The sequence below is a fragment of the Coturnix japonica genome, chromosome 1, assembly GCF_001577835.2.
Source record: "Coturnix japonica isolate 7356 chromosome 1, Coturnix japonica 2.1, whole genome shotgun sequence".
NCBI lineage: Eukaryota > Metazoa > Chordata > Aves > Galliformes > Phasianidae > Coturnix > Coturnix japonica.
The window spans coordinates 96,755,815-96,827,903 of NC_029516.1; the positions used below are offsets into that span (position 1 = coordinate 96,755,815).

Consider the following 72,089-nt stretch of genomic DNA (forward strand, 5'->3'; position numbering starts at 1 on the left):
TGTGAGCTTTGTCCACTCTGCCCTTGAAAATGTGGATACTTCATGATGGAGGAAATTGCAGGACATCCTCATTTGTGTGACTCAACCAAGAGTCACACTTATGGCCTGGGATGTGCTGGTGTTAGTGGAAATACAGTAAGGGGATGCATGAGGAAATGCCTGAGAGGAGAGGATCTGCCAGAGACACAGGAGAAACTTAAACTTAGGCCCCAAGACTTCCAGCCCAACCTTTAGTCAGTTCACCTAGGGCTTCTCCAGGCTGTCACTTGGCAACCGAGGTCTGGATAGCATTTGTTCCTTATTACAATATTTTTGCTATAACTCTCATTACCATTTGGAAGAATAGGGAGCTACCAAGGTTCTTGCTCACTACATAAGCCTTAGATCACTGAAAAAGCCATGATATCAAATGGCACATACAAGACTTTAGTAATCTATAATGCCATGCAACTATTACCACAGTGTCATGCTTCTTATTGCTTCCTTACCCTTCTAGCCATACTGGTCTTAATTATATTCAGCAACAGACATCGGAGAGGTTTCAGCTTAATTTTTTGTTTCATTAATATTATCATAGTATCTGTGCTATTCCTTGTGTTCAGTTTATTAGGAACAAATATTCTGTCTGAGTATTGCATACTCAAATACTGAAAAAATATTTCAAAACTCAATGGGTACAACATATTGTCTTGTTATCACCATATCTGCCTTAGTGGTATCTTCTATTGAAAACAAACCTAATCTTATCTCTGATATATTTTCCCATTTACAGTGGCTGCAGCAACAAATATGGATTTTTTCCACCAGCTCTTGGGCTGATGCTTGGCATTTCTTCTGGAGCTTTTGTCTCAATAGAAAAGTCGGGACAGAAGTTCAGAAATGGTCTTCCACTAGGAAAGTGTCCAAGGTAAGTAATTTAAGATCTGCACCAAAACATATTGAATACAATGGTAATATGTGAATAAATCTCCTTAATACCAGAGTCCCTTGACTTTCCTGAGAAGCACCAATGTTGAAAAGTAGTTTCGTGTGTGATAGCACTTGGGCTTTTATTTCCATTGCTGTTATGCTACCTTGACAGGTAATTTTAATGCATCAGTTTAAAATCTTTTTTAAATTTCTTAGGACCATGTCTTTTATTTCCTAGGTGTACATTATGGGTATTTGAAGTAAAGGCACATGGTGTGTTGGTGTCCTTAAGAGTATTCACCAAGATCCATGCCTAATGCTCCAAGATAGCCTTGTCTATCAGTCACAGCAAAGCTGCTGATATTTTGGAAAAACTGATAAAGGAAGGGCAGCTCCTTTGCCCTCCTGGAAACAGTGGATAGACTAGTTATTGTGGACTCCATTTTAATGGTGCCTCCTTGTTACTTTAGACACATCTGATGGGATATCACACAGTGCAGGTTCTGATGACACCTTAGTGCATGAGACTTGGAGAAGTCCACTACTCCCAATATTTTATTCATTAGTCATGTCCCAGACTATATAACATGAACAAATTATAATACAATTCACAGACAGATTTTAGCAGTATCAAAAAGTGCTTTGTTTCGCTAGTTTGAACTGATGGATTAACCCATAAGTTTTAAAAATCTCAACCATTTTCTATTAGCACTGAAAACATTGTCCTAATCAGAAAGCACATTTGGAAATAAATGTGCTAATGTACTGAGACAACAAACTCTGTCATCAGGTCTTTACAGCAAATATCAGTGTTTTGGATAGGATGTTTGAAAGGAAGACACTCCAGTGCCACGCTCTGAAGCACTATTTCGTGCAGTATAAATTGGTGTAGGCTAATGAAATATTTGCCCATCTTTAATTGCTAAACGCTGGAATGGTGTTCGATGAGCTGTGTGAACTGAGTTAGGTAACACTATGGCAGCGGGAGACGTTTGCAGAACGGAGATGCCATCTAGTGGAAGCAAATCCTGCATCCCTACAGGAGTTGGCTCTGGCATCTCGCAGCACTCCTCCATAGTCGGGATTTGAGGAGAGCTAAGATCCAGTTTTTGTTGCCCTCTTTTTTTTTTTTTAGGTGGGGAAAGGAGAACTGTTTTCAGCCTTGCCTCAGTATAGCGTTTTGCTTATTTATTTACTCTTAGGAAAGCATGTTAACTGCTAATAAATTGATGCCTACAAGGTACAATGAAGCCCCACAGAATAAAATAAATGCTCCTTATTCTGTTGTCAGGCGCAGGAATGTGGCAGAGGTGTGGACATGGTTAGATGAGAGAGCAAACTGTCATGTTTCCTTTGCAATTCCTACTCTGGACTGGTTTCTGGCAGACAATTTCAACAACAGCAGTGGCTTAGAAAACTCCCAGGTTTGCTTAAAATTGCTACTAGGGGAGCCAGGTGGGGGCTCTGGAGGCCCAAAATGTGAGAGCTGGTCTTGAGGACAGGATTTTCTCCTTGTGAAACTTAACCATCTAACAGGATTCATGTTTGCTTCATACATTAAAAGACTATAGCAAGGGTCACTGCATCAGCATTCACTGAGGGGTTTGGAGGTCCAGAGCACTATTTAAAAGGGCTGCTCTGAACATAGTGCTTCCTATTTCATTATGTTGGCCCATGATGTCAGAGGCAAATGGTGCTGGTATGGCAGTAGAGGCTAAACTTTCCCACCAATATCCCATTACATTTTTTTTTGTTATGTGACAGATGGCAGCAGAGGGGAAGTCTGACAAAATAGTGTTCAATATGGAAGCACACATTAAGCAGAGGTGTTGGAATTACATTTCTCTATGTGGAGAAGAAGGCACTCACAGACACACCTTGACTCTTGCTGAACATTCTATGGAGACTACACAGTGGATGTGAGCACAGTGAGGGATGGGTGGTGCATTTCAACAATGACACCAATTTAATAGCTATGAAACAGTGGATCACCTCTACTAGTGCAGAATTTTACAGATACAGCAGGCAGGCTCTAGTTCATCCCCAACAAAAATGTACAGTCAATAGTGATGACTGTGTTGAAAAATACTGTTTTGTAGCTGAGAATTTGCTCTATCAAATCATGTTATTGTATTCTTTGTAGCTGTTGTAGTTTCCATGGAAATAAATAAGAAACATTACTTCCAGAGCAACCTACGTATATATAAAGCTTTGTTCTTAATTCACAACTGTGAATGTGGGGATTATAATGTCTCTATAAATACTATTTGAATTGAATGTTTGGAGAACAGAAGATGAGTTGCTAACTCCTGAGATCACTTTGGTGATGTATTAATTAAAACTGAAGAATGTCACTCACACATTCAGCCAGTTCTGCTTTTCCTTCTCTTTTCCTGTTGTTCTTTCATCTATAAATAGCTACTTGAGCGGCTAGTCCCAAAGCAGTGCTAAAGCAGCTCTTTTTATTATCATCACAGCCTGATTATCTTGTCATCCAAGAGTTTAAATGTGCTGACTGAAGTGACTGAAAAATCTGCATGTGGTGAAACTGGCCTGACTCCTGTGTTTTACGTAGGGTGGTGCTGGGACTGGAGGGTCCATGTCACTTCTTTGGTGAAGCCATTAGACTAGAAACTTCCATTTCATCCAGACTGTCTCTCTGAACTCTTTGGACAAGATCTTGATACAAAATCCAGGATTAGAGATCGCATGTGTGGGAACCAAAAACTAAAACAATTGAAGATATTTTATTCTCAGGATGGCTAAAATTTTGTAGAACCTAGCCCTTATATACTCTGGGTGATCAATCTCTTATAATCTCTACAATAGAATATATGTTGCTGATTGAAGAGCTGCCCAACACATTCAAATGCTTTCTGTAATAAAGATATTTTTCAGAAGTTATCCATTGCTGCTTGTACCAGAACAGCACTGGTACTGTAAAGCCATAGCAAGAGGACTTCTGCCCCTAAAGAGTCAGTAAAGAGTGTTTGTGCTTAATGCAGATCTCCAATTTTTTGCTGAGGTTGAATTAAATGCCTCATTGCAAAAGATGATGATTGCAGACAAAGGTGTATTTGTTCTGTCATTCCCTATAGCTGATTCTATGTTAGCAGTGGTAGAAGTGAAACTCCAGAAACCATCTCCACCACAAAATGAGATGTGGTTGACACAGGTTCTCAGCAAATGGCTTCCTCTTGGTTTCCCAGTAGTCGGCACAGAAGAATTGTTAAACTATTAGCATGAGGGAGATTGAAAAGTATTAAGGGCACTAAGCACTGTTCTACTAGGAAAGCATTCTGCATTACTGGGGAAAATTATTTCCATCCCATTGACTCAAGCAACCAGATCACCATCGATGTTAGTGGAAAAGAAAATGCCTGGAAGATATTCAAAGTGAGGGGAATGGAAGGATTTCTGATATTGACACCCTTGTCAGTAGCAGGTAGTTTTCCAAGAGCAGATAGACCTTATGTGTCTTTTTTTAATTCCCAGTTCTCACTTAAAAGCTTTGTTTTGCTCAGTACATGCTGCAGTTTGTTCTGACTCAGTCCCTTTCCACGTGAGAAGTATTACTTGACTCTTTACCTGGACAGCAGAGACAGCTTCTCTTTTTTATTTTTATTATTGCTATTACTTCTATATTTTTTGACAATAGTGCATTTTTATTTATTTATTTTTAATTCCTTCTGTGGCCTTTCTTCTAGTTCTTTCTCTGCCGAAAGTGAATCAATGCTTATCCTGGCCATAAACCTGCCAGATGTTTTTCATATCTTTTATTTAGGAACTGATCATTAGTGTTTTGCATGCAGGGGGGAGAAAGACTCATAAGGCAAAAAAAGAAAAAAGAAAAAAAAGAAAGAAGGATGTTGATAGCTTTTTTTTCCTCATCTTTGGAAACTCTAGAGAATAAATATATAGAGGATTTTTCAATACTATTGTTAGAATTGCTAAATAAATAAATAAATAAATGTAGCAGTCAAACATAAGCAGTTAAAAATAAAAGAAAAAATAACCTTAGTTTGCAAAGCAACTGCATAGCCTAAATGCTCTGCAAACTAAGTCATGTATACAATTCCCCTTAGTGTGTCCAACCAGGTCAATAATTAGGTAGCAGATCTGCCAAGAGCCATTGCTTTGAAACCTCTACAAAAGATCCTAAGAGCAAAGTAGTAGTAATGATAATACCCATGAGACACTTAAAAGCTCTCCGTCAAAGTAGAATGAGTTGAAACAAAACCTGCACATGGATGCTGAAATTTTCATGACGGGGTTTTCAGCTGCTTTGCTACTGCTCCCCAAGATAATGCCTACACAGATGAATGCTTTCACCAATGGTGCCTCTAAGGTGGAATGATACAAAGATGATAACAAAGATTCAAAAATGTTCTCATAAGTTGCCTTTGAAGCTTTCTCCTAGAGGTGAAGAGTGCAAACTGAGTATTCTGGGTAGATAGCCATACCTTACTGTATTTGTTTTGATATAAGTAACCTTTCGTCTCTGATGAGAGCTGTCAGTATCTACATCAGCAGTTGAGCTTGCCATACTCATGCTGAAATGGATGCTAAAAGTACTTGGAGTGGTTTGCCCCCTGGAGTTCCCTGTCTGCATTGCCTCTGGAGGGAGCCAAAATCACTAGTTTATGTATGTGGTTATATGGGTTATTTTAGATAAGATGAATCCCACCATGGCATGAGCACTGAGGAGAAATTATTAGTTCTTGTTGCCTACATTGTGTTAGGATGTTGACACATCTACATGCTTCACCTTTCCAAAATGTCTGTGGAGCCATCTGATCTTGCAGATGATCAGCAGCTGTTCTCTATAAACAAAGGCTTGATGTTCAGCACCTTTGAAAACTAGGTGTGGCAATGATGTGGTGAATTGCACTGTTAAGCTTGAATTCCTGTCATGTGAATCCAAAGGTGAGCTTTAGAAAAAATGAGACAATAAAAAGAAGCAAATGCTTCAGAAATGCTGTCCTTAATCTATATTTGTTCTCTGCATTTACAGTTGCCAGGTAGCTACATTGGAGTTTGTCAAGTGCTTTGAAATCCTGAACACACATGCTGCAGTCAAGCAATTTCATCTTCATTTTCATGTAATCTTTGGAATTCTAATACTTATATTACTGTCTGTTTGTTATATCTGACAGCTACAAACTTCTGTCCCCACTGCTGGCAAGAATACAAACTAGGTTATAAGCTTACTCCTAGCAAATGCTATTGTTTGTAGCTGAGGTACTTCATGCAAATCAGGAGTTGGTGTAGGAGGGGATTTAGCATGGTTTGAGCAGTGAACAATGGACAATCTGAATTTTTCACTCCTGATTTACACTGGCCAAACTCTTTAGTAGAAGTCTTTCCTTTAGCTTTTCCTTGAAGAGAAAGATTTCTGCCTGAGATACAGGAAGCTTGACAACACAGGATTATTAAAGTGTGTCCTGAGGTTTGTATCTGTACACCCTTACACTTTAGGTCCACAATTTGGATTAGAGAAATTTTTATGTTTGTATATTTACCTTCACCTTATATTAGAATAAATAGAATATTTGAATGTGAGCTGGAATATAAACCTTTATTATTTCTGGGATTTATTTGTCACAAAAGAGAAACCAAAGCATGTGTGTTTAGGGATAAACCACCAGCAGAAGAATCAAATTAATAATCCAGGATGTCCACATACAACCTGATGGGGCTATCCCAGTGGTCTCTATATCAGTGATTCTGGAACTCTGTCATCTCCAGGACAAGTGATTTGTAGCAAGTCAAGTGAGTTCAATTTCTGTGTTGGTGTAATAGTCTAGTATTTTCCACCAATCATGAAGTCAACAAGATTTCAAAGATGTTCTGTCTAAGTATCTAGCAGTTCAGACATTCACTGTCTCTAATAGATAGCTTAAAATCCTCCATGTACAAAACGTGTTGGAAATGTAACATATCTGCTTCCAATAATCTGGGAAAAAATACATAACTCTCACTGAAAATTTCCAGTACTATCAGACCAGGATATAATCTAAACTTGTTATTGAGTAAGAATGAAAATTAAGGGCGTGTTTTGGTTTCTTTTTCAACTAGTACCATTTGTCTATGAAAGTACCATTCAACAGTAAACTACTGTAATAGTTTCCTAGCAATGAAAGCTTGATCTGAATTAGTAGACTGTTATAAGAAGTTTCCCTTTGTAGTAACTGCAATATTCATTTCTAAAACAAACAAACAAACAAAAAAACCAGTTGCTTAATGCTTGACTTTGTAACCAACAATATATTTTCCATTAGCACAGCTTCACTGATAAATCTAGGTTTGCTTTCTCCTTAAAAGTAACATTTAAAACAATGACACATTCTACTGTTTCTCTGTTTTCCAGGGTATTATTTGTACTTCATTAAACAGCTGAGAACACTGAGTGGAAACCTTAAGTAATAATATTATTCCTTGTCCCTCTTTCTGCAGCTGAAATTATTGCTCTTGAGTTTTCACTCTCCAGGCTGTGATTTAACAAGTCATTTAAGCACGCTGCTAATGCTTGAATATGCAATAAATTATTATGTTATTGACTGAACATCTTGCTAATTCTGGTCTCGATATGAAAAGGACAATTGAAGACCTCCAGCTAGTTTTCATCAAGGAAAAGCTTATTCTAATTTCAATTTGTATGCCAGTAATAGCAGAAGAATGGTGAAAGGATGATTTTCACCACCTAGAAAAATCAAAAATCACTGATACAAATTTTTCATTAAGAGAAAACTAGCCGTAAGTCTTGATGAAATGTTGACATGCAACATAGATATAAAGGGTGAGAAAGTACTATAAAGAAAATTATAATTTGAGCATATAATGGAAAAAAAAGTGACAGAACTCTCAAAGAGTGAATTAAAGAAACACAATCAAAGTACTGACTATAGCCCTAAAACCTTTTTCCCCTCCAATACCATTACTCTGTCATTTACTGATTTCAGGGAATGCAAATGTTTATAAGAAAACGACATGTTCATTTATCAGAATATGCAACTGCCAGACATGCTCAGGGATAAATATGATTCACTGAACATCCAGGAGATGGCATAGATGTTGCAAGCCTAGTGCAGGGAAGACTTAAGATGCCATTGCGCAGGGAAAAATAATTTTCTCACTACCATTTCTTCACACTTCTATAACTTTGCACTAGCTCATCAAACACTGGTTCACAGGGAAAAGGATCCAAGGTGAATAAATCAGTTTGAGGAAAGATTTAAGGACCCTGATGTTCAGAGTGGTGGACACTGTTGGGCAATGGACAGAGTCGCTTGCAAAGTTTGAAACCTACAAAGAGCAAGTGGCAACAAAGTGGCTAAAGAAGGCTAAAGCTAGGGTTAGGCTGCCTGCAAACAAAGTACAATGGTAGGGAGGCCTGCTTGTCCAACTGTAGATGTAGATAGGAAAAGCTTTGAAAGGGAAAGTCATTTATTTGTGTGCTAATATGATATGGATATGGATTATTGTAATAATATTTTTATTAGATTTTAATAGTGTTACAAAAAGGACTTCAGTGTTATCAAGTATGGTACTATTATTACTTTTGTATTGATAAAAAGGTGCAGCAGGTATATATTTTTTTACTATTTCTAATATTCTTTGTTCTTCAAAGTAAATATATACATATATTTAATTCTGAATGACACCTCTGGTGTTTTTATCAAATCATTACTAGTATTATTAAATATCAAAAGATATTAAAGATAGTCCTTGACTGAAAGAATGTACAGAACACGTATTATACACTTGTTGTGTTTTAACCTGGCAGGTGGTTCACCACAACACAGTTGCTTGCTCACTCTCCCCCTTCCCAGAGCGATGGGGGAGATAATGAAAAAAAAGCAAAACAAAGTAGAAGTGATGGGTTGAGGTAAAACTGTTTACTATGATAGAGAAAGTAAAATGGTAGTAGTTATGACTATAAATATATATTTGAATATATGTAGCAAATGAAGCAATCACTCACTACCCTCTGACTGATGCCCAGCTAGCTCCCCAAGCAGTGAAAGAGAGAGCAAGATGAACTTCCACCCCCTCTAAAACTCCTTCTGTATGATGTCATATGGCATGGAATATCCCTTTCGCCATTTAAGTCAGCTCTTTGAGCCCTTTGCTGTGATTGGACTTGGCTCTGTACAATGCTGCTTTTCTCCTAGAACAGTAACATAGCATCATACCAGATTCTCTGAAGAAAACAACTTCATCCCAGCCAAAAGTAAGACAACACAATAGATTACTAAAAGCTTAATTCTGCGGCATTTGACTTCTCATAGTCTGTCTAAAATGGTGGGAAACATGGGTGGCATTCCAAGTCTGAAAGGAGTGTTAATGAAAACTTACAGGCAGTAAAAGACAGTGCTGAATCCTAAAGACTACCTGAGGTCCCAGGTGGGGTAGGAGTGTGCTGAAATAAAAAATTCAGTGGAAAAACTCTGCTTTTTGTAACATAGTCCATTGTATGGCTCTTATATTCATGAGAAATATGTCTTTGATAGAGACGTCTTGGACAAAGAAATCTGTGAAGACGTGTCAAGAAGTAATTGTTTCAAAAGTTGCAACAATTATTAGTACAATTAAATGCCAACTCATGGTAAGAATTAATCTGAATCATCAGAGAAAATACTCAATTTTGTTAAGTCTTGTATGCATCATTTATATGGAATCAGGATTGGACTCAGGGTAAGTTGTGACCCAGAAAACTTCAAGATGGGACTTTCACTTCTCTAAAAAGTAACAGACTTCTTTCCCCCATGCTCCTCATGTATTACCACAGGTGTAGCTCTTTTCTTTGTGTAACAATGGAAGAAATAAGTGTATTAGATACGGATTAATGAGTAATAGACTGGACTGAAGAACAGGAAAACTGCTTTCTGCTTTGATACCAGCATTGTATAGAAGCACAGATCAGTCACCCAGAGCTGGCTTCATACAGCAAGACAAATATCACACATTTAAGTATTCCCAAAGACTTTCTTTGTTGAAGCACATTCTTAGAAACACTGACATTTCTTATATAAATTTTCTTTTAATACTCTAAGTTCTTGAGAAGTCCTGACAGGTATAATCACTTATACTATGGCTGAGCCATGCTGGCATTCACAGGAAGGCTTTTACCATACTCATCTTTCTCTTGATTTGCTTGATCCAACAGCCTTTATACTACACACCCTTCAGACTGGGCTCTAGCCAATGTCTGGCTGTCAAGAGGGATCTTATTTTATAGTCAATACCTTGAGAACACCTATTGTGAAACATTCTACTTAGAATGATCCACCAGGAAATCAGAAAGCATCAAGAATTTTAAACTTTCTCCACAGATATCTGGTGTCAGTAAAAAATTAACAGCCAGCTTTCCTGATACATTGTGTCATAGACACTTTGACCTCAATCTTTGTTATGATTACCACTATCTGTGGTAAATAATTAAAAATACTTCTTAATGGAAGGTAATCCAATCTATTTTAAAGTGAAAAATGTGAATAATAAGAAAGAAGAAAGCAGACATCATCTGCCAGTTGGTTGGGTTGTTTGGTTTTTTTGCTTTTTTGTTTTTTTGTTGTTGTTTTTCTTTTGGTTGTTGTTGTGTGTGCTTTTCAGTAGCAAGCCTCCTACTCTGAAATATGACCTTCTTATGTCTTCTTGGTGACATAAACACCACTTTTAAAGCACAAGAACAGGAGTATCTTCTAGGCACCACAGTATTTTTTTCAAACTTGGGTAGAAATGCTGGACTGCTATAAAATCAAAGTGCACTCTGTCCTGTTCTGTCATTAATGCTGAAGCTTTCAGCATATCAGTCCATTTGTTACTGATGTTTCTTGTTGTTACCAAACAGATACTAGATTCTCAGACAAGAATAGTTCCTAATTAAGGTTGAAAAACCTGTTCCTACATTTGGTTACCATAAATGTCATGTTTGTTTCATGAAAGAGGGAACAAATTTCCACTCTTAGTCCAAATAACATAGAGCTGGCAGTTCTAAAGATAATTAACCACAAGTAATGAAGAAAAACATCCTTTTAATTCTGAGATTACATTGCACATCTTGATTTTTTGGTGTTTTGTCCAGAATTTTTATGTATAACTGGCATTAAATCAAATGCCAATAAATTAAAAATGTATTTATGAAACAGAACTTTAATGACTGTATTCCAGCAAATTAAAAAGTTTCTTCCATGTAAACATAGCTGACATTATAAAAAGTGTTGGGCTGAAATATAGCATTCCTTGGCACATTCTGTGATAGATCAATTTCTGTATTTGTTTTGGTATGTATACCTTGATTCACAGAGAGGAGCACCGATTCCTCTCTTGTCTTTACAACCTTTTTTCATCCAGTGTTTGTTGACTGATTTATTATATTAAAGATTCATTGTATTTAAGTGTCAGTTTAGAGCATTTCTTAATAGAACCTCCAAACAACCTATGGATGAACTGCACATATACAAAGTATCTCCAAGAAGACATTCAAATAGCTCTGACATGAGCATAGAACTCTTACTGCTTCAAAAGAAGAACAGCTGCCTGTGTTCTTCTTTCCAACAACAGCTCAACAACTTATTTGCAGTAGCATGATGAAAACTGGTTTGAAATAAACAGGTGCAGAAGTCACAAATGCTATCTATCTGGACCTGCTCAGCTATGCCTCTAAATAAAGGAATGAAGATACGCTGAGTAAAAACAATAAAAAGCCATGAGGTGAAATGATCTCCGAAAAAAATTATTGAAGTAAGTGCTAAATGTCAGCAATCTGATTTTAGCATCACTGCTAGTATAGTTACCACCAGACTGTACAGTCTGAAAGCTTTCAGTTTCTCCAATGATTAGAACACATAAATGAATAAATGGAAATAAAAGGTGATGGGTTAGCTTTCAGACAGAATGTTGGCTGTCTAGGCTCTATCTTCCAGTAAAGTAAAAGGTAACTAAGCCAGCCACCTCTGCCATCCTCCTATGAGAAAAGATTGACCATAGCAATTTCCTGAGGGCAGTCCCAAATCCCTCTGTGGTCTGGCTGTGTGAGGGAATGTGACACCAACCAAAAGCTCAGTGTCATGGTTTTGTTTGAGATATAGTTAACTTTCTTCATAGAGGCTGGGTGATGCTATTTTGGAGATTTTTTTTTTTTTTAAATGAAAATAGTGGCGATAACACACAAATGTTTTAGTTGTTGCTGAGTAGTCCTTACACTAAGTCAAGGACCTTTTATCTCTTCATGCTGCCCTGCCAACGAGGAGGCAGGGAGTGCACAAGGAGATAGAGGGGACAGAAGTAGGGCTCCTGACCAAGACTGGCCCATATGAGACTTCCCATTACTGGGAGGAATGAAGAAAACATAAGTGCTCTCAAGCCCTTAAATTGTCTCCTCAGCACTCTGAAATCACTTTTAATGTATCTCAGGTCTTCTGCATCTACATTGTTGGTACCCACCTGAAATATCACAGCGGAGTGAGTAGTAGCCCAAAGGCTGTATTATGATTGAAAGTTTACTGGTAACAACCCTAACCTAAGTCCCAGATAGGCAGCAAAGTTTCCATGAAGAGCCTGGCACGCAGATTGGGGCCTCCATTCCCTTGAGGAGTAAGTCTCCCATGACTACAACTTGCCACTGCTTCTTTACAGCACTGGTCTTGACACTGCACTTGCTATGAGGCCTTGATTGATCTGACACTGGAGGCAGAAATTGCATATGTCTTCTTCCCTCTTTTCATATTTCTCATCTGCCATTCCTATCTCATAACTATCAAATATTGGAAGCTGAGTAGGCTTACTGGGGCTCCTCCTGTGACTCTATGAAGTCCCTCACTCTTCGGCGTCCCTCAAGTTGCTGCCTTTATCCTGATACAGATCAGATGCCAGGCTTGTCTCAGCAGTGGCCGTACCAGGTTGGCATATATGCACCTGAGAAGGCAGAGGACAAATCCATTGATCTGTCACTCTCTCAAATTCCTAGATGCTTCTCAGACTTCCCAAATATTCCTGAAGCTTGTCCACCAAGCAAAACACTTCCTTTACCTGAGCACACCTCACACACGTGTATGTACTCTTGTCCTTCATCTCAGTGAGCAATGCCAGGAACTCCCCTCAATAAGGATGTCAGTAGCCACCTCTCAAGTGTGTCTTTTATTTCCTTTACCTACTGCTGGGATCTAAGTACCAAAGCTACCAACCACCGATTTCTCTGAAACTCCCACATCTGACAATTCAAATTTGGTTGATTCCAACAGACTACAAAATCCAGATAGGGATAAACATATTAAGAAATCCACATATTTAGCAAAGCATTTAAGCATACATTTCTATGAACTTAGTTTCAGTGGGAGAGCACCACCTGCTTACTTACCTTGTTGAACAAGGCAATCTGTCAGTGTGCATGAAGTTCTTGCTCAGGTTTGATGATGAACCAGCATCTTCATTGATTGTAACTCCACAGCTCTGCTTGGAGCCTTTTCTTTCCTACAGGAAACTCCTTTGACTGGAGTGGGATGAGTCACTGCTCCTGAAATGTAACTGTGCTTTCTGTAGACAGACAATGTGGAAATCACAAGTGCGCAGGACCACTCACAGCTTCTGGCACTGGGTACAGATTTATATCAGTAACAAGTATAAATTATCATTCATTCTGAGCGGGTTGCACCTAAATAGAACAGAACCTGCCTTAAATTCAACTTATTTGGTGAAAACAGAGGAGAAAGAGGGTTGTGAGCTGACTCTATGGGCTGCACAGGCCAGACAAGGACTCCTAAGTAGGAAATACAGATGAAGAGCCCAGAGACTGAAGGGAGGATGCAGGATCAGAGTCTTCTGAGTACAGAAGTACTTCTGGGTGGGATTCAGTATTCAAAAGCAAGGCATGGTTCTTTCACATCTTTGATATCAAGGCATACTTTGATACAGCAAATGTGTCAGACAGAATTTAGATTAAGATGTAATAGAGTGTGTTAATATATATTTATATGGAAGATGGATTATGCTTCAAAAGGCAAAAGAGACCATATTTTGTCAGGGCCACATACATACAGTTATAAATAGTCTCACCCCTCAGACTGTATGGTAGAAGAGGTAGCAGATGTCTGTCTCACTAAGTTTATTTTTAACCTTCCATTGATGCTTTTCACTTCACAAATTATTGTACTGTGTGGGGTTTTCTCATGGTGTTTGAACATTGCCCTGTTTCTTCCCAATTTACATGCTGTATCAGGACTAGCTGAAAATGTTTCCTGTCCTTGTACAGTAAATTATTAGCAAACTGTCAGCTCCTGTGCTCAGGCACTGCACAGGGACATTCAGGCTCTTACTGGGTTTATACTTCACACTCCTTCAGCAACTGAAAACTGAGAAAGCTTTTATAGCACAAACTAAATGTAAGAGTATAACTACAGCGCCATCAAGTTTAAGGTAAAGCTTACTGAGTGCTCACCACTATAACATAAGGAAGAAAGCTCCTGAAGCAGGCTGCAGGAAACTAGACATGTGTAAAATGTAGGCTGTAAGTGGAACAGAAAAAGGACTAAATGAGCAGTCAAATTGCAAAGAAGACTTTATCTGGGTACCCTCTGGTGCTGCCTTAGGCAATAAAACAGAAAACTCAGGCAGCTTTATTCAGCCATCACTAAAATGCCTTGTTTAATTAGTTACCTTGGGCCTCTTCAACGAGCACAGCTTGTTCCACAGCCTGGGGAAAACATCCCCTGGGGGAAAGCATTGGGATTTTTTAAGGCTTGATGTCCTGTGCTTTCAGTCTGAGGCTCAAACAGCTGCCTCTGTTTCTGAATACCCTCAGCTTCACAAAATATATCTAAAACATTAATTTTACCAGGTCTCCTCAGGGCACTTGTGGTTCCTTCATATTGCCTTGGCATATGATGTGCATACAGTATCCATATCCAGAGATAGGGCAGGTTGGAAGGAGCTGAAGTGTCACTTCTGTCCAGCACTTCTTTGGAAGTAGACAGCTTTTAATGCAAAGAGAGGGAAAAGACATCTTTGATCCACAGAACCTCCTCTCCCCCTTCTCACAGTCCACAACCTTACTGGGCTCTAGATCTCTTCAGTTTAAAATATATTAAGAGCTTTTTGTATCTCAGGTTCTGAAAGTCTATCACTGATCAGGACTGGAGAGTCACTAAAATGTAGCACACACAAGGTAAATAGTGCATAGGAAGTTTATAACCAAATGACGCAAAATCATACTTCCTTCCCATGTGCTTAGAAGAGAAAAAAGGAATAGTTTCTCTCTGTCTTTTTTTTAAATGTCCCAGTGTGTGAACACATCATTACTTCAGGCACAATTTAAAAGAGGGTTTGAAAATACAAAACCTATAATGGATGTCTAGACTAAGAATCACTCCCAACACCTTAATATTATTGCCCATGTATGGGAAAAAGATGGGTGTATGTCCACATTCATTCAACAGCACATTCCTCCACATTTTGTCTTATTTGTTTTACTCCACACAAATGAAGCTCTCCAGCCACTTTATAGGCATATAATTAGACAGTTTGCTAGCTTTTAAAGCACTTTTTGTGGAGATGTCTTAAAAGGAATAGGACTGAGGCATGACTTATACAGAGAGAAGAAAAGCACAATTGACCACAAAGAGCGAATTAAAGTAATAGTTAAAAATGAACTGCTAATTCAACCGCATCTTCAATGGAAAATTCATATTACAATGAAAACACCAGCATATTTCTTTCTCCGTTGTGAGTTTAACTTGGAACATCACCATGACTTCAAAACTGGATGAAAAGCAAAAAGCTTTGGAGTGAGAATTTCTAGCATCTGTTTTGCTATGGCAGTGCTAAAGGGGAAAAAGCCCATTGTGTTAAGAGATAACTGAGGATGTTTGGCCCAGTTTTCTGACTTTCGTCTTCGTGTTGAAACTACAAAAATCTGATCACTCAATTCTAATTTATTTTTTTCTTCGTGCAAACTGCTACTCTACACCTTCCAATTATTTCTGGTATTATTTCAGACATATTTCCAGGCCCCCAGTATGAGAGCTTTTTGTTTGTTTGTTTTTTGCAAAAGATTACAGGATGTATAGTTTGAAAGCTGTCAAACTGAATAAAAATTATGCTACAGTTTAAAGTGGTAATTGCATTCCTAACTCCCTTGCTCAGGACTAACTTACTTTGAGATGATTGGCTGATTCAGCACCTTCTGCCATAGTGGAGCTTGTCCACCACTGCATTGAATGCCCTTCTGTTCAGTCCCTATGATAATGGACAGATTCTTACAGCATGATTCATGCAGGCATGTCAGAGAATGAGCCACTGAAGAGAATTTGTCCCCATGGATTTATAAGAAGCCGATCAGATCCTCAGTTAACCTCTGGACCTGAAGAAGTATGTAGAAGCTGTCAGGGCAATTATTACCTAAGGGTAGGAATTCAACCTAGCTTAACAATTCCATCAGTGTGCATTTTCAGGATTTTGCTTACGAAGAACATTTAAAAAGTAACCAGAATACAGTTCATACGTAATAGGAATCTTACTGATGTGTTAAAAATTGTGAAAGTTTCTCTTGAATTAAAGATTATGATACCACAGTGGCTTCAGCTACATCACAGGAAGATTTTGTATTTTCAGACTGCTGGTTATTTGACAAGCATTGAATCTTGTCTCTTGTGATATCAGAAGTGACTGGTCACAAGCTTTCACTCATAAGTTTTACTACAGGATTATCATATTCCAAAACACTAACAATTTTTTTTTTTTTTTCTCTTTTCATAACAGAACATGGTTTTATCAGTTAAAATAATGTAAGATATCAGTTGTCTGCTGAAACCATGAGTTTGCCTGTTAGAATGTCACACTAGCACTGAGTTTCAGCTTTAACAAGAAACAGAAGGGATTTTATATCAGCCACTGCAGTTAATGGTTTTGTCAGCGTCTTCATAATGTAGTTGTAATATCATCAAATGCAGTTGTAGCTGAAGACAAATGCCCAGTAATAAGGAGAATACCAGCAAATAAGACTTTTCACTTGATAAATGAGCACACTGATAAATTGAATTTGTATCTAATTTATCAATGATAAATTAATGGAAGTTTTTCACATAGTGATAAAAAAGTATTAATTTATTCACATGTACAACTCATATTATTCAACTGGGCCTCATTAACCACTCACAAATTGGACCATCACAAAGTAGGTTTCAGGAAATCATTTACCTAGCAATCCATTCCCTTCCCCAGTGTAGGTACATTAAGAAGAGAAGTTATTTTTGAAGTGGCTGGGGAGCAAACTGGTTTAGTGGTGCTTAACCGGAACTGTGTATGTAATTCTGATCATCAGTTGTACAGCTCTGCTTCTTCATCAAGCCAGCATAACAAGTGAAGCCTTCCTGCACATGTGCTACATAAATCTGTACCTATGTTGCCTCAAAGTCAGTACTGAGATCAGTGTGTTTTGTGGAAAGTTATCACATACTGACAAAAGCAGACTCCCTTGCAAGATGATCCTGTGATGCTTCTATTTATCATGTCAGTTTCCTTTACAACAGGAAGCTTGTGCAGGAGGGAGGAAGCCCAGATTTGACATTCTGCCAAGCAGATTTTGCATGCTTTGGGCTTAAACCCAACTATGACTATGTTCATCCAGGTATCCACTTCTTCATTGATGGGAATATTTAAGCTGATAGTTACTTGAATTATGGGCACCATCTCCAACCACTGCAAAAGTGTCCTAGTTAGAATCATAGAATCTTAAATCTTCTTCATGTCTCTCATATCTCTTTAACCATGTCTGAAGGTGGCTTTGTTGCCAAACAGTCTTCATAGTAATTTTATTTATTTATTTATTTATTTATTTATTTTTTAATGCTACTAAGATGAAAATAGGTGTAGATCAATGTAGACACTGCTAGGCTTTCACATACATATTCTGTTTAATGTAACTTGAGATACAATGTCTTGAAATTTAACCAAACTCTAAATTCTGTAGGCCTGGGAAGACAAGATCCCTGCCTGCCTTTCCCAAAAGAAGGCTGTGTTTGAATAGACCTAAGAAGTTGTAAGGAACATCCCCTGGTTTACTTAAACAGTTGAAAATCAGACATTTCTTGTTTGAGTTTTCAAAGTTATTGTACTACACACACTGTTGCCTTCCCACAAAAATGTAAACATTGATCAGGTGTTTCCAATGACAAGATCAGTGCTTTCTGGCTGTAGGGTCAAATTTGACTGTTGTGCTGTGCTGTAAAAGAGGCAAAGTTTTGTCACTGTTCAGCTAATTAGATAGTAGGATACATCCCTGTTTGTTGGACAGCCAGCAAGCTCTGAGAAAGAGAACATGCAAGAAGAACTTTTAGTTCAGCATCTCTGTGTGGCGCAGTGCTCTTGTATGTGCACACAGATGTGGAGAGTGTGTGGGTTGCTCCAACATATTAAAGTTGTGCACCCTGTATATGGAGGAAATGTACACGAAAATATAAATGATAATAAAGGAATGTAGGCTAGAAAAACTGTGTGGGTTCAACAGGAGTAGAAGTGAGTCAGGTTTTTGTTTCTGTTTTTTTTGTTCTGTTGTTTCTGTGGTAAATTGTTAGTTCATTTAATTTACAGTACTCATACGAAATGCCAATGAGATATTGCCCTAATCCAGATGGTTCAAAAATAAAGTAATAAAATGTACTTGGAATTTTAATATCAAGGATAAAAATAATAAAGTTCACAAAGAATCAACATAGTACACAACCCGTGCTTTATGCATTTAATTTATCTGTTTGGTACAGAGGCAGCATCTGTTTTTAGTGAGATGCTGCTTTTTTTTCCTAACCGAGCAGCTGGGAGAAATGAAATAGTAGTCAAAGACAAAATTAACAGTTTAAGGGCCACGAGTCTGCTGGAATGAGGGGAAGGGAGAACAGTTGAGGAGGACAGCAACAGAAGGAATTGTAACCTCCAGATGTCACCATAATAACTCCCAGGCATACAGTCTTATAATGTGGTATGTGTTACACTCTGCACTAGACTGCTCTGTCTCTGACAAGTTCCTCACTGTGCGAAATCCTCTATTATCCCTTCCTTCCCGCAGTGCTGCAGAGAGAAGACAAGTGAAGGAGAAGTTCCTCTCATCCCACTGCACACCGTTGATACTGGCAGTTCTGACATGTCATGGGCCAGAATGGTAAGATAGGAATAAACCTGCCTAGCTCTGCTCTGTAACTGGAGAGCTAAGCATTTTGGCCTCAAGTCACGTTCTTAAGCTTCTCCCTGGATTCCAGCTTCCAAAATACCGAAGTATAAATTCTTTCTTCTTTGCTCTCCACCTCTCTGGCTTATCACCTCAACCTTCTCCAGTGGCTGAGAGCAAAGAAGCTACAGGAGCAGTAGGGAACGAGTCTGACCAGATGAAATGACAGAGCTGGGCAGAACAAAGGTAAAATGAACTTCTTAGCCCTCAGCAGCTGACTGCCAATGCACTCAGGAGATGCTTGCAAGAGGAGGAGCCCCTGTCTGCTGAGTGAGGCAAAGAGGAGGGACCAGAAGAAGATGAACCACTATGGAAAGGTATTTGTGGTTGCATGGCTGAGTGGAGTGAGGTGTTTGAATGACAGACAGGAAGGAATAGAGTAATGAGCTTAAATAGACTTCATTATAATGAATTAAATTGTTTTTAAGTAACCCAGTTTAAATATTGAAGGGCTTGCTGCACTAGATTGTCATGACTACAATCAGGGCTCTGAAACAACTTGATAACCAAGTGTCTCTATGTAAGTACCCTTCCCAGCCTTGCATTTTCTGTTAGAGGGTTTGAATCTCTTTTACACTCAGGTCTATTCATACTGCAAGAGAGATGTAAAAAGAGCTTAATGGATCTGAGAATAATACCCAGAACATTCTATATTTCCTACTATCAATGGCTGTGTAGCACTGAGGTGAACTTGCTGTTTTTCACCTTGGAGAGAGTTATTTGTTTTAGCTATGTCACATTAAAGTGGAGTCAGAATATCTGATTACCTACCCCTCTGTTATTCTGCCTTTCACACCCATACTACAAACCAGTCCCTGAAGGGTACAGCTTGGTACCCAGCAACAGGATCCCTCTACAAGGATCTGGAACGTTTTGGATGATAAACCCCATATAAATGCAAGATGATAGTGCTGATAGCATTCAATACCTTGTAGTTATGCATTGCAAGGGTTGGAGATGACTGGTCTCAGAAACAGTATTTGCTGTAATAGCTTTTCACAAAGAGGACGCTTAGAGATAAAGTGGCAGTTAATTCAAAACAGAATCTCAGACTTAGCTTCATCTTTTTCCCCTCCTTTGAAGGAAATGAGAGGTGACACAATTGGATTAGATACACATTTCAGACTTTTAAGAAAACAGGATATTATTTACCAAAAAATTGTTATAGTTCCAAGCTGATAAATGCAGTATATTGTTTTTGGCATACATATCAATTCTTAAACACTATTTACCAGAAATTCTGTAGGAGCTCCTTTGGACTTTACATAGCCCATTAGGTAAATATGGACTTTATAGTTCGATAGGAAAATGTATATTTTTACAGAAGCTTTTTAGAGTTTGGCAACACCATTCATCCCAGCCCTCCTTATTTTATAACAAAAAAGCCATTTTTTTATGTCTCAATTGCCAAAGTCCACAAAACTTGACCTACTCTTAGCATGGCAGTAAGAGTGAGGGAGATAGAGATATACTTTGATTGTCAAATGAGCCAGGATCAAAGACACAAAAATGAGACAGTCCAAGGTGAAGTAGTTGCAGAAACCTGAATGGAGAAAAGGACTACTTCCTTTTCCAGCAACACGTTTTCTAGAACAACAGGAGGTGGAGATGTCTAGTCTAACTTGGAAAGTTTGAACTGCTCACTTGCAGAAAGCACCCCTGTTCCTCTGTGCACAGATGCATGCAAAATGCACCTGCTACCTACCACTAGTGTGTGCACAGAAGTTCATACACAGGTGGAGATCTCAATGAAGATATAGATATCAACTGCAGTTAATTTAATTGGCATTCATTTCAGAAACCTCTGGAAACAAGTACAGTTACTTGTCTAAGGTTAACCATTTCTTTCAGCCCTACCTTTTTAGTAGACAGCTAGTCAGATCTTTGCTAGAGAAGTTTTATTTGCTATGGAAGTACAAATCAGGATGGATTCACCTGTTTTGGAGTGTGTTCCCAAATGCAGAACTGGCAGGACACCTTGTAATATTCTGAATCCAAGTAATGTCATTCCAATGCTGGAATTGAAACGTCTCACTTCATTTTGATAGCTCCAGATTACTGGATGTTCAGCTTACTGGAAATCCAGAGTGAATTCCGTGAGCCAGGACTCATGGCCAAGCTCCATAATAATGAGTGGTTTTCTGTGTTCTTCTGGACAGAGTGGGTGCCTTTTTGGCCAGCCTTTTTTGTCCAACAGGATAGAAAGTCACATCAAGTCCTGCTGTGTAGCCAGGACCAGTTGTTGACAGTTGACTGTGGTCCTCTTGCTGTCCAAAGTGAGCAACTCTTCAGCAATCAGGTGGCAAATAAGAGCTGTTACACTCATGTGTGGCCCTCTTAGCTGCCTGCAAGCAGTTTGTGCTCCCCAGTAACCTCAGTAGCATCCTACTGTTCTGTGGAAATATAGATTCAGTCAGTGTAGAATGTTTTTCTGCTTCTTTTCTCCTGTGGAAAGCTTACATTTTCAAGATTGTATCTGGATTATGATTAATATTTTTAAGATGTATTTTAAAGCATTACCAGGGCTGAGTTCCTCAAAGATGGATGTGTGTACCTATCTTTCTCAGCCACCCTGTAAACGGATGTTGCTGCCATGTAATAGCAGATGCCATTGCGGCTTTCTCCTGGCCAAGGAAGGCCTGTCCTTGACCTGAACAACCTCCTGTGCCCCATTGCAGTACTACAGTGAAGAAAAGATCTTGGGGGTAATACTCTAAGATAGTTTTTGATAACTTTTCAGACCATAGAATTGCAATTACAAGGAAATCTCACTACAGATCAGCTGGGAAATACTCAAGGAAATGATACAAAACAAAGTAAAGGAAGTTATTGGACAGTATGCATAGTTTATGACAGTCTAGACAAGCAATAAAACAGGAATATGTAGGGAAAATGTAAACAAGCCAAGTTTAAATGGAAAGAAAAGAAGCAAAAGCTTTGTGAATAAAATGAGCATATTACTCCAAGCATGAACAGTAAGTGTAAGTTTTAAGGGAAGATCAAGAAAACAAGATGTAAGAGCAGCATGCCAGTATGCTAACAGTTAATTTCTGTGGAAATAGAGGTGAGCCAATGATACCAGTAATCAGGGAAAAAAGAAAAGAAAAAAAAAAGGAAGAAGTGGTGAACAACATACCATAAAGGTATGTGGTGAAGTAAATATGAAAGGAATATTTTGAAACCTGCTGCTGCCAGTGTTTATAAGCTTGCAGTCCACCCTGAAATGCAAACATGGCAGACGTGCTTGAACAGGCATTCACTCGGTTTCTTCATCAGAAATCTCTATTCTGAGGATGAGTTAAAAGCAGATGTCCCGCAAGAAGGGATAAATGGCGCAACTGGCCTTTTAGAAGCTGGAGAAATAAATTCTACCAAGACACAAAAAAAAAGTTTGAAAAGGTATATTGGAGCAAGTGGAGGTATGAGGTAGCTGAATAAAGAAAATAGCTGTATGAACCCTGAGGAAAAGAGTTCCTCTCATTCCAAGCAATCCAGAGGTATAAGTTCATTGTCCTGATGAAATCAATTGTCAGCAGGCTGTAGTTAGATGTGGAGTAGGGAAAAGAAACAACATGACTTCAAATCAGTGTCAAGAGCATTGCTGGTCAAGAGTTCTACTCTAGCAGAACATGGAAAAATTACAGAGAGTGGAAGCAAATGAGTGTCATTGTTTCTGCTGGATTTATCATGGCATTCTGTTGCGATGTGTTATGAGAGGTCAAAGAATCATAGCATGGGTAAGAGCTATACCGTAAGAATTTATGAGGGTCAAGCAATTGCTTCACATAAAAAAATTAATGAATGACAAAACAGTATGAATTCAGCATTCCTTGTTTTTCTTTTAATCAGCTATTACAAATAGTAAACATATTAGCAAACAAAAAGTTCTACATGTAGGTGCAATTGCGTATCTGACAGATATTTTCAGATACCATACCATACAGGAGGAAGTATTTAACAGTGATTGTCATGCACACAAATTAGTTGCAATTGGAAAGAACATTACAGAAGAAACAGATTGTTTTGCACACCTTGTAAACTTCACTTTTGTAGGAATTTTGGTGTGTTTGAAAATTAAAAATACTGCATTGAAAAGTCATATTTAGTATAAAATAGCATAAACCACGTGACTTTGTGAACTTAACAACATTATCAAGAACAGTAGATAATCAGGCACCGAAAGGCTGAAGTTGAAACAACAGCAGGTGTGAAGTGAAATCATTTGAAGACAAATGAAGAAACTAGAAGGAGGGCAGGAGGTGAAATCAAGGTATGGGAACAGCCAAACCTGAAAAGATTATGATGGTGGGAATACTGCAGAAATCAAACAGATAACAGAATGTCAGAGATAGTAATGTAAATGAAACCAAGGTCAGTTAACCTAGAAACATACTGATTGGGCTGCTCTGAATAGGTTCCCCCTCCCCCCTTCCCCTTATGCAGGGGTGTAGTCAAACTGGATGCAATGGAGGAGCAAGCAGAAATGCTGTTCATTTCCTGATCTCTGTTAAGAGCCTGGGAGATGACAAAACAGAAGAAACTTAAAGAAAAACTCCTGGACTACCTGAAAAAATGCGTAAATTAAGGAGTCAATGTAGCTTTTCTTTGCTCTTCTGTACAATAATGGCTATGTTTTACTGAAGCCATTCTGTTTGCTTCTACAAAGTCTGTTTCAAATTTTCATGCAGTCTGTGCCTTGAAATCTGGTTGAAATCCCTGTAAGAACAATCCTTAGAAAATGAATATTAATGAATATTAATGGCCTACTCATCAGTGTTAAAAGATCATGTTGCAACCAAATTTTCTCTGTCTACAACTTGGCACCAAATAAAACTTAAGCCTGTAGAGTGTGCATGCTTATAGGATAGATCTTCTGAAACAGATATATTTGGACTCCCAGAGACCTTTGGGCAGCTCTAGTCTTTATTGTGGCCTATAGGGAGACTGGCTTTTCCTGTCTGTACAGTAATTTTCAGACATATTTTCCGTGAACGATAAAATCAGGAGAATGTGTGGGGCTATATGAGGCCACCTGGGTGCTATGTCTTAATAGCAGACATGGGATTTGGTTTTTGGATTGTCTTGGGTTTTGAATGGTTTTGATCATCTCTGTTCTCATGCATAGTCTGTGGTCTGTAAAGGCCTAAGAGAGCGTTTTCAAGCCAATAGTCCAGCATCAATATCCATACTTTAAGGTTCCTACAGAAAGCTTGCTTCTGAGAAATGCAGGGCATCAAACGCACTTGTCACCAACTTATCTAAACTTCTAGTAAACCAGTTAACTTACGGCAGTGGGTTGTAATGCTTATTGTTTTCTTGTACTTTTTAACAGTGTGCTTGTGAAAATATCTCAAACACGAGACACTAGAAGTGACAAAATAGATCATTTCCTGTCATGTTGCTTGTTGTATTTCTGTGTCTTGAAGACCCTACTTTACACTACTTGTCAGTATTTGGCTCGGTATCAGAGAGTTCCTGAGAACTAAAACTTTCTGATATGAATAGTGTCAATAATTCACATTAAAGGAGCCTTTTACTCATTGCAGTATCTCCCAGTTTGATCTCTCCTGTCACTGCCTGCTGCCATTTGCAAGCCTAAGCAGTCAAAACTTGCAAACATTAAAACAAGAATTGTTTTCCATGCTTTTAATTTTCTGTCTTACATGATGGATGATAGTATTTATTATAGCTCAGAGGAACAAAGCAGTTGCTATACAATTTGCCCCAGGCAAACTGTCCTGACAACGGCAGAAAAATAATAGCCGTGGTCCCTGAAAAGATTTAGCTCAGACTTTGTGAAAGAATTCACCTTTGGGGCAGGGAGCAAGTATGGAAAAATGCAGCCCCAAAGGTCAGTATTTTGCAACTCATGGCATATGAAAATAGGAGGCTACAATGGAAACTATGGCGCAATCGCAGTGACACTGGGTGCAGCCAACATCCCTGTGCCATCTTCTTTTCATGAAGAAATCATTTTCTGTCCCTGTAACATAATGAATTATATTTTACTTGCTCTCAAAGCTGAGCAAAGTAGGTATAACAGCTCTACCTTCTACAAAACTTGATCTTAAGCCTGTTTAGCACTCTCTGATCAAATGTATGCACTTTGCTCTTGGAAAGTGCACTTCCATAATCTTTTTTGTAGTAGAGATGCCATGATCCATACTGCAGACAGCAAGCCTGGTGGCAGTCTTTGTACATACGCTCTGTAACTAAGACTGTATCCTCCACTTTATTACCTTCTTTTTGTGCATATTCAGTAGTGTCATAGGTTCTGGCAGTCTCAATAGTTGTCTATAGGCTCAGTTCATAAACTTCTTCAATAAAGTTTGGCAAAGTATGTGTCAACCATCTTCAATTGTCCAGAAGTTATTTTTCATAAAGACACTTCCAAAATACACAAAAGTTCTCTTTTAATTTGGTCTGCCTTTTTCATACTGTTTCCTGAGAGGCTGCCTAGTCTGGGTATCTGAAGCTGGTAATAGTAATGCCATATTTTTGTCCTGGATAGTTACAGGCTTTCACAGTTCAAAGAAATTCAGTAAGAGAAAGTCCAGAATGAGTATTCTCACTGGGACCTTATTGATGCTCATGAAAATAAAATTCCAAGTGAAAAAAGATCCATTATTTCTCAAGTTGCTTCAAAGTGGAGTTCCATTTAAACAGCATTGAGTTTCAAAGGTGGGGAAAAGACTAACTTAGCTGCTGGATTCTAACCTAGACTGTCAGTGTTAAGAAATGTGTTTGAGAATTAGGAGAAATCACAGAACTCATTCTAGGGGTCCAGTTACCTAAAGCACCTGAAATCAGATTGGGAGTGATTTTCCTTCCTCTTCCTGTCAAGCGTGTTGTTGAAGAAATATGATGAGACAGTGGTGAGGGGTATCAGACATCAGTTTTTCTTTGAATGAGGAATGTTTTTTGTGCCCACTGGAAACACATCAATACATGAAGGGATCCAATGGCCAAAAAGCTTGAGCTTTTCAACATTTCCCAGAAGGATTTCTGGTCATCAGAACGGCTCTAGTTGTAAATACTGAAGTTCATATACCCCAGAATCATGGCTTGAGGAGAAGCCACAGGAACTCCAGGGGGACTGACCATCATGGATAATGTAGAGGAAAATGTTAAATTAGAGAAAGTTTTTTCCCTTACTAGTGGTCAAAGTTTCTCACCACGGACTGCTTTCAACCCTGTTTCTCCCAAAATCCCCCAGAGCAACAATTCTTGACCACAACCACCAGCCATTACTTACACCAGGAATCCTGCTAGTAGCTGAGAATGGTTTTTGGATTTGAGTGCTGTAGAGCATACTTTTCCATGACTACAGATTTGATCCTATTGCAACAAAACAAATATTATATTAGAAATATCATGTAAGTGATCTGGAGAGCTGTCTGCTCTTGCTTCTATGAGGAGAAGCATGAAAGTGGTAGAGAAAGCATCTTTGCCTGCAGAGGTTGTACCAGCAATGTGAGCAGATCATTCCCATAGAGAGATTTATGTGTCCTACTGGCTCATGATGCAGCAGACTGAACATGCACCCACCGCAGTCTCAGAAAACAAAGACAAGTGGCTGGGTTCCAGGAATTTGAGGTGAATTTTGGCTGCTCCAGACATCTTGACCAGATTGGGGGAAAAAAATCCGTCTTGGATCTGAAGCCCATTTTCATTTTCACTCTGGTGTGGAAAGTCAGTTTGAATTTGAATTCTTGCTTATGAATCTGTCCCATCTCTGGGCTAGAACCAAAACCAGAGGCTCACTTCCAGTGTCAGGGAAAATGCAGCCAAAAACACATGGAAATGAATGGCTTTCTCAGGGTGGTCCCTCCCACGAGCTTCCTGACACTTGGTCCTCCATTTAAGATCTTGGGCAGTAAGATAACAATACTTTTGTCATCAAGAAGCAAAACCTCTGGGCAGGACCTTAAACGTGAAAGATCAGGTTCACCATTCAAGCCCTTCTATCCCTATCTAGGCAATAGCCTTCATGAGGCTGTGAAACCCCAAGGCAGTCAGATGAAGAATACCTTCTCTAGTGCAAAAAGATAAGACACATTTCAGCAATTGCAGTGTTCATGAAACCAAGTTATTTGAGCTGAAGTTGAAGCTTTTGAAAGCACTAACTGCTGTGGTAACACGACTTCCAAGAAGGTCGCTGCTTGCTTCATTGAGAACAGAGCTGGGCCCTTCTCAGCCAGACCTTTCCGTGTGAAGCTTGTCAAGTGGAATAAAATCCCGTTCCAATTATGTGCTTTTCATGTGCTTAAATTTCCCTTAGGAACAACACTGTCAGCCACAACCACTCCTAATGCAAAGAACATATGGTAGAGAGCTTGTACACAAACCACTGCTTTAAACTGTAGAAGGCTAGGTAATGCGCCATGAATTCCTTGCTGCTGCCACTGTTGTAATGTCAACACAGAGGTGACAAAAGAAAGAAGATGGAAAAATGTGTACTAAGGTTCCTAACAGTCTACATTTGCAGTGAGAGCATGGTTATTGATTTCCTTGGAGTGGGAAAACTCACATGCCCATTTGTATGTACATGTTTAGAAGATCACATTTCCTAAAGCACCTAAAGTTTTAACTAATTTCAGAGGAATGTGTGTAATGAGTTCTATTTTATCAATAATTCTGACAATAAGGAACAGATGAAATGTTTTGATTCACAGTTCACTTAACTACAAATGAATACTCAAATTCACAAAAGAAAAATATCAAAGATAGGAGACTATTTTAAAACAAAGAAAGAAAGACATAGTAAAGAAAATGCAAACTTGCAGAAAGGTTTCTCTGTGTTTAACAAGATCCAGTTTTGGGTTAAATACTTTTGATGCCTTGTGTTCAAGTATTCTGGTTAGAAAAGTATATTTTTCTATCTCCATATAAGAAAGTCGGTAAAACTTTAGCTGTAGGGGATCTTCTAAAAAGGTTATGTGCAGGAAAATAAATTTTATGTTAGTTTCTTATTTTTTAATTAAAATCTCTCATGTTCACAGAAATGTGCTTTTCTAAAAAAATAAAAATATCAGAAATAGCTTTAAACCTGGAGGTGTCTCATACTGAATTGTTTGGTATTATCCAAATAATGCTTGAGAAAATGGTTTTTGGGCTTAGTTTTGCATCATGTGTTACATTTTGTTAGCGGTATATGAGTAGCTTCTCTTGCTTTATAGTATTTGCTTTCAAATCAAGACACATTTTGAAGTAATGAGCCCATAGACAATTTAGGCAGCATTCCTACCGGCTTTTCTTCTACACTTCTATTAACTGAAGGCCTTGGTATTATTGATGCAATTTTTCAAAAGCCCATAATAAAAGGAGAAAAAATAGCTTGTGTAGATTAAGGTGGAAAGCCAGCTGGTACATGCAGAAAACATTAAGTTCCAATAGTTTAGTACTGAGACATAAAAGTAGTGTTTCGGCTGCAGAACTGAAATTGCTGCAGAATGCAAAGCACCGCAGATCACGGCAGGGTGCTTTTGGCCTGGAGACAGCAATACTGAACACTTTACTAAATTGTTTTGATTCTGAGGGTGCACTAAAAATAAATGTGCTATTACAAGAGGTAAATCTTTGTGCCTTTCCTCCCCCATCTTCATTTTACTTGTCTCAGAATAACTGTAAGATTTGCTTTGAAACACTGCTGCCAGTGCTAGGAAGGGAGTCTGAATCTGAGGGAATACATATGCAACAGCATTAGGCACTTGAGTGATTTCTCTGGGAGCTGTAATCCTCAGTACTTCTGAAGATCTGGGCTGGGGACACAACGGTGAGCTTTACATGAACATTTAAGCACGTAAAATTATGAAGAGATGTTTAGTGGCTCTTAGGTGCCATGCAGGTTCAAGACATCTTGATTTTATTTTATGCAAGGTTCATTTCTAGCTTGGTGTCTGGTTTTCTTTTTTTATATGCTGTACCTAATGGCTTTTAGCTTGTGAATTTGGGGTTTACAGGAACAGCAAATTCTTTAGTGCTTTGATTCAGAGAAGAACGGATAAGTCTTGGAGTGCCATGCAGCTCTTTCCCTTCCTGGTGTGCACATCTTTGTGAGCTGAGAACACAGAAGACTTGAGAAGGCCAGAGCACTTTTTCTGTACATAAACTGAGTTTTGGATTCAAGATAAGTTGGAGGTACAGGTCTGACATGAAGGACTAACTTTTTCTACCACAGTATAGTTCATTGTGTCATTAACTAATAACACTCTTTTCCAGGCTATACTCCATACAATTTGCTTTGTACATAATAGCTGAAAATACCCTGAGCCAAGCTTCTTATCATCACAGGACTTCCCGCTCAGCTATATTGATTGTTGACATTTGGATAAGTATTTAAACATATCTAGTCCAAACTTTCAAACTCTTACCTCTTGCTTCTATAAGGAGATGGGTTAATGAGCTCTAGCAGAGAAATAAAACTTAAAATATAGCATGTGAGTTTACAAATTTTGGAGAGTATGAGCTAGTAAATTAGCTTGTCCAGGGAATTAGCCCACCTCAGCAGCAATGTGGGAGCAGTCCATGAGTCCATGATCACTCACCAGGAAATGATGCTTGTCTAAGATTGTTAAAAATAAAGGAGCAACAAGTGCTGAGCACAGACAGCAATTGCCAAGCAGCTGAGCTGAGGAAACCCACGTCCTGTTCTTCCACATCCCTTTTGGACATGCACTGAGTAATGAGAAGCACAGTTAAAGCAGAGTGAAAGTGGGAAATGAGAGTCTGGATGATCATTTGAAATGAGAGTCTGGATGATCATTTTGTATGTCCACAAGCCATGAGATCAACTCAGTCATCTTTTGAAACCCCTTTGCAGCTTCCTGGGAGACAGGTTTTGTACTCAACATTTCCTACTAAGAGCCCTGATCACCCATGTACTCTCTGCCAAATGTATGGATAAAAACATTAGTTCAAAGAAAAGCATATACTTTTCAAGCAAGATGCGCTGAATTGATGAATGTCCATACAACTTAAATTCCATCCCTCTGTCCCACAGATCTGTCTTCCAGAACGTGACAGGGATCTACCGGGTATTGGCAAAACAGTGCAGTAATTAAACACTGAGCTGTAGTATGTTTGCACAAAGTGTGAAATGCCTCATTCCAACCCAGTATAACCCTCTGCTAATGACCCCTAACACTACGTGTGATTTCACAGGCAGCAAGTTGCTAAGGATGCTGATTTGGAGAATGTTTGGGACTAGCATATTGGAGTATTCATATTTGGTTATGATTTGAGCAGTTTCCCAGACTTTAAAAGAAGAAAGAAAAGCGAAGTTGTGAGTGGGGAGTTTTAATAGTGTATAATTGATTTACAACTAAACATTATTTCATTGGATAGTATTTCTAGTATAGGTGCTTCATCCCATGACACTTTAGAGGGCTCTGTAATTAGAAGTGCCTATCTGAAAACAGAAAAATCCATTCACAAATGTTTATTTTATAATGAAAACTGATAGGAGCTGTTGCCATCTCCCTCGTAGTAAATATAGAGAAAGAGATACCAGTGTAACAGGTTCATGGAGTTGGGGAACAATCCAAGTCGTGTGAAATTCCTCAGTCTCTGGCAAAGGAAGAAAAAAATCTCATCTAACTGTTGTCCTTTTAAATGCAAAACAGCTGCTGTCTACTGGCACTGCCTGAATGCCTACATACTTGACCACATGACAGCAGAATTCCATCCTTTATTTTCCTATGAATGCATATCATGACATTAATAATGGCTGTTAATGAATTTAAATGTCTGATTATCAATGCTGCTGAGGAAAGATTTCACTTTTTCTAACATCTTCTCTGAGTCTGAGTTGCACAGAATCTTACTAATAAACTATTCAACCTGTGCTGATTTCCTCTTTCCCCTGAGAATAAGGGAGTGAAAGCAACCTGGCATGACTGTGCTGTGGGATGGCTCTGCAGGTGATGCTGTTGTACTGTGTTGGACACACTTGTTGGGATATGTAGTGCCTGGAAGAATTACCTCTGGGAATATAGACACAGAAGAATGATATCCAAGGACAACCACATCAGTCTTTCTAGTGCTGCACTGCCTTCCCTTTCACAGCAGCTCTTATCATACTGTTCTAGAGATCCTATTGAATGCCAATATGGTACCTATGGCAGTATACAGGCACTGTGGACAGCAAGCACTCATACCTCTTCCACACACTATTTAAGGTACCCAACTTTCCCCTAATCAAATCAGCACTATCTGTGTTTTTTTCCATCTACTCTTATTTGAGCAGAAAGTAATTGAAGCCAACCCAGAATTAATCATCAGAGGAAGAGTGTCGTGGCTAAACAGATTGGAAAGTCTGGTGGTCAGGGATCTCAGCTGCATCTGTGGCTGCTACAGCTCAGTGCATTACAACCCTGGTACAAATGTATTTCAGATGAGTTTCAGCCTTCCTTTTGCCAACAGGAAAATGGTAATCAATAACGTTGACTTTTAATTCTTCGTGTTCTTAGAATTATACAACCACTTGCAACCTTATTTATTTAGGCAATAAGGCCTTTAAAGGACTTTGATCAGCTTGGCTAAAGTTTCTTCAAAGATTAACTGACGTTCTTTAAAAGTACATCAGTTTCCTCTTAAGCAGGTATTTACTTACCACGTAACTGGGTGTCGAGTGCTGTGTAGTTATAAAGTTTGCCGGGCTCAGCTGTAGATTTCCTTAAGACATACTGCTGACATCACTGAGTCTCCTCTCAGACTTTTTTTTTCTCTCTCTTTCCCCCTCCCTCCCTCTCCTCCCTCTCTCTCTCCAGTCTCTTTATTCAGGTAATTTCAACTCAGACTTATTCTAACTTGTTTTTGACTGACAGTGAGAGAAGGGAGACTCTGATGGTGTTTTGAATTTATTTTTTATTTTTTGTTTAAACCATACACAAATGCTTTATTGAAAAGACATTCGACCTTTTATAAAAAAGATTGTTTGACTTGTCATGACGATAACATCTAGTAAGGAATCTGAACATTGCTCTTTTACAGGTAAGAGGTATTTGTAAAAAATGCATACATGCTTAACAGTACTTTGGATACTGTCTGGAAATGAAAGCTAATGAGTAGGTTATTTTCCTATTTAATTTCTTCTTGTTTTAGTAATTTCAGAATATAGAAACTGTCTGCAGAAGAAAAATCTCTTTATAAGCTTATGTCTTCTTGTGAACTTGGAGATATAGCAGTTTAGCAATGATACGGCAAAAGCTGTCTTTCCACTAGTGCAAGCTCCTGAATGTAAGGTTTGTAATGTATATGGCTGATATTTTGGGTGTTGGGCAGGGGGGCTGGATCTAACTTTGTAAATATTTGCCTGTCAGATACTTTTTCTTAAAACTTTGGGGGCTCTTAAAATAATGTCTTTCAGTCAGTTCTTGTTTCTTTTCCAGTGCAGAAATCAGTTTTAGTTAACATACTAGGAAAACTTGCCTAGAACTTTATCCAGTCCTCGTTACCTATCTGTATAAGAAAAGATTATGTAAGTTTTCTGTGGTAGCTACAAGGAATGTAAACATGTCTGAGTTGGAGAACATCATGCATTTTCTTCCAAATTTTGCATGTGTCTTCACATTGCTGCATTATTGTTTAGAACAGGTTTGGCTTATCCTCAGTAATCAGAGTCCGCGCCTGTGCTGAAAACTCCCCTTTACTTCAGTGTACTTTGTTTTTGCCTCCTTTTTTATTTTCTCATAGGGATCATGCTTTAAAGAGATTTACAGATAAGTTCTTTTTTTTTCTCCATAACGTGCTAACTGCAAAAAGGAACAAACCTGGATTTCCTTTGTGAACCAGGTGCATCTATATTACTTTCTAACTGAACTTGTTTCCTTTATTTATCCTGCAGTTAAAGGCATTGCTAGGGTTTTTCAGATTACCGTGTCTAAGTACCTACCTGCCAAACTTTTTGTTTGTATTCACTGTGATATTGTTAGCTGTGATTTCTTCTCTCAAAACTTGGAAGAAAAGGGGAAAACTTGCTACTACAGATAAGTCTGCTTTAATTCCTTTGTTGTAAAATGTCACTATGCTCTCTGCACTCTCTAATAATCAGGTTATAGAAGGGGGGAAGCAAGCCTGGAATGTAACTTACTGCAGCTGGTTATACAGTACAAACTGGCATTGCTTTTGTAAAGCGGAGTGTAGACGAGACCAAAAACTTCCCCAAGAATTTCACCCTGGTAAATGAGGCATGGCCTAGAGACAAAAACAGCAGCAGATGACTTGGGCTTCAGTCTTCCAGCATACATACAATAATACTTCAATCCTGTTACTTTTTATAGAGTTTAAAATGAAAACAAATAGTTCATTTTTACCCTGGCTCCTCATGCAATGAAATAAACAAGTCATCAACCCACAGCCCTGATTTGAGCTGGAATAGAATTCTGCTTGTCCAGATTTCACTAAAGCAGTCTGGATTATTATTCTCTGCTCCTCCTAAGACACATGGTTACATGGACAGGCTGTGTTCTTTGGGAACAGGTAGAAACCAAAGCTGTGAAGTACCAGATGGTAGTCTTGTGAAGGGCCAAGAAAAACAGAAACTTAACTGTTTTGCATTCTGAACCTCAGAACATTTTTGAAATAAATTTTGATTCAGTATGCTTCCAGGAAAACCAAAGCTAATTACAAGATTATATTTTTCTTTCTTTTTTCTTTTTCTTTTTCTTTTTTTATCCCTTCTTTTTCCTTTTATTTATTTATTTATTTATTTATTTATTTATTTATTTAATCTATTGAGGGAAAAATTCTCTACCTTTATTGGTTGTCCTGTGTATATAAACATAAGAAAAAAAACCCAAACCAAAACATTGGCTGGAGCATCAAACAGTTAATGTCAATTTTTTCAGTCCAAACAAATGCACTAAATGTTAAATGTCTGGCAACTACCTTCCTGCCAAGCTGTTCCTAACCCCTTGGAATGGGACAACATTCATAACTTATCTGAATGAGTTACTACAGGCTTGAGGCTCATTTTAGGACTCAATGTATTTTTTTCATTAACTTGGTAAATAGCTTGGCATAAAGTGCATACATGCTCTTGGGAGTAACAGGGCACAGCTGAAACAGGAAGCTCTCTTGTACTGGCTTTACATGAATTATACCGCCTGCTCATTTTAAATCTGTCTAGCTCAAATGGTGTGAAATGCACATGTATGGTAGCCAAAAACAGCAGATACATTACTAATTAGGCAGGAGGAAGGAACAAAAAGAATAGCAAGTAAAAACCACAGCATCTTTCACCTCCTGAGTATGAAACTGTCTTTGCATGACTGGCATACTCTGAGGTTCATGAAAAGCTAGGGGTCATGCTTAGGCAGAAGAGTAACAAGAGACAACATGAATGCTTTAAGTATTATCATCCTTCACTGGGCAAAAAAAATACTTGGACAGAAAGAAGGTAGACGTATGTTTTGGGATAAGATATCTGCAGTAATTTTTACCTGAGGGGACAGAAGTGGTAAATTACATTTTCCAGTGGATCCCTTTGCAAACCTTGTCTGCCTACAGTGAAAGGCTGAAATCATACTTCTAGGGTACAGGCTGGACCCAGCACATATCTCAGGAAAGTATTGCGGTGTCATGCAGTTCCTATGTCTTCCAAACTATTGGAGACACTGGGAAACCTTGCAAGCTTTTAAGCTTGAGAATCCCCTTGACCAAAATGGATCACTCAGGTGATCAATGGTGTCAGTGCCACTGTCCTTTAATTTTTCAGTGATTCATTTTAATCTAGACATTTTGTTACAATCTTCTTCTCTTCTCACACTGTGTCTGCTCAGGCAAGAGAGCAGGCTGCCTTTCCACTGACTCCCAGGGTGGCTTCTTGATTAAAGTTGTCTTTATTCCACTCAGTTAAAACTAGCCTCTGCAATTTGACCTTCAGGCAATTTTAGCTGACTCTTAATGTGAAGGAGAAGTGTAAAGCTTGGGAACAGAAGATTAGTGCCTCTTAAAACCTCATTTGACTCCTTATGGGTTTGTTTTTCTCACAGAGATTGTCAGATAGAGCTGTCCACGCTTAGGCAGACTAGATATGTAACATTTTCTTCGTAAATCAAAAATGATAAAGTAAAATAAGTATTAACTACAATAATGGCATGGCCTAATCAGATTAATTTAATCTACATTGCTTTAACTGAGGTGATTCACTCTTGGTTAGATTGTAGCTAGCAATATACCTCTCTAGTTGTACACTTTGAACTTTTCCTTATCTAAAATTGGCACTTTTGGTTTAAGGCTATATGATAAATATGTTTGTCTGTTGAATAAATTACTGTAATTTGTAATGAAACAAAATAGGGAATGGCATACATGCTTTGATGACTTTATAGGAATATTCTAAGTATAAACTGATCAGGAGGAAAGGGGAAAATTCATCTGAATTACACAACCTGACCAAAAAAGAAAAAATTCAACCAAAGATATTTCTGTAATTTTCTGATCACTCATAACTTTCTAAGTGCTTCTTGTTTTCTTCCTACTGATTATTCTACTCAAATATTCTTGCCCTTACTTCTGTCCTTACTCCCACTAATTTTTAGACCAGCTATTCTCTTCTGAACCCCTGTCCTACCTTTCACCCAAGCAAACAAGCTTCAGTGTCCTGCAATCTTATCTAGCAATAATGCTTCCAGAAAGTTTCCTTCCTCAAACACTTCAACATCAACTTATCAACAGTCTTCTCTCTCCACAATAAACAGCCAAACCACAGTTAGTGCAGCAATGTATAAAAGGTGTGCTTTCTGTGACTCTCACAGCATATAAGCAAGGCTGGTCTTCGTTCACAGAAAGATATGTCAGCACATTTGAGGAGATGTTTGATTGATACAGAACACTCAAAATTCTTATTAATCTTCTTGAGCAAATTACAAAATATTCACAAACGTGAAAAGCCTATGATGGAAAAAAACAAGTCTTAAGGCAGTGTTTTATTTTATTGCCTTTTTGGGCCTCATTAATGTGTATATTTGGTGACATTGATTGTACATGGTGGTTGGCCTCTTGCATGTCTCAGACTTAATGGTTTTCAATAACAACCTCTCTTTAGCTAAGATTAGGCCAAAAGGCATTAGAATCACAGAATGGCTGAGTTGGAAGGATCATTTAAGATCAACTAGTTATAACTGCCCTGCCATGGGCAGGGCTGCTCCCACCAGCTCAGGCTGCCCAGGGCCACATCCAACCTGGCCTTGAGCTCCTCCAGGGATAGGGAACAACAGCTTCTCTGGGCAGCTGTACCAGCACCTCACTGCCCTCTGAGGAATGGAATACTTCCTTACATCTAACCTAAATCTCCTACCTTTTAGTTTAAAATGGTTCATTTTTGCCTTATCTGCCTGTGCAAGAAGTCAGGCCCCCTTCTGTTTATAAGCACTCTTTAAGTACTGGAAATTTGCAATGAGGTCTTCCTAGAACCTTCTCCAGACTGAACAAATCCAGTTCCCCTAGCCAGTCTTCACAGGAGGGGAGCTCCAGTCCTTTGATCATCTTTGTAGCCTCCTCTGGACCTGCTCCAATGGCTCTACATCCTCCTGTAGGCTGGTGGCCCCAGGCCTGGATGTGGTAATCCAAATGGAGCTTAATGAGGGCAAAGGGGGACTATCCTCTTCTTCTCCCCACTTGACATCCCTCTTGTGCAGGATACAGTTGTCCTTCAAGGCTGCAAACGCACAGTGCTGGACTGTATCAAGCCTTTTTTTTCATCAGAACATTCAAGTCCTCTGCAAGGCTGCTCTCAGGTAGCTCTCCCAGTCTGTACTCAGGTCTGGGATTGTTCTGCTCCAAATGCAGCACCTTGCACTTGGCCTTGTTGAACCTCATTTGATTCTAGTGGGCCCACTTCAAGCCTGTTCAGGTCCCTCTAAATCTTCCTTCTATTGTAGGAACTATATTACTTAGCTTGGTGTCACCCACAAATTAGCTGATGTGCACTAAGTCACACTGTTTATGTCTACAAAGATATCAAACAGCATTGACTCCAGCTGTGAGTTATAAATTAAAATAGTGAACATCAGTTCATGGGTTCTGGCCTTCAGTATGTTGATTACCTATTGTGAAATATGCTATCTAAAAGGTGCTGAAAGCTCTTGTCAAGGCATAAATAATAATCAAAGACTGAAATGTTCTGCAGAATAAAAATGCCTCCAGAAGTATATAGGTGAATGAACACAAGCAGGTGTGGGAAAGCTAACAATGCTATTAATGTCTATGTATAATGGGCAAACAAAAGATCTGGTTCTTGTTTCTACTGTGGCCCTTTAACCCTATTCTGGGAAATGCAGAGGCCAGAAGGTGATAATCAACTGGTTGTATCACACTATAACTATCATATTGATAGGAATCCTAATAATGTACCCTATTTTTCCACATACCTTTGCTCTTCCTGAGCTGATCCTGTGAGCCTGCTTCAGGCTACAGACTTCATACCCTTTCTTCAGTACAGACCACAGCATTATGGATGTTTCATCCCAGATTTTTATGAATGCCTTATTCTTGAACCTCATTTCTGGTCAGTTCTATTGTTGCATGTACACATTATAGATATATATAACATATAATACACACAGCTATGACTTGATCCTGACACAAAATACTGCTTCTTGATAGTAGACATCCCTCTTCTACCTAAGGTCTAAGGTGATAGGGAATTATTTTAATAGTGTTTATATGCCATAGTCCAAAAAAACAGTGCAGCAGAATGACCACAGTGATACATACTCCTAGTATATGTAGATGTGAGAGTCTGAACTTGCAGATATATTTCTGGTTGGCAAAATGTGAAAATGTATGATGGGAGATTTTAAATGCTGCACTACCTTTAGAACTTTTAGAACTTTTAAATAATGACTAAGTGTTCAAGGAAAAGCTTTTGCTTCTGTTTGCTTTAAAAGATCTTAAGAAACTTCTGAACCATCCAAGTTGCTACATAAAGACTGAAAGTGTCACAGAAGTCAATAACCTTTGTGTTCTCACTAGAAACTGATTTAAGCACGTTACCAGTACTTACTATATGAGCTTAAATATTAACACTGGGATCCACAAATAAAAAGCTGGGAAAAGGGTTGGATCCTCATTCCCCAGCCTCAGAAGAAAACAACGGTCAAAGTTTTCAAATTTGCCAAGTTCCTAAAATTCCATGCACTTCTAACAGAAAGAACATATTTAAGCAGCACTATACATAGGGAACTGGTGGTAAAAAAATGTTAGTAGGACTGATAAAGATGTAGGACACTAGTGGGTATGAAAAAGCAGAGCTGATTACTTCCATGGAGGCCCAGATATCATTTTTGAAGGTGCATAGGTAAAAACTTCATGTGTGAGGAAACCTTTAGCAGAGCAAGCAAGATAAATGTACAATTTGGTAAGGGACATGGCGACAGTGCAAGTGCTGATGACACAGACAAGTGAGCTGATGCATGGAATGGCACTGACAAGAATCTGCAAAACAGAGCAGACATATAGCTGGATCTTGTTTTAAATTCTTGGATAGTTTGTTTTTACAGATGAATGTTGTTCATCTGTTTAAGTACATACATTCTTTTATAGTAACTAAGCTATGTGTTTGATGGAAATGGTGCACTGGGTTATTTAATCTTGTATTAGATTCCACACCACACAATTGACATGGGATTTAACTTGAAAAGCTTCATCAGTATGAGTTAGATTTACATATATTTATTTAGGATATTCCAACTTAAGATATGCACATGTATTATATCATTTATATATGTAACCACAGTTCTTCTAAGAAATGTGGGTGTACCTTCACATACACCAGAACAGTTAATTTCCATAGGAGAAATAAACTTGCCACTTCTCAGAACCTTCTTTGCAAGTGTAAGATAAAGTAATTCTCAACTATCTAAAAATTAAAATTCTGGAATCAGTTCTCAGGGCACTGCAAGGAGAAGGGCATCTACAGGCAGAGAAGAAGGGACAGACAGAATGGAGGTGTCCAACTCTTCATTGATGCTGGTGCCTTAAAAGGACTAGCTCACACTACACACCTTTCAGATTGCTAACGGGAAATAGAGAAATTTTAACCCAAAGAGCCCAGAACTAATCTCACAGAACATTCACCTTTAGAAATGGCTCAGTTTGGTAGATATTTAGAAACACAGCTTGAACTACTGTTTCACAGAGAGGTTTCTAGTTATTTCAAATTTCCAAGCAAATTTTAAGAAAAGCAAATCTGTAAGTTTCCTTCACATAAAACTCAGATAAAGAGTCCAAGGTGTCACAAGGTAGACAGAGCCTTCCTGGAGAAAAGATGTTTCCTAGAAAACTAATCATTTGTTATCAATTCTAAGGGAAAACATAGTTTATAATCTGATTATGTTATTTCCCATCCACAAAATTCTTTTCAGTGAGCTGAACAAAGAATAGGAAAACTTTAGGTCTGCTCTAAATTATTTCAGATTTAACAGCAAGTGAGACATGATACAATCCAGACCTGGTACTTGGTAGGTGAGCACGATAACAAGAAGATATTTATTAAAGTTGGAATTTTTCTCAAAACAAGTGCATTTCAAGGACTTGTTTGGATAGCGGTAAGCTGATCTGGTGCCTAAAAGGGAACTAATATCCCAAGGCATAAGTTCTGAGTACCAGGGCAGTAGCTGTGAAAAAATTATGCTTAACGTGTAAGAGAAGTTTCTGCTAATGAAGAGGAAAAATACAGTCAAAATAGCATAGAAGAAATGCATTTTTTTGACATGGGAAGTTTGAATGACATACCCATGAGATAGATGAGGACTATGAACAAGACACTTATTGGAAAAAGGTTAATTAAATAAATGAAATTCCAGTTGACTGGTGTGAAGAATTTGGAGGTGCTACGACAACAAGTTGCCTGCAGACCAGACGTCTGAACCATACAGTGAGTGAAGCAGAAGCAGCACTCTCTGGCAGAATACGTTCTTAGGGAAAGAATGAGTTTGACAGGGTTTCACCATTAAAAGAAGAAATTTCCTGTACTGCCATTGAGTTACTAGCTGTCTGGTGAAGTCGCAGTTTCTGGGGCTTTCTAACAACAGCAAATCTTAACTTCATTTGAAATATGCAATTGTAATTTGATTTATCCATAGTCATGATTAGTTACTTTTGCAATCATTTATCTTCAACAGGTGTTGAAAAAATATTAAAAATAGTCAATAGCACTAAAATGACATATAAATGACTACTGTTTGGTTACACCATATTTTCCAATGGAAACTGAACGTTTTAAAAGTTAAATATTACAGGAAATGTATGAGATACGACAGATCAAAAAGCTTTATTTTTTTTCCACTGAAAGAATGATCTCTTATGGGAGATGCAGTTGATTTCCTCATAGCCCAGTTATTCTTTATACCTGGACTCCTCAGCTAGGATACATTTCCATTGGTGCATCAAGCCTTATAACAAGGCAACAGAAAGTAATTGGGGAATGGTGTTTTTTTTGTTAACGTAAGTCAGACTGCTTGGAAAACATCAAAGTGATTTCTGAAATTCACAGCATTTGGAAAACGTACAAAAAATAAGGTAGAAGTTGCTGAATATTGTAGAATTTAAAAATAAAACACAAACATTTGTGGTATTTTGAATGTTTTAGGAAACTATTCCTAATAGAACATGAACAATGTCCTATTCAGTCTAATTACTTCAATGATCAAAGCTGGGCTTTCCCAAGTTTCCAACTGTAAAAGATCACTGAGCTTTTGAGATGATATGGGATCATAAAGGAACAGTCATAAAGATAAAGTATGTGTAAATAAACAAGCAAAATAATCTCCTTTTGAGCATAAGGAAACATAGTGACTTTGAACACCAGCATGGGCTTTTTTTATTGTTTGGGCACATTATTGCTGCTTTTTTTTTTTTTTTGTCATGTTGTAATGTAGCAACACAGACCTTTCACAGAGGTTCCCAAGAAGCTATAAGACAAAGGAAAATGACTGTGAATTGCACCGCTAGATTCTCAGAGTTCAGCAGTGTGGACAGGCATTTCTTCTGCTGTCTTTTGCTAGGAAGCACAGTAGCTTCTTGTACTCTTGTCACTGAACCCACCAGGAAGTCCAGTTGGCTTCTGTTGTTACAGGAGTGAGGGATTCTTCCCCCCAAATCCTTTTTCAGCTAAAAATGCCCATAAGATCAGATTCTGTGCTCTCATGTTAAATTTGACTTTTGGACCCAAGAAGTCCGAAAACAATTCTCAAAAGTTAAAGAATTCATTTTGACTTGTGGAAGTTAGATCTTCTGAGTAAAGCAAAGGCTTGTTCCTCACATGATTTAAATTAGACGTGCACACACATCTATACAAATGTAAAATCAAAATAACAGGTTTAATTTTGGTTTGAATAAACAGTGTGTCCAGTCCAGAATAGCTTAAAAAAAATTTAAAAAAATTGCAAGAAAAACGTTTTTTGATTCAACCTCAGTGCATTTTTTTGTTTGTTTTGATATTTTTGGTTTGGAGAGAAAATCAAAAACCATTGATGTGCACCAGTACATTTATGCTATTTCCTCCCTCTGAGAAGCCACAGTCTCTGCAGCAGACTGAGGGGTCTGTGTCATGGAAATTGGCAGAGGCTCAGTAATTTGGGAAAGCAATGAGGAAAACAAAGTTTATTTTCCCTCTGATTCCTTGTCAGTTTATCTGCAAGGCATACAATCTAGGGCTGTGTAACCTCGTACTCAAACTCAGGAAGCATCTTTTTCTTTGAAAAATTTATAGCTTTTAATCTTTTTTTTTTTTTTCTCCTTTCTTTTTCTTTTTCTTTTTCTTTTTCTTTTTCTTTTTCTTTTTCTTTTTCTTTTTCTTTTTCTTTTTCTTTTTCTTTTTCTTTTTTTCATTGTTTAACAGTGGTAGTTAAGTTCAGAACAATGATAACATTTTCTTGGCAAAAGGCTATGTGTTTAATCTAGCTTAATTTCATTTCTGTTCCCTCACAACTAAGGGATACAGCCCATATATTTAAATCCACAGGCTAATTTCAGCTTAACTTGGCAGGTGAACAGACGCTTCAGAAATGATGTTCCAACAGGCTTTATGAAAATAGGTGGCTCTGTAAGCCCAAGAGATGTTATTAATGCCTTCACTGAGAAAAAAAAGAACACAGGGGAGACTAGCATTAACTGGACATCAGAGAATCCACATGGAAGAGAGTGCCATGCAAAAGGCATGTGGCTGTGAGGTTTGCCCTGGAGATGCAATAGAGAGAGGGAACTGGAGCTTTACTGACCACTTCATGTAATACAATGGTGCCCTTCTAGCAGGAAAAGCATGGGCAGAACAGTGTTGGCCCCACAGCCTTTTCTCTACAGGGCTACTATTTCTAAGAGGATCCCTTTGTTCTCAGCCCACCACCTTCACCAACATACTCATGGCCTGAAAAAGACTGTAAAATAAAACAGCTGAAAACTATCATTTCCATATAAAAGATGCTAATATATCACACTATTAAGCTTTGTATTGGTCTCATCCATCTCATAAAATATCAGTACACTGAAGAGTGCTACCAAAACACTTTATTTGAACAGAAGGACACATATATCAGCCAGCTGCTTACACTGCTTTTACCTTATCATTAGTATTGTTTAAATATCCTTAGCACTCCATATTTGCAACTCTGAGTCTCAAGGAAGCATTAGGGCTCAGACCTCATGCACGTCAATCTGCAGTATTCCCACGAATGCTGGGATTCTCTCATATTTCTGCTCTGAATTAGCAGGTATAACTAAATTACTCAAGAGGCCTTTCCTCCATCTTCTCTGTCTGTCCTCTTCCCAAAATGTGCAGAAGTGGAAAAAAGGGTATTTTTCCATTCATTGCATGGAGAGAATGAAAGCTTGGCATACAAGTGAGCTATGTACTGGAATTTGGGTGGGTCTAGGAAAAAGCACAGACTCCAGTGGAAAACATATATGGGTGTGTGTGTGAGAGAGAGAAAAAGCCTTTAAACCTTAAATTAACCACATCCATGAATTGGTCAGGGAAAAAAAAAAAAAAAAAAAAGAGAAAGAGAGGAAGTTGCCATGAAGTAAAATTCTTGGACACTGCTGAAAATACACATCCCTACATCACTATAAAAGTGTAATTGGTGATTTTAATTTGTCCCTGACCACTCCATAGTAGCAGGTGATGGCCCTTGGTTTATACACCAGTGCAGTATCTTAAGGGTGTGTATGGGACCTCTCTGACTATTGGTGTCATCCCTGGGTTGTAGGGCCATCCTCAGCTGGGCTGGTCAGGAGGCATCTCTCATCTGGGGACTGCTGCAGGGTCAGGATGAGAAGGGACTAGGGCTGAGTCATGAGCCCCTGGGGAACACCAGTGCCCTCACAGGGAATATGCTACGCCACTTCGGGCAGCGCTGGCAAATTCAAGGGAGACTTTAGTGAGCAAGGACATAGTCACAGGTGGTTGTTACTGGTCATTGCTGATGCTTCTGAGACATGCTGTTCAGAAGCTTATTCTCCTGTGCCACAACCTAGACACTTTATTATGGGAAACGGCACTAAAGGAATCACATCTAAATTAGAGGCATTCACTGCTGGCCATAGATGCATCAAATGCTCCCAGATTGGTATTTGTATTTACAACTGCTTGTGATTTACAGAACAGGCAACACAAACACACATACCATGAAGTACTGTTTTAAACAGTGGAAATGACTGTATGAGTTTTGTATGAGAGCACACACATATTTGCCTCTGAAGTATCATGTCTTGATTTTTGGGGGCAATACCACTATTGGTTTTCAGCATTCAAAAGTTTTGTTGTTTTGTTTTCTGTTAAGTAGTTATCAAACATTTGTTAGCGATTACGTAGAACTTGTTCTCTATATAGCAGTTGCAAACATTCAGTGGAAATACGTACTTGATGCAATTTGAAATCTCTGTAGAGACTGGAGTAGAAAATGGAGTAGAGATGAACATTTTTGAAGCTATAGTGCACGTCAAAAAGAATAATGGACAGACTTTGTAATTCACAGAAAGCAATTCGCTATTAAAAAGTAACCAAGTAATCTATATGTATCAACTACGTCAGTATTACCATCTGTGCTTTGTCTAACTTAAAAATCACTAGGTTAGAGTAAAGGAAGTACATGCTTTGTCTCACAGAGGCTGCATTTTGCTAGCACTAAAGAGAATCACTTTCTGAAAACATTTTCCACTGCATGAACTTGTTCACACAGGTAGGACAATTCTTCATAACCAAACAACTTCCTGAGAAAATGAACTTGTAATGAGTTTTAAGATGAAACCTTGACAAACCCATCCCTCTTTCTTGGAATTATTCTTTATATTATTGCAAAAATCTCAAGGCCAGATTCTTTTGTATGTTCTGGTCCAGCAAAGAAGCCATAAATCTGCCTTAATTCACAAATTACTCTGCTCAGCATGGATGAAGCAGTACGACGCTACACTGTACAGGAAGAGAAACCCAGAAATGGTCACCAGGGAAAGTCTTCGCTGAAATATGAGCCATCCTCCAGCTAGGATAGAATGGTTTATTTCCCCAATTTGATTTGATTCTATCCACATAAGGCTTTAATTGATCAAAATTTAACCAATATACTGACCTTTGAATACAACAATTTTTTCCAGTGCCAGTTTCCTTGTCTTTTGCAGCCCGAACATGATTTTCAACAGTACTGAATCTTTTATACATTTAAAAGAAGGAGCTTTCCTTGATGGAAAAATTATCTTCATAGGCTGATATTTAATTTCGAGAGTTAGCAACTGTATAGACACTGAAAATTACAAACATTTTAATTTCATTTTGTGAGGTACTAAGGTCATTCCTCCAACAGCATAAGCTCTGATTTTATGGGCTAAAGTGCTGTGGTTTACAAGAAAGGTGGTTTCACATGCAGAAATCACATGGAATGGTTCTGACATAGCAGAAGCCTGACACTCTGCAGGGAGCCTCACCTCCTTGCCACACCTACACTGAGCTATGAGAGCCACAGTGCACTATGACTAATGCAAAAACAAAACCCAACTTGACTGGGATACAGTACAATGAGTTGGCATTACAAATGGTGATTAAAAAGAGAGCTCTTCATCCAGTGGATGGATTTGTACTGTACAGTTAACATAGAGGTAGAAGCCAATGCCCTTGCTCATCAAAATGAGACGAGGCTGGCAATGGGACTTGCAGTGCCAAGCTGTGTTTGAGTCTGATGGTATCTGTAGCCCGAGAAAGGAATCAGAGGCACAAACCACTCCAAACAATTTGAAAATACTTTCTTTCTGTCTAATTAATACTTTTAATGTACCAACCTCAGTACGGCAACTGAGATATGGGAAGAAATGGCCCTGGGGAAGGCAGACTGAAGACATTTTTGTCAACTTTTATGAACAATCAGAAGAATGCCAACTTTTCTCCCTGCCTTTTGTGTTACCATGACTAGAAAAATTACTACTTATTTTCAGCCACCTGCTGACAATTTAAATTAGAAATCTACAGTATGTGTGGCTTTTTGGTTTTGGTTTCATGTTTGTTTTTAAATGAAACCAGATTTTTATTAACCAAGAAATGAATTGGGAGAATAAACAAACAAATGAGCAAATAAGAAGAGAAACTAGATGAGCTTTCTGTCTCATAAGTCCTTCCTCACTTCTGAAACAAAATGAGCACATTTTAAACCATCTGTGGGTTGGCAAGTCTGTTGGTCTGAGTTTAACTTTATTAATACTACAATTATTCCATGCTGGAGTAGGCATTTGCTAACAGACATATGGTCTGATTTTTGTGTGGTCCTCTGTGGGGCCTAGAGTTGGACCTGATGATCCTTATGAGTCCTTTCCAACATGGGATTGTTTTATAATTCTGTGATAACTTGTGAAGCAGTAGGTGAGAACTGGTGAGGTTGAAACCTAGATTCCGGCTTTTTTCCTTACTGTGAAAGAAAACAAGGACATGGCTAACCATAGTGAGTAGGGAATTACAGTCACAACAAACATAGGTGGTAACCCAGTACTGTACATCTGTGCTCTGAACTGACCTGAGAGATGACTCCTTTCCTTGTAAGCTTGGTAAGACTTAGCAATATTAAAGGTAGATGAGTTCAGGCTCGTTATTTTCTATATGGTTATAAAGTCACCACTGTGTGACTAAAATACTGGAAGGAAACATAGTTACTGCGTGGTTGGGTACAGAAATGCTAAACAGTCTTGGCACATGAGCTTACGCAGTAAGATTATTCCTAGGTGATTTATACCAGGTTGTACATAAACATGCATAACAAAGGTAAAATATGCCTCTGGGCAATCAGCTAAACAGCCTGAAATCTGATAGAAGAACAGCACAGCCTTCCTGTATACCTTTTTGGCACCAGCCTCCCCACAATCAAGTGCACTGGGGAATGCTCCAGCCAGGTGGCCTGTACTCACAGAGGGAAGGGGAGGGCAACGGGAGCTGGGAGCTGTCAGAAAGCACATTCTCACAGGAGCTCCAGCAGTTGGCCTGGGAAGGGCCGGTTCCCAAAACAGGAATTAAGTGCTTAAGTAGGACTTAGGTAGGCCTTAGTTGACTAAGTGAAAAAGTATTCTGCAGAAAATCCCTGCCCAGCTTCTGTTTTACACTGGAAGCGCTTCAAGCGTGCAGGTGCTTCCATTTCTGGCTCTCATTTTGATGGGCGCCCAACGGTTATGTGTTTGGGCATGCCACAGTGTGCCCTGTAGGACACCAAAAGGCTCAGTGTTTACCTTCTGTCTATGCAAGATGAGCCAGAAATGAAACATTCCTTGGCTTGAATTCAACCTCCTCTCAGTGTGTCCTCTGCTCCGCTTCTCCCCACTCCCAGTCTGCATTTGTGTTCCAAAATTTGACCGCTGAAGGAGGTGGGGGTGAGACTCCTCCTTGCACCTGAGGCAAGACTTTCCCTCGTTTCCAGCCTTGAAGAGGAGTTCGCTAATATGGAACTAGGGAGATGGGAAGACTCTATGCTTCCCACTGAAGACGCTCAGCTGCACAAATGCAAATTTAAAAGGCCAAAAAGCAAGGAGGCATCAAGATTACTTTGTGGCCAAACTTTTAGGGTGCTCAGCTAGCCATGCAGAGCGTGTATCTCGGTCTCTACACTGAAGAGTGCATACACACTAACATCCCCGAAGAAAAAGGCACCAAAACTGTTTAAACAACATGGATGTAGAAACATTCCAAACTATATTTTCTTGGCACTGGTTTTGGAAATAATTGCTGTTTCATTTTGACTTACATATTAAGTAAACAAAGTAATAAAAATATGTGTTCACTTGTGACAAGTTTTGAGGAAAACCTCATCCCAAACATCTGAAACTTTTCAAAAATGGAAGTCCTTGCAAACAGTCGTGTAATGGAGAGGTCAGGAATAGGTGCTGTGAACCTGCAGTGAGATACTTGAGGAACGTAAGCCAGTGTGCAGTCTTGTGAGAAACAACTGCTGACACAGCTATGAATTTCTATGACAGCACTGTAAACATTACTAAATTGAACTCTTCTATTCACAGAGAGCAGAAAAGAGGAAAGGAATGGAATATTATGCAAAAAGAAGCGAGGATAAAATAATGAGACATACGCTTATAGAAAAGATGACTATCTCAGGAAGAAAGGAGGACAAAGTCCTCCCCAAAAGGTATCCCAGAAAACAGGACAGTCGGAGGTATTAAGATCTCTGATATTCTAGTCCTAGCACTGACTGCTACTGCTAAGTGGGATAAGGCATGCCCACAGAGGAGGTGGGTGCCCCATTCCTGGAGACATTTGAGGCCAGATTGGACAGGCTCTGAGCAACTTGATCTAGCTGTAGGTGTCCCTGCTCACTGCAGAGGAGTTGGACCAGATGGCATTTAAGTGTCCCTTCCAACTCAAATGATCCTATGATTTCTCTCATCCTCTCTTTAGCTCATCTTTTCCTGTGTGCTTTTGCTGAGATGCTTACTTGTGCCAGAGGTGTTATCTGAGAAGTATCTGGTGCTCCTGCAACTGACTGAAGATTTCAATGATATAAATGACATGGAAGTACAGAGTATAAGTGTGACAACCAGAATTCAAAAGTAATGTTTCTGTCAGCCTTGTAGAGTAATTCTGGCACCTAGCTCCTCAGAAATGGAAAGAAAATGAGTTAATGAGAGTCTGTTTAGACTTGTTCATGTAGAAAGAGTCACATAAGATTTGCACAGAAAGAACAGGGAAAGGGTTAGTGGGTGGGAAAAGTATCACATCGGAGGCAAGATTTGAATGCTTAACTGTGATATGAAATGTTTGAAACAGAGAGTTTGAAGCATTAATATGCCAGCAAGGGAGACATTCAAAAGTACTGAACATTTCACTACTGAATAAAAGACATTCTTAAAAATAACAGAGCAGGAAATTGGTGAACCATTTTCTCTTTTCCAGCTGCATTGTATAAACCATACTATCAAGCACACACAAAAAAAGAAGTTTCGGAAACTGATCAGTTTACTTACTTTGTGAAAGGAGACTTTGGTGTGTACGAGGATTTCCAGATGGAAAGCTGTGCATGGCCATGTTCCCTGTGTATCTGCAGGACCTGCGGCAGGGGCTGGAGGGCAGGTTTTAGGAAAAACAGACAGCAGTGCACTAGCTGTTGGGAAGATAATGGTGTATACTTTCTCTCTGGTTAAAGGCCTGATTAGGAGCCCTGTGAATTCACTGGGAGGCTCTCTGTTAACCTCAATAAGCTTTGGGTAATCTCCTGCCTTTTCTCTGCCTACTTGGTTGTTTTCCTATTTCTTGCATCAGTGTAGTTTCCAAAGCTCATCTGCGTAAATCAATAGCTACTGCAAAGCCTCACATCCTGCCTTTGGAAAGAACAAGATTCCTGTACAAATCTCTCTGAGCAACAGTGTACCATGAGATTTCTTCAGTGAAAATTCATCTTCCATGGCCAGATATCAGGCAGACTGCCTAGGAGAGAAAAAGATGCATTTGGGTTTTCACTTTCTTAATAATGATCTGTCAGTGATTGCCCTTGGACCTGCTGTGAGTGATGGAAAGCATGCCCCTAGCTCAACAACCATTAACCTTAACCTCTAGTGCAATCAGATCTGCAGCACTCAGGTCTATGATTAGGATTTGCTGTGCCACCATTGCTACCTGCTCCTGAGTGTCACCATCCTAGGGCTGTGCTGTGCTGATAAATGGCCAGGAGGTGTGTGGACCTAAGTGCACAGCTTGGGGTGCTGATTTTGACTTGAGGGGACATCCACAGTTCTTGTCTTCCGGTCTTGTGGAAAAAATCAGAAAGACTCAGAAGGGTCTGAAGTACAGGTCTCATGGGGAGTGTCTGAAGGAACTGGGATTGTTCAGTCTGGGGAGGGGGAGGCTCAGGGGACACTTTGTCACTCCCTACTACCATCTGAAAGGAAGTTATGGAGAGGTGGGTACTGGCTTCTTCTCCTGGCTAACAGAGATAGGATGAGAGGGAATGGCCTCAAATCATGCCAGGAAAGGTTCAGGTTGCATAGTAGGAAATGTTTCTTCTCAGAAAGTGTGGTAAAGCGGTAGCATAGGTTGCCCAGGGAGGTGGTGGAGTCACCGTCTCTGGAGGTGTTCAAGAGCCATGTGGATGTGGCACTGAGGGATGTGGTCAGTGGGCATGGTGGGGGTGCGCTGACTGCTGGACTGGGTGGTTTTAAGGTCTCTTCCAACCTTAATGATTCTATGATTTGTTTTTTAAAGGCAGCATCATTCACAATATGATCAGTTCCCAGTCTAACACTACTTTCTGCTGTGCAAGTAAGTGTTGGTCATTACCAGAGCTGAAGGGCTCTTTTATGAAGTGTCCAAGCTTGTAACTGTTTGACTGCAGTGGCAGCTGAAGCTGAAGTATCCCTTCACAACCACTGCTACTGCCCCTCTCCCTTTGCCCTCTTTTTTTTTTTTTTTTTTTTTTTTTTTTCTCTCTGTGTGTGTGTTCCAGAAATCAGACACACAGGAGAATTTTGCTGGTTGGTGTCTGCTATGCAGGACCTTGTGCTTCCCACAACTCACACAGCCCAAAAAGAGGAGGGTGTTCATGCTAGGCAGAGCACTGAGAATTCAGGAAGGACTTTTATAGCCTACTGAACCACATAATACCTAGGAAAGATCTGAAGATTGTGTATTTCTTTTCAATTCAATGCTTTCTTTCCTCAGCCCTGTTTTTTTGGTTTTTTTGGTTTTTTTTAATGCCAAGCTTGTTAATGTTTTATGCTGGTTGAAAAAACAGTGCAAGTTTTGCCCTGTGTTAGAGTGGCACTGAAGTGCGTAGAGTTGTTTGGGGGGGTTGCTCAAGTGGCAAAGCATATCTGATCTGAAAACAAAAAGACATCTGAGGCCGCTTGAACAAGTCATGCTCCTGTACACTTCCAATCCATTGTGTCTGCCAGAATAGATCTTGCACAAGCAAATCTGGCTTCATGCAAGAGGAACATTTTTTAGTTCATGCAAGCTGGCTTTCACTTCTTGATAATGCGGTCTCTGGAACCAGGGTTAATGTACTTGTTATATCCCTGGCTGCTGAAATTACCTTCAGATCAAGGTATTCATGGTTGGTGGTTTGGTATGTAGTTCTGTGTTTTACTGATTTTGTCTGCACTAAATTCCATTACTAGAATGTGCCCTGATGGGGAGTCTCCTTCAGCAGTTCCAAAGTGCTCATGAGGAAAGGAGGTAATCCACAGGACATGAAAGCTCTAGACAAACCTGAGATTATTTCATTTTCTCCCATTAAGTATCTGTTTCCTTAACTGTACTTCTGTTCACTTCTATTTGCAGCTACAGTTTTAGATTATTATTATTATTATTATTATTATTAGGTAACAAAAAATACTTTATTGACATAAAATCAGCTAGCTAACAAACAAATAATGTTCTTTTAGTTTCAAAATATATACTACTACTATTATTCAGGATAGTTTGCTTGCATAACTGTGGTAGATGTGCTTTCTGGCTTAGAGGGAAAATGGTAGAAACAAACTAAAATCTTTCAGCTGCGTTGCTGGGAACAGTTGATAGGGCATAGAATATCTGAGGTGCCTATAGAAGGAGTGGGACAAGAAAAAGCAATGCAAATGCTATGCTATGTGTTTTCCATTTACAAAACCCACTGATCATTTGTTCTGGGATAGTGCCCTGGTTGATTCACTTGAAAGCAGTGGGGAATTGGATGGCAGGGGAGAAATCTATGTAGCCTGTTTTTACTCCACTTTTGTCTTCATCACAATTTCTTCCTGCAGATGACTCCTGCTGGCTGCTGTAAGTGATAAGGAAGGGCCTCAGCAGGGGCAGTGCTGCTCAGAGGCAGCATGACAGATCCGCTCTTCCCGTATCATTGCAGCAGAGAAGAAGGGAAGTACTTCTTCAGGGAAAGGAAATTAACATGACTTTCTCAGGGGAGTAAAAGAGCACTAGAAGAATTTAGGATCATACAGGAAAAAGTGATGTAAGAAAATAATAATAAAAAGGGAAGTAAAAACAACAACAACAACAACAAAAATCCTACAACCAAAAAAAGCACCAGAAATTGGCTGGAATCCATTTCAGGAAATCACAAAGCAAGTAGCTTTGTCACATACAGAAATACAGACTGGGAAGAACAATAAAGATGACTGGGAAATTCTGACACAGCCAGACTCCAAAATAATGGCCCTGCCATGCTATCCCTGTACATGGAGACTGACTTTGCACATGGAAATGTTAAATAAGCATAGATAGAAATGACTTTGGTTTTGAATTGAAGCACAGTCTGGAACATGCCAGACATGGCATGTTCCCAGGAAATAGGCTTTGCCTTGAAATTACCTTTCTATTTCCTGTCTTCTTGGAGGAGCAAGGAAGTACCACTGTCACAACACATGCAGGGCAGAGCTGATTTTATTATACCCAGTGACCCCTGCATGTGGAAGTCCATGTGTCCAGGACATAGTAGATATGTGGTGAGTGAAGTGTGCAGAGTGCCCCCAAGCCATTCTTGAACCTAGTGAATGAACTCTGCCCTTGACCAAGCCCCTGTAAGCCCTGTTCCTGCCCCACCAACTCAAGCCCACCAGCTGTAGCACTAAGGAGGAAAGGTGGAGTCTTGGCTGCTTCTGTCCTGATAACCTCCAGAGGAGGAGGAGCCAGCAGCCCTGGGGAGCATGGTCCCAGGAGCAGGGTCCAGGTAGGCTGAGCAGGGGGATGAGGTGATGTTTGTGGCTGGAGGTAATGGCTATGGGGAAGTGATCTTGAGAGGAAGAGGTATACTTGTTTTGAGATGGACTTCTGTACACATTTGATGTCTGTAGCTTATCCAGAGTAAGGCTCAGTGTGGGGAAAGGTGCCTCCTCACTAAATGATATTTATTTTCCTAAAAGATTTTCCATTGGAGATTACATGCATTTACCACACTGACAGTAGCTCTCCATTTTGAGTTTATCTAAAGAGCAGTTACAAGTATGCTCCTTCCCACCCTTACCTCCTCTCCCCCCCACTGCCATTTCCTCCTGTTGTTCTTTTTTAGATCACTTGAAGGTTTTTTCCTGTTTACTATCCGGACATGCTGTGCACACTGTGTTGATGTGACTGTCACATAAGGAATCTCCTACTGGGATCACTGCTAAATTTTTTTCTTATAGAAACAAGTATATATGTACATTTCAGCAACTCTTGGATGATGGAAGAGAAATGCTGGTGATAATACCAAATTGGAATGAGCTACAGGTCTTAATGGGCATTAAGTTTAATTACCTTTTCCCAGAAAACCTGCAACACTGTGATGGTTATAGTCATAAACAAAAATTCTCTTTAATTGACATAACAGGAAAGGTACTTCAGTGAGCAATTATGCTGATGTCCTGAGCTGGCACATGTGCGTACCACAAATATATCTTGTATTTCCTGCAAGTTTCTTTTAAGTGGCTATAAGGAAGATGTTCTTTTTTTCCTTTTTTTTTTTTTTTTTTTGATAGTTCACAACAGCGATTCACTTACTTAAGGCTCTTTCTGAGAAAACAATGGAACAAAACAATGCTTTTTGAATGACCTGCCAAAGCACAAAGGATGCAAGGGATGGTTTTGTTGTGTTTTTTTTTTTTTAATTTTTGTTTAATTTTTTTTTCAGCAGGAAGTTTTGTTGTTGGAAACTTCTATAACATGCACTGTCCTTGCTCTGTGTTACCGCTGTCTAGTCCTGCAAGCCGGGTCTTGTTACTTGCCTCATTAAACTGGCACAGGCAGTTCTGCTTCACTCTGAGGGCTTTGTTCAGTTCTGAGTGTCCTCACACTTACTCTCCATCCGGACTGATGCACAATAAACAGACTTCAGAAGTCGGGTGGTCCAATGACTGCTGGGTTCGCACAGGTCAGGGCCCGTAGCTCAGAATGCTGACTTTGTGAATTCCCACTTTTTTTTTCTTTTTTCTTTTTTTTTTCCTTAGACTGCTTGAAGTCAGAGTGCTACAGAGTACAAACAGTTTTGAGGCGTTTTAGGTGTAAATATTCCTTTCCGAAACTCAACTTTGATGTGTTCAGGTCTGCTTTGTTTCCCTGTACGTTAGTTGTAGGTTTGCGACAAAGAATCAGATCCGACTGAGTAAATCACTTGTGGAAGTTAATTGTTCAGAGTGAAAGCTGGTCTGGCTCATTTTGCCTCTGTCACAGGAAGAGACAGAGGTGGTGTGCTGGATCTGCGTTCTAAACCAAGCACTGACGCGACTTTAATTTCGATCAGATGTCTCTCTTCAGGGCACTAAAGAAAACTTTTGCAGTAGTTAAAAAGAGCCTCTTCTCTAAAGAAACGTAAGAAAAAAATAATGCATTTTACAGAAATAAAGTACTAATATAAAATTTTAGCTTGATCAAATTTCTTTTGCAGGCTATTTGAAAGGAAATCTACCTCTCCATATTTGGCAGTCACCAGAATCAAGGAGTATTTTCTTTCTGTTTATTTTTTTCTGAAAATATGTAATACTGAAGTATTTTTAATGTCAGCTATTTTACATGAACAACTTTATATTCCAGCTCTTTTAATTCACTACTGATATATTTAGATTATGCTTGTACCTTCTATCTATCAGCGCTTCCAAATGCTTTTCAGAACAAGGTTTGTGATTTGATTTCATTAAGTAACAGTCTTCTTTCTTTTCTTTTCTCCTTAGGACTGAAGCAGTGAGGATGGAAGCCACTCAGATTAATATGTCCCGCGTCCCACTGGTTAACGGAGGCATCAGCACTGCGCTCAAGGCACACAAACCCCGTGTGATGTCCAAAAGTGGTCACAGCAATGTGCGCATAGACAAAGTTGATGGCATTTACCTACTCTACCTTCAGGATTTGTGGACTACAGTTATAGACATGAAGTGGAGGTACAAACTCACCTTATTTGCTGCTACATTTGTTATGACCTGGTTCCTCTTTGGAGTTATCTATTATGCCATTGCATTCCTTCACGGAGACTTAGAAATAAACAAGTTCACCTCAAAGCGGGAGCCATGTGTCAAGAATGTAGACTCTCTTACGGGGGCATTCCTCTTCTCTCTGGAGTCACAGACAACTATTGGCTATGGATTTCGTTTCATTACAGAGGAGTGTCCACATGCCATTTTCTTGCTTGTGGCCCAACTGGTCATCACCACCTTGATTGAGATCTTCATCACAGGTACATTTCTGGCAAAAATTGCAAGACCTAAAAAAAGGGCAGAAACTATTAAGTTTAGCCATTGTGCTGTGATTACTAAACACAACGGAGAACTTTGTCTGGTGATCAGGGTAGCAAACATGAGGAAGAGTCTTCTGATACAGTGCCAGCTCTCTGGGAAGCTTCTTCAGACATATGAAACCAAAGAAGGGGAGAGAATCCTGCTTAATCAAGCCAGTGTCAAGTTCAATGTTGACTCCTCTTCAGAAAGCCCATTTCTCATTTTGCCTTTAACATTCTACCATATTTTGGATGAAAGCAGCCCTTTAAGAGATCTCACACCTCAAAATCTCAAGGACAAGGACTTTGAGCTTGTTGTGCTCCTGAATGCCACAGTGGAGTCCACCAGTGCCGTCTGTCAAAGCAGGACTTCCTACATACCTGACGAGATTCACTGGGGTTATGAATTTGTGCCTGTGGTTTCTCTCTCTCCAAATGGAAAGTATGTGGCAGATTTCAGTCAGTTTGAGAAGATCAGGAGAAGCACAGATTCTTCTTTTTATAGTGTGGACTCAGAAAAACAAAAATTAGAGGAGAAATACAGGCAGGAGGATCAAAGAGAAAGGGAACTAAGAACGATGTTGTTACAGCAGAGCAATGTGTGATTGAATGGACAAACTATCTTGATGCATTCTTTCCAAAAACTGGAAAAAAAAAAAAACCCAAAACATTTGTTTCTGTACTGTATGGCTATTATAAAACCAGTGGTGAAAACTCAGAAAATAGCTTTGGTGTAGAGTAAACCTATCCCTTTGTTTGGCTGAGTTGTTAATCAAGTATTTTATAATTAGGTGGGATTTCTTTGTTCTTGATCTTAGCAAAGTTGGATTTGTATCAAGTCTCTGCCTCATACCAACACTAAAAGCAGACACGCCACATTCTGTTTGGAAAGTGAAACTGGATGCACAGTGCTGATTCTTTCAAATATTTACTTGACAAACTTTTACTGTGAACAGAGACAGTGCATAGTACTGCTAAAAGAAAATGTGCTCTGTTAAAAAATGTATACTTAAAATGTATATTTTCATACCAGGTCTTACCTTTGTGGGAATTCCTGGTGAGGAAAATCAGAGAGACAAATTTTCTACCATGGGAAGAGCCTGCAGGGAAGGGATAAACTCCTTAAATCTTGAAGGAGAGTGGCGTAGTAGTTGTGCTGGGCGATCTGGAAGGGAGCCCTCTTTCTCTGCTGTGCAGAACGTGTTTTGTGATCACTCACTTTTTTTAACCTTGTTAATTATTCATAGCAAAAACAACAACAACAACAACAAAAAAAGAACAAAGGAGGTAAGGGAAGATGCACAGAATCATAACTGTAATCAACTAAGGTTAAAGCTGGCTTTGAGACACCTGTTTTTTATCCAGTGTAAATAGTTTGTAACAGCAGCATAACAGTACATTTCTACAGATTGCTTGCTTTGCTATAGACCATATTTAATTTGGTTAAAAGAAATCTGTATAATGTCTGTAGACAATATTTACTTTTTCTGGCAGCCATAACAGACAAGCATTCCTTTCATCCATTTCATTTTTGGTCTATTAAAACCATTCCACTAATAAAGGAATTTAATTTGAGCAGCTTCTGATCTCTTTGTGGCACAGGGAGGGGGTGTGGTAGCTTGCAGATGTTGAAAGAGTTGAATGCTTCACACATGCAGGTATGTTCAGAACACAGCTAAGGACCTCAGTAGATCACTACAGTGGTCAGTTTATGGTAAGAAAATCAGGTAGCAGTGATATCCATGCAATATGTATTTTTCATGTAAATCAGCATTCTAATGAGACTTAGAAATTATTTCTGACTTACATCAGTTCAGCAATTTTGTGAGTTCTAAAGATTATTCTGTAATTCTGTGAAAACTTTGGCAAAAAAAAGCTTTACCAAGAATGGCTGATAGGAAGTTGCAGTCAGGTAGGTGTTAGTCTCCTCTCCCAGGTAACAGCAATAGGAAGAGAGGGAATGGCCTCAAATTGCACCATGAAAGGTTCAGGTTGTGTATTAGGAAATGTTTCTTCTCAGAAGGAGTAGTGAGGCAGTGGCACATGCTGTCCAGGGAGGTGGTGAAGTATTTTTTTAGGATCCAAACTTTGCAGTGTGTAGAAGTAGGTAAGGACATATGTCCCTGTGTACACCAATCCTAGTATGAAGTTGTTGGGAATCACTAGTCCATTTCAGTCATTAGGTTTTCCTGAAGAAAACAATCATCCTAAACAATCATCCTAAGCAAAAGCTTTGGATAGAAATATAGCATCGCAGAAATGATGAACTTCTGAACTTTCTAATTAAAAAGAAAAACAAAATATTCAGCTAAATGAAAGACTGAGCAATAGTACTATACACATGGTAGTATAACATTTAATGTACTTTTGTTCACTTCCTTCTTTAGAACAGTCTTGTTCTGCAATGAGCTGTATTTCTCCTTTCTACTTTAATGTAAGTTTAATTTCCATTGCTCTACTTGAAAGTTAAGAACAGAGTAGATGTGATTTTGGTGCAGTATGCTTAGCTGTAGAGTACTGAACTGCAGTAGAAAATGTCATGACGTAAATCTGATATGAATCACCAAAACCACACAACCACTCTGTGGTCAGCCCTTCTGGTTATGTAAACACAACTATGGTGATTTACCTCAACTGAGGACTCATAGGATGGATAACCAAAAAGAAACACTGTGGTCATCCCAGACTTCCTTGCCCACAAGTTAAGACTGTTCTGCCCATTTGGAGGGCAAAAAGCCTCCTAGTCTGGTGGCTGTTCATCTCTGTTCATCTGAATTAAAACAGAGTCTAAAATTTCATGGTTTCATGGCCTAGTGAAAGTGGTAGAGAACTATGCCCTGTATACACTAAGAACATGGGCACACCCTTCAAGAAAATCTTCCATCCCAGTCACTATATAATTCTGAAAAAATAGCAATGGAAAGTGAATATATATATATATATATATTTAATATATATTTACAGAGAAATATGACATATTTATATTTCTTTTTTCTTATGAGTTGCAAGTGAGCGTAAGATCATTTTTAAACTCACTTTGTCTGAACTTGTACAGCAGACATGAATGAGTGCATATTTCAGCTCATGGACCATTTCCGAACTATTTGCTTTTGATTTGGTTTCTATATTTCATTGTTTTTTTGGTGTTGTTTTTTTTTTTTCTTTGTGTGTGTGTGTGTGTGAAAGTAGGTGATTGGCGACACATCATTTCACTCCTGCTGCTTCTCTGCCATGACAGGGAAGAAATGAACTCCTAGCAACTGAAGGCTGACCATGCCAGATCCACCAACCCTCTCAGGTGTTTCCTTTCATCACCCAAAATAATGCCAGTGTTTATGGAAAACCAAGAATTAGACAGATTAGCATAGTGGTCTTCAGAAAAATGTGGTTCTCCAGTTTTCTGAGGGCCAATAACCATTAGACTTTAAACGTACCAGTAGGGAGATACAGAACAGAAAGACAGAGTGAAAAATACAACCGTAAAACAGCACCAAATACTCATGCACAGCTGCAGTCACTGGTATGATTGACTACTTACCACTTCCATAGGATACCAGGTCAAAAAATAAATATCTCGCCAATTTTCTGAGATGACTCAAAGGAATGGGAAAGGTGAATGCAAGTTTTATACTTCCACAAACATTCATGATGACTTCTGAATATGTTTGCTTAGTGTTAGCTTGATGACAGCCTGATCTTGAAAGAGAACATGTAAGACGCTGTGATGAGTCTATCAAATCCATAATGAGGAAAAGCTTATAAAAAGCAGTGTCTAGCTTTTGCATATATACAGTTTGGCTGAGAAGCAGTCATGTTCTGATCACCCCTGTGTTTCTGGGATTACATAAATAATAGCATGCTTCCCTCACTTGGCTGCTCAGCCTTCAGCAGAGACTTTCTGCAAATATTAGATTACCAGAGCAGAGCCCTTTCAATGCGGTTGGTACTAGTTGAACATCCTGTACCTAAATGTCTTGAAAGAGTTTTTTTGGAGCATTTCCAGGATGTCATATATTCTTTTAGCAGAGACTGTTCAGATCTGTCCTGTCCTGTTAGCACACAACAAAACAATATCATTCCACCAGTAGCACAGCTTACATATGCTTTTTGCATCTCTTCTTAATGATAAATTCTACAGTGGTTACTGTGCACCTTATCGTACCACATGAATGTTAAATTAATTCCTTCTTTACTATCCCCTGTAAATGTTTATCTGGACAAAATGTGACATAGTGACTGACGTTAGCAGGATTGGGAAGAGGAAAACATTTTAGGACATGGGATTTATGACTCTGACAGACATGTGGCTGCAAATATTTTTCAGGGGGGCTAAGATTGTGATGTTCTCTCTATCTGCTCTACTGCTTTGCTCACAGCCAGTATCCTCAGGGTCAACAGCAGAACAGAACAGAATGTGGCATCACCATGGGACCAGCTGAGATTCAAATATGTGGAATACCAGAACCAGCTCATGGAGTAACTACATTGGTGATAAGATCCTGGTCTGTGGAGACACAAGATGTCTGTTCTGTTTTCCTGACTTTCACACTTGGGAAAAGTGTCTGATGGGAGAAGCAACACAAAGACATATTCAACCATGATAACTATTATATCTGCTCTTCCTTGGGAACATACTAGTTTTGAATTAAAATACAGCCAGTGCAATTTCTTATGTGTTAAGGACTGAGATATCTGAGGAAAAGAGCCAAAAGGGGTCAATTGACTCCAGTATTGTTAATAGCTTTTGCACTACATCTCCCATAGACCTATTTCAAGGTCTTTTCCTTTCTTCTTCTTGTATTAAGCTCCTAGTTAACTGGTGCTGGTTAGGATGATAATTTATTTATTTTTTCTTTACAACAGTGGTATGTACTCAAGTCACAAGCACAGTAAGATTTCAGTTAACAACCGTTGTTAAACAACAATTTTCAAGTTAGGGAACAGTTATTCATTCCTTACACGCTGAAATTGGTAAAGTGGTCTGTGAAATGTACCCTACACTGTGCTCCAAAATAAGAAATATCTCAAAATAAATATCAAAGTCCAAGATCTGGAATGAATTAAATGAATCATGCAAAATGGGCAATCTTGCTAGTTATTGGGAAAAAACAGATTGTTATTTTCAGAAGAAAGTATCACAAATGTTACCCTTACGGTAGGCAAAGTCTGGAAAGGAAATAGTAGCCTGTGAAAGATGCCTGCTGCAAGTCAGGATAGTTTCCATTGTAAAGATGTAGCTGTTTTCCTACCTGAAACAGACGTTTAGGCAAAGCTCATTTTCCCAATTGTGTCTAACTAATTCCTGCAACAGGGTCACACTCTCATTTCAGTCCTAAAGAATGACAGAATCATGGAATGGCCTGTGTTGAAAGGGACCACAATGGAAGGACCATTAAACACTCAGAAGAGGTCAGAATGGTGAATAAGAGTAATTCTTAGTTAGTTGCTCCCTCCGTCACTCCTCTGCTCTCTTCTGTGAAATCATTTTGAGAGGTTCTTTTCTGCACTCTAACTGCCTAGAAAGAGCAGTGAATAATAAATGACATCCCTACCAACTCTGCAAGGACATGAAGCATTGATAACTTTCATATTCATATTAGCAAAATCACATTCATATTGTTATAGTTTATGACTGTCAAAAAATAAACACCAAGTGACAGGCAAGAAAGAGAGGAATGGCTAAACAACCCCTCTAAACATTTAATGCTTCGGAACTGAGACTTACTTTCCTCTTCAAATCAGCTGCATCTAAATGTAAAGCATAATTTTTATACCATATACCATAGCTGATCATTTCTCATTCAACTGCAGTGCTTGAAATCTAGAATGGAGACTCTAAATGTTTTTTCTGGGGTAATAAGACATTTACAAGTAGTGGTCTAGGCAGAAATGACTGAATATTTCAGTTGATACTTTAAGAAAATGGAGTTGGCTGCAAAGCATCTACCTATGAAGCACTGATAGCCTGATCCTGAAAACTGCACTCATACAAAACTTGTAGACCTAGGAAAATCTTTAGTTTTGAGAGAAAATACCAGCTGAATTTATTCCCTGATAGACTTCTGCAGATCCCTAGTTCTACAGAAAAAGAAAAACTGTCTACACACGGAGGAGTTACTCCTGCACATTTAACAGCCCTAAGTAACTCAGGCTGGAGCAACAGTACACATGAATGCCGGGAGCCTGAAATGTGAATGTCTTTTACTCTGCATAAACTTAACTGGCTTTCATAGCTGCTTCCATCAGAAAGAAAAAGAAATAATCACATTGCCACATGACTTACTTTGTTTTACCACTCTCCCATTTTAAATTTACAGCTTCTCTTATTCCAGATGCATTTATTCACATGTGCAGACAAGCCCCAGACTGTGAGGAATGGGTCCAGTTTCACCCGTAGAAGTAGTCCTACCCAGGAATTCTTTCTGGGTGTTAATGTCACTGAAATCCAGAGGCCAAATTCTTGGCTCCACAGCTCCTCATTCTGCAGCATTCTGGCCTTGCAAGAGGCCATAAAGCTGATCCAAGAAGCCAGCTGAACCTTTTCTCTGGCACAGAGAGGAGCATCATGAAGACTGGGCTATTTCCACTGGAAAAATGAGTCTCATTTTCTTCAAGAAATGAATGTACTGTAATGAAATTTTACAACCCCCATAATAAGCCCATTATCGAGATTGTGACAAAACATGAAATAGCTTTAAACTTCCAGTAGTTTCATGCTAACACACTAGAACTGTTGCCAGCTCTAATTCTGTTTTGTGATGATCAGTTGTATCAGATCCAGGTTTGTTTAAACATTATATTTTATAACCATACATTTGAAATTTTAGCTGGAATTTGAACTTAGGCTTCACTACTAATCTATGGATCAAGATTGAACTTGTGTTTCATAAGTCTGCCTGTGGAATTTTATATTTTGAAAAGTTTTACTTTTAAATCTGCAGTCAGATGTGATTTTCCCATTACCAGGTATCAATCTCACATGTGAATACAGTTGCTAAATAATAATGACTGTCTATTTAGCTTTTGCTCTACTTTAGAGAAGGAGGTTGTTTAGTTACTTATTAAAGCACCAAGGATGACCTACTGTCATTCTTTTGTAGCTGGGAAACTGAGGTACAGAACAGCAAAACAACAAGGGCAATCCAGCTAGTCAGCACCAGGTGTTGATGGAGACCTGAGTTGTAATTCAGTGAGGCTGCAATTGGATCACACTAGGCATGTGTGGTATATTTCAGATTTTCTATCTCATCCTCCTGTCACTCAGGAGATCAAGTTCACACTGATGTTTTGTTCACTGAGATAAACATCACTGTTATTAGCACAATTTTGGTTCTCCTCAGCTCTGTTAATCAGTCCATGATGCCACTTGTGACTGTCAGAATAGCCTCTCTTGTCACTTCTCTGTATGTCTGGTCCACCTCTCTTTCATTGGCTTACTTTTCTCACACGTATATGTTTTGCTAAATTGGACAAGCCATTTAACTCCTCAGCCTGTCAATAGGACAAGTGTATTGCAGCTGCTGAGTTTTGTGACTCAGTCTGCAAGACCAGTATGGACAGAACACAGGATCAGCTGAGAGCCACACATGATGCATCCTGAACCTGTCCAGAGATATGACCTGATGTGCTCTACCAAGGCACTGTTAAGCAGAAACTGTGATGTGTTTCATGTTTCATTGGACTCTCTCTGCATTTCTTTAGTTATGTGACATTTGGAGTCACTGCATGGCACACATGCACCTTTCCTACACATTCAGTAGTATTTGTCAAGCTCTGTAACTAAACACTACTAAGTAGTGGTTAAAATGAATGATCATGCTCTCCGTCATTCTTCTCCTACCTAATTTCTGCCTTAGAGCTTTCTTGGGAAAATTATGTTCACTGCTAGGTTTAGAGAACAGACAGCTGGTGCAGGGCAAGAATATGTAAGCCTACAACCAAATCTTTTCCAATAGAACTTCATCTAAAATAGCCTCAATTTTCAAGCAGTTACTACGGAATGATGTATGGGGGTGATAGGATAACATGCTAGAAGGAATTAAACCTAAGTAAACAGAGGGGTAGAACACTAAATGGAAATATTCTAAATGTGAAGAGACCAACTCCAAATGCAGCCCTGGGATACAGAAATAGAGTACTCACAGCTAAGGATGTATTGCCAGTCCCGCTCCCGGGTCAGTACGTGTCATGACACTGAATGTGTATGTACATGGTGATCTGAAGTATAACTAACCCTGTTGGCAAAAGACATGGTACACCAGACATTATCCAGAGTCCCTTGAAGTCTAGAGCCCTTTCCGCTGACTTGAAAGGACTGGATCTGCAATGCAGCAACAGCAAGCCAAGCTCAGTGCTGGAACAAATGATTGAAAACTCCATGGAAGCCAATGTAACTCCATTTGCTTGTGCCAGCAGAGAATCTGGCCTATAAACTTTGTTCTGCAGGGATCACAGGCTGCATAATTCTTTCGTTGATTCAGAGTGTAAATTAAATTTTCATGGTCATCAGTATATCAGCCATATTATGCTCCAAATTACATTTTGACTGTAAGAGATTGTTCATTTCTGCAATCATTTATTTAAACATTCCCTCTTTGCTGTTGAACCAGTCATGGTTTGCATACACGTTCAGTTTCCTTATCTAAAATGCCACTTAATCTTTGAAGCTTTCCTTTTCACACAGTAGCAATATAATAAAATTGATCATAAGATTACGAGTCTGTTTTCCATTTACTAGAGTGATGATAGAGGGGAAATGAAATCACATGATTTGTAAAAGAACAGAGTGGAAATAACTTTGGGCATTGTTAGTTCTAGTAAATATAGCAGTGATTTTGAGCTGGCTCAGTACTGACAATTTTCAGTTTGGGTGTCTGAATTCAGAAGAGACATCTGAAGTATTACACTTTGTCTACTTTCTGCTAGAAGGTCTTGTTGATAAGTCCCTTGCCCCTTGATTCATGCAAGCTAGTCATGTGGGCTGTAATGGCAACATTTATGGTCACGAGACCATACAGAGAGGAACAATATGTAGGAGGGCATTATATAGAACCTTTCTGTTCTTACGTCCACAAGATAACTGATTGTTTTACTGGATTTGCTTATACAGTAATCTATCAAACAGCCATCATCCGTGTACTGTGGTAAATGAAATGCTCCACAGATTTCCATCCATTTTTGGCCAGCTGAATGAAAAATCTTAATCCAGATAACAGATGTCAAGGTAGTTAGTGCTTTTTATGAATGCATAAAACATGTATGAAAAAAAAAGTATACATTACACATTGGCAAATGGAGGTAGTGAACAGAATCAGGGCCCCAGGAGCACTTACAAGCCTTATGCTAATATCAGTCTGAGTGGGAGAAATTTCATGGTAGTGGTGCAGAATGGCACTAATGAAGAAGCAAATGCACATTGAACCATTTCATTCTTATTTGTTAATTTGTTCTTGTAAGTACTACCAGCGAACAATGAGGAGGAAAAAACATATTAAAAATGCCTGTTGCACCTGCTCCTAAGATCAGTTTGGAGATTTCATCCCCTTCAGGAAGAAGCAGCCCTGTAAATAGTTCATCTGGCATTTGGCGCATCTGAAGGTTGTGTAGTGGCAGAAGTTAGTGATGGGTGGAAATCTCTAATACTGTTAATAAAAAGGTAGCCCAATTACTTTTCGTAAGCACAGTCATTAGTAAGCCAGTAACAATTGAACAGCTGTGTAAGGAGCTATTCTAGAGTGATTAGGTTTAATTAATACAGGGTCATTTATTAGACAGAAATGATTAAGCCTTGCGATTTCTCATTCATATCTTCATGAAGAGGAAGAATCATGTTCCAGTGAGATTTTGCATCATTTCCTGTACTTCCCATTGTTTGAACAGGAACAAGGTCTTGATTGTGTTCTGCAGATTGTAGCGCTTGGAACAAAGTTAGCTAAAATGTTGGAATGATAAATGAGTATCTTTCAAAATGCTTTTGAATTATTACAGTCTTCACAATTGCATTTGACTTAATATTAGTCTAACATGAAAAAGTTTTGGATCTGGGAGTTTTATAAATCAGGATAAAACCTGGCTCAACCACGTGGTGGATACCTCTGTCTCTCATGAGATGAGCACTGTGGGTTGCATGACAGTCACTACAAAGTACATGAACAAAAGTGCAGAGATGGTTGAGACACTGTAATGAAATTTAAATGTAACTTGAAAGCATGCTGTTCAAGGTGGATGTTTAGCCTCCTCAAATATAGGTTCGGGTTGGAATTTTGACACAATCATATCTGATTGGCCTATGTGTACTGGTGGCTAGATGTTTACATAGGCTCCTGCTATCGGCTCTCCACTTCATAGAATCATAGAATTATATGATCACAGAATCATAGGGTCACAGAATCATTAAGGTTGGAAAAGACCTCTGAGATTACGTAGTATAAGTGTCAGCCCATCACATCTACGCACACTGACCACATCCCTCAGTGCCACATCCACATGGCTTATCTCCAGTGACAGCCACTTCACCACCTCCCTGGGCAGCCTGTTCCAATGCCTCTTCACTCTTTCAAAGTACTTTTTCCTAATACCCAACCTGAAGCTTCCCTGGTACAACTTGAAGCCATTCCCTCCCATCTTATCACTGTTATCTGGAAGTACAGGCTGAACCCCTACTTGCCACAGCCTCCTTTCAGGTGGCTGTAGGGAGTGGCAAGGTCTCCCCTGAACTTCCTCTTCTCTAGTCTGAACAGCCCCAGTTCTCTCAGCTGCTCCCAATCAGACTTGTGCTCCAGACCCTTCACAGCTTCTCTGGACACACTCCAGGGCCTCAGTGCCTTTCTTGTAGTGAAGAACCTAAAACTTAATAATACAGTACTCAAGGTGTGGCCTCACCAGTGCAGCAAAAGCCAGTGATTGCTTTGAACAGCCAGTTTGAGCCTTTGTCTGCAACTTACTACTAGCCTTTTTATTTTGCTCCAAGTGCAGGCATTACATCATGATGGCTTTGACAATAGCAATAATCAGTTTTCAGTCTCAATGCAGACCTCACAGTCCTTTCTAACAGTGATTTGACGAGACCAGTGAAGTCTCATCAGCTTAAGAAAAGCCCCTGAAGTAAGGAGTGGCATTGGGAAATATTTATCGTGCCTGTGACGAGTCAGTTGGAATTTCTGATCTGCAGCTTCCCCACAGCTGCAGGCACTCTTCCAAAATGGATCTGTCTTGAGGTATTTATAACGTGTCTGTCACCAGGGTAGCCACAAGGAAATGCAGCACCCAGGTTTGCAGCTGATGCAGCTCATCATCACCCTCCCAGGTTCGCCACTCTAGCATGCCCACAACAGCCCCTCCAACACAGCTTGTTAGGAAAGCTCACTCCTCTGAAACTCCTTCATGGAAACATGCAGTGCAGTGTCCCCTTCCATAAAGAAGCTTATAGATAGGTCTTTAATTGTTCATTTGTCCAAGAGTTTGTGCTAAAGACTTACAATGCTACATTTGATGATCCACGTTTTGGCTGAATAGTGTTTATAGAAGCTCTCCTGGCTCTTTCTGAATTAACTTCCACTGTTTAGTGACTGAAACTACTGAACTTGGCAGGTGAACGCAGTTAAGATCACGAGCCAGTGGAGAGCATTGCACTTGGTCCTACAAAGCCATGAACTTTTTCCTTCCTTAATCTTCTTTCCAACCAAGTCTGAAGTTACTTCAACCTGAGCTAATAACCTGATCAGCCATTTCCTTTCCATTTTGTCTGCAGTTTGCAACCTTTCCTTGTGTTCTGCCCAGTACCTACATGTAGGGGAGTAATCTTATCTGAAAGATGAAGTTTCTGCTTTTCAAGGTAAATATGCAGCTTGGACAGCTAGTAAATTAACTGTAAAGTAGCTGATAAAGGAAAATCATTCCCAAGCAGTTCTGGTCTGATCCAGATCTGAAGCCAATGTAAAGATCTGAGACTCTAGAAAGCAGCCAAGGAATCCTAAGGTTTATGGTCTCTAACTGCAATATACATATGAAAATTTTTTCTAAGCAAACTCACCTGGCACTTCACAAACCAATTCCACCACTGGGATTTATACATGATTACATGTCTGAAGTTTGACATTTCTGCAAAATAGTTTCAAGAAAAAACACTCTAAGTGGCATTCAAGTTGCAAACAGCTGAGGATTCTCTGGGTAGCAGACCAGGGAAGCAGTCATGTGCCACCCACCCGGTCACTGCTCACCTGCAGAGACTTGCTGAGCTTCAAAGGCTGGCTAAGCCTTTTGTGAGAACCCTCTGAGTAGCCTGGAGCTTCTATCCATCTTAAATAGTTTGCTGCAGTTTGGCAGATATACATAGAGCAAGTTCTCATAGAGAAAAATCCAAAGGATGGCAATTGCAAACAGAAACGGCTAATGCTTTCTATTTCTCTACCTGAGGTTTGCTAGAGAAAGCAGGCCTGCAATGGCCTAGTGGCAGCCCACCTAAAACTTCATGCTAGCTCTTCCTCTTGCACATTTGCTGAACTCTGTAGGTCCAGGTTAGAGAGAGAGACAGATTTTGCCATTGATTTCCCATGTGTTCCCTAGAGAAAGGCCTCATTGGCTTCCAGTGTATTACCCACAAAGCAAACAACTACTTTCACTCATTTGGCCCTCAATAGCCATGTTTTGTGCTTCCTTTGCCCACACACTTCTCCTCAGAGACTATCACAAACCATGGAAAATTCCAAAATTTGCCTTAAGAATTCCTGGGTGTTTTGAAGGGGTGAGAGGGCTGGGTCTGCATCCAGAGGAAGTTTAGATTTGGTTTGTGGCTCCAAGCTGACCCAAAATTGGGACTCATGTTCAGAACTTGAGAAGAAGAAAACTCATGGATTTTTCTGATGAGGATTCTTGTCTGGACAGCTGCTATCCTGGGATCTGAAACATACACAAATCAGGTCCTGCAAGATGTAGAGAAGCCCCTTAGCATCCTCTGATTTACATGCTATGATCAAAAATACCTTGAAGTCAATCCAGACTGTGCAAGCCTTATGTCTTTCTAACTGTGATGCTGAACTACTAGCTATCAATAGTAGGTTTGCTTGTGGATATCAAAGTCCTTGATATTCAAAAAATACTGTGATTTCAAGTCTGCATGAAATGTCCAGACAATGCCAGGACTGGGGTAGGGCTAAAGGACTTGTGCCTGCTGGCAGATACATATAATAAATATAAATTGCTGCTTACTATTAGGGCTTGATTCTGCAGTAGCAGTCATAGGAGGTAATGCTTATCACCTCTTGGAGCTTTTACTCACTTTTGGGAGACTTCCTTCCCCAGCATCGTACAAACTATATCAGTCAAAAAGGAGATGGGGTCTTGAAATCTACCTGGGCTGACATCTCCCTTAATTTATAGAAGAAATACACTTTTGGCAGGAACAGAAAGACCTGCCCACAGACCAATAGCATCAAAAGAAATATGCGTAAGATCCTTCTCACTGATGTGCTCCAGCACTGCTCGAAACAAATCTGTTTGCTCTTTCATCTGTGGAGCATGCCACACCAGTTTTCCATTCATTCCATTGCTGATCCAAAAGGGAAAGAAGCCAAACCTTTCACTTCTCCAGTATTTGTTAAAGCGCAGGCTTTTTATTTGGAGACTGAATATGTAATTGTTTAAAGTCTTAAATGAGATTGCTGTGTTGCCAAAGATATCCATTCAGAAACCACAAATCAGGCCACTAGAGAATTTAAGAGTGGCATAAACATCATGAGACCTTAAAAAACATGAAATTACAGGGTTTTTTTTTCTTTCTTTTTCTTCTTTCTTTCTTTCTTTCTTGCTCACTTGCTCTTTTGCTCTTACTCTCACTCCACCTCAACTCTACATCTCTCTTCAGGATTAATATTTTAAAGCTTTTCTTTGGACCACTTGGAAGCACAGAAACTTGTTTTTCAGTGAAAGTTGAGACTCTGCTATAATTATTTGACTGTAGAACATGAGGTTTTCAGAAAAACTCATTTACTGGGACAATTTTAGTGTTATTACATGGACATGTCACATGGACCCATGATGGGAACTCAGATTACCAAGAAAAGTAGCAAAGTGTCACCGGCACAGAAGCTCAACTGCATGACATTATTTTCAAATCTTTTTTGTTCTTAACAGGCAACATCAGTTTAATGGCTGAACAAACTTGAAATACTCATTTAGACTATGAGAAACAATCGTAAGAAGCTACAAGATGAACAAAGAGAGGAAGAAATGAGAGATTATCTCTCCCTCCCCCACTCACAGAAAGACACTGTGCAGCAGAGTGAGATGAAGTGACTTTCCCACGCTATCTCAGGAAGTCCATGGAAGAGCTCAAAACTGAATCAAGATGCCAGTTTCCAGGCAATGGCCTTAATCACAAAACTCTCCTTTCAAGCAAAAGCCTCCAAAATGAAAAGTTTTGCCACCTGAAGCAACTCACTACCAGAAAAGGAGCTGTGCGCTACCCTTCACCTGGGTGTGTTCCAGCAGCACAGTCCCTGGCAGGTGAGCTGTGTGACCTGAGGTTGACTTCAGGACTTGTTCTGATAGGCAGCACAGTGTCTCTTCTGACTCTGGATATTCTGTTCTACAACATAACCACTCGGTGCCAACTTGCAGAACAATCTGTGAGACTCCATAGCTCTATGCCTTCACAGAACTTCAGGCAGCTCTGTGCATTGCCTGGGGCATCAGCCATTTGTGGCTCGTGGGTGTTTTGGTTCACAAGGAACAAAAAAAATTGAACAGCTTTGCCTACTGTAGCGTGAAGGGAACTAAGGAACAAAGTACACTGTTCTTAAAAGTCAACATACTATGGAGAAACATCCCAGAGCTGGCAGGAATACTAATTTGATTTTAAAAAAAAAAAAAAAAAAGAAAGAAAAAAATGTGTGCCAGTAAACTTCCTGTATTTTGAGGAATTCCTATGATCTTATCAGAACACTGACTAGGGGTGCTTTATCACTTTCCACATACTTGGTTTAACTATCTAATGTAAATAAATTTTATGAGTCCCAACTATTATTAGGTAATAAACTTAATGACTTTATGAAGGCTATTAAGTAAATGGTATCTGGGTTCAGGAATAAATATTTTAATTTAAACGATTCTGTGGAAAGCTTGCACAAGGAAATACGCATCCTACGGTTTTGCTATATAAGATGATTTAAGGTTGAACCAAAAAGATAATCAGCAGTACAGCTGTGTTCAGAGATCTTCTCTCCAGTGTATTGAAAATAATATTTCAGTGGATTCTGGGTTCAAAACAAGATTACAGAACCCAAAAAATTTCTGGTGAGACATAAGAGTATGGGCAACGATATGTAATCAGCAGGCTTGCTTCTTTAAAGGAATCAAGATGGTACAGGTCTTCCCAGAAGCAGAGAGCATTTAAGTCATAGGAAGGTGCTAAATTCAAATTTATTTTCTTCTCTGAAATGCATTTGGTTTAAATACAAAACACTGGCTCAGCATTGCTTATACCTGTTACTCAGAAGCTCCACAACAGCCCCAGGGGGACTGGGATCAGGATGGCTGACTGAAGTTATGTGGGCAATGCAGAAAGTGCCTCAACCTGCATCCAGCAGTGCCCTAGGGACCTGAAGGACCCAGGAGATCTGGAGGACACCCTTCCTGGCACAGTGAGGGCTGGGGTTAAAACAACGGGGTTAAGCCAGCTTTGCCTGCTGCTCTGTGCTCCTCACCACCCACCACAGCTGCAAGCTGCTGCTATTGCCCATCACACAGTTCTGTGTTTTGAAAGCAAAGAGAGGGTTCACTGTTTGCTTTGGAAGGCATTTACACCCCCTTTTGTTATTGCAGATCGCACACAAAGTACAATCTCTGACAATTTTTCTCTGATCCCTGTTCAGGTATTTTTCCAGGACTGATACCAATCTTGGTGGCTGCTAAGCTACTGGCTGCAGCTACGGGTACCCTTTCCTTTCTGCTCTGCTCTCTGCTTTCCCATGGTTACCAAAGTAAAACAAGTGACTCTGTCTTTGCAGCATTGTTTGATTTAGTAAGAGGGCTCCTGTTTAAAGGCTAAGTCCTGCTGCTCTATGGACATGTTTCCTGGTCTTTGAAAGAAGCCACAATAATGTGATTGGTTTTTACTGTGTAAATAGGCAGATCCTGTAAAAGCACGTTTTGATTCTCCTAGAAGGGCTCTTTCGCACTGGGCATAGGCCAGTTGGTAGAAGGTAGCACATCTTCTGTACATGTCTAAAGCACAATGTCTAATACAGGACATTGAGCCTTGTCTGAAATGTACACAGCTTGCTGGTGAGCTGCAGTCTTACTGTGCTGGGCAGTGGTTCAGCCACACACACTTCTCTTTCCTTCCTTCCTTCTTTCTTTCCTTCTTTCTTTCTTTCTTCTTTCTTTCTTTCTTTCTTTCTTTCTTTCTTTCTTTCTTTCTTTCTTTCGTATTGTTTTTTTTTCTTGTGCTGAAGGTGGCATTTCTTAGCTGGGTAGGCTTGACAGGAAGATATTATTGGGGACCTGACGCAGTGCACACTGGACTCTGCTCTATGGGCACCATCTCATGGATTTCAAAGGCTGGGCTAATACAGAAAAGAAAAAATCACATCTGAATCAATTCAGTGATGTGTCCTAGACCTCCAGTTATCACAGATTCTTTGTCATTCCGTTTCCTTTATAGGAGAGTAATTGCACAACATATACTCACCCTTTTCTTTTCTGTTCTCACAGAGCACTGTCATTTCTCAGAAGAGCATTAGCCCAGTGCAAAAGATGTCAAATAGTGGTCTATATTTTCTTTAACGCTTACGTTTTATTTAACAAATCTTTGAGGTGTTCCAATGACGGATAGGCATTGTTCATCAGACCAAGCACACAAGTGAAAAAAGGAAGAACACAGTATCTGACACAGTATCTGCTAAACTGAAGGGCAAAGACAGTTCTGGTTGGCCAATGGCAGAGATTAGAAGAATCTGTAACTGCTTGTCAACTGCTTGGGAGTGAAGCTGCAGAATTTATTTAACCCCAAATGGGGAGTTCATGTGTCCTCTGTATGTGTTACACGCTATACAGTAGTACCAATAAATAACATTTTTGTTCAGGTCCAGTTGTCTAGGAGCTACTATTCCTTTGTGATGTGGCTGTTTGTACCCTCCTTTGCCGTACATTCCATAAAATGCTGCAGACCTTAGCCCAGCATTTCTGAAAGACTGCCTGCTTTGAGCTGGAGAATGGCTTCTCTGCTGGCAATTTAATATACTTCTGTATGGGAGAAAAGGTCTCTATGGAATCTGGACCTGGACCATGAAATCATCAGCCCAGAGGAACTGTGG

The 72,089-nt window shown here is 39.3% G+C and overlaps 1 protein-coding gene across 3 annotated transcripts; it reads left to right on the plus strand.

Annotated features, from left to right (window-relative positions):
* The first annotated feature begins 31,745 nt into the window (after nt 1-31,745).
* KCNJ15 (potassium inwardly rectifying channel subfamily J member 15) lies at nt 31,746-56,352 on the plus strand. Of its 3 annotated transcripts, none has more exons than XM_015882522.1 (2): nt 31,746-32,119; nt 54,239-56,352. In XM_015882522.1, exon 2 carries the CDS (start codon nt 54,255-54,257, stop codon nt 55,380-55,382), a length of 1,128 nt encoding a protein of 375 aa, XP_015738008.1. In that variant the 5' UTR covers nt 31,746-32,119; nt 54,239-54,254; the 3' UTR covers nt 55,383-56,352. The 3 variants fall into 3 exon arrangements, with proteins under 3 accessions (XP_015738008.1, XP_032304833.1, XP_015737998.1); XM_032448942.1 differs by lacking the exon at nt 31,746-32,119 and adding an exon at nt 53,216-53,442; XM_015882512.2 differs by lacking the exon at nt 31,746-32,119 and adding an exon at nt 53,481-53,879.
* The last annotated feature ends 15,737 nt before the right edge of the window (nt 56,353-72,089 follow it).

What these genes read in the sequence shown, in the direction of transcription:
- KCNJ15 (XM_015882512.2), top strand. Translation starts at nt 53,812, where the DNA reads ATGTCTCTCTTCAGGGCACTAAAGAAAACTTTTGCAGTAGTTAAAAAG. An exon ending in AGCCTCTTCTCTAAAGAAAC is followed by an intron (nt 53,880 to 54,238) that starts GTAAGAAAAAAA and finishes TTTTCTCCTTAG; the next exon opens with GACTGAAGCAGTGAGGATGG.